This window comes from Zea mays, chromosome 8 (assembly GCF_902167145.1).
Source record: "Zea mays cultivar B73 chromosome 8, Zm-B73-REFERENCE-NAM-5.0, whole genome shotgun sequence".
NCBI lineage: Eukaryota > Viridiplantae > Streptophyta > Magnoliopsida > Poales > Poaceae > Zea > Zea mays.
In genome coordinates this window covers 17,837,412-17,895,602 of record NC_050103.1, presented here as the reverse complement: position 1 = coordinate 17,895,602, position 58,191 = coordinate 17,837,412, and the positions used below count along the sequence as shown (strand labels likewise).

The following is a 58,191-nucleotide window of genomic DNA, read 5'->3' as shown; positions in this document are numbered from 1 at the left end:
CCCGTTTTCGGCCGCATTGACCGTCGCGCCAGGCTGGCGCCGCTGGGTCGTGCGCTGGGTCGCCTCGAGTCGCGGTATTGGTTCCGCAGTCGAGGAGGCGCGGTGGTGGCGCAAGTGGCGGTGTAGTTGCATGCACGAAGCATTCGGCGCGCCAGTTGCATGACGCGTGGGCCTGGGCCTCCATGCTGGGCGTGTTGGGAGTCGGAGAAGTGCGCCCACTTGGCGCGGTTGCATGCCGCCTGCATGGCTGCCCGCCCTTTCGCCCGCTGGTCTAGGCAAAAGTGGAGAGCCGCTTGTAACCGCTGGGCGGTTGCACGCACCGCGCACGGTGGTTTGGCTTCTTCTGCTCTGGGCCGGCTTGCATGACGTGTGGGACCCAGCCCCCGCGCCGTATGGGGAGGACCTTGGAGCGTGTTGGAGAAGACTCAGCCCACGACGGCTGGGGACGCAAGTAGGGAGAGTCGCCTATAAAAGGAGGGTGACCCTCTTGGAAGGCGACCGTGTCTTCGTGCTCCCTTATGCATCGTGTCTTTCCACCTTCCAAGCCCCCGGATGGGGGATATCCGCCGTCTTTCCGCTTCGTCGTTGGAGGAACGCAACTCTGCGGGAGTTGGTACCTTTCAGCCGTCGTTCGGCTTCAAGGATTTTCATCAGCCAGCCCGGCTGCACCCCTCCGCCGGCAGTCACCCGAGACGGTGACCACTAGCCCCTGGGTGGGGTGAAGCAAGCTAGGCTGCGATCTTGGTCCCACCCTCAGCTTTAAGGATGTTCATCATCCTCACTGGGGCGGAGAGCGAGGCGAGCCGGGGCTCTACCTCCCGCGCGGGCCGGCTGGCCACCTCTTCTTCCAGCTTCTGGTGGTGGCAACCATCCTCCAGCTCTGCGGAGGAGGCGTCCTCCAGCCATGCCGGGGAAGGCGAACTGTTGTTGTCCAGCTAGGATGCAACATTCCGCCTTCTTCCTCGCTTTCGTGGCGAGGACGGGAACGAGGACCTGCCGGTGCGCTTTGGAGCGGCCCGCTCTTTGGCTTTGATGGCTGGTTTGCGTTCCTTGAGCGGGAACGCGAACGAGAGCCTTCCGGTGGCCGCGTCCGTCCTGGGACCATGGCTGCTGCTGCAGAGGTCGCTGGCGGGTCACCCGGAGCTCGTCGCCCCGCAGGCTCCCCGGTGTGGAGGTTGTTCATACCCGTGGGGACGGAACCAGAGTTCCGTTCGTCATGGCACTTTGAATGCCAGTGTTTTTGTTCATTGTGGCTGTCGAGGCCTGAACATGTATGTAAATTCCGGCACGGAGCCATGTTGTTTCCTCGCTTTCGAGCACTAAGACTCGCCTGTTGGTTGTCTGAACCGCTTCACCAAGCGTGAGTCGCCCCGTGTAAAGGTGACGAGTGAGGTATCCGTATCCCGGAGGCGTAGGAGTCCCTCGGCTCGGTCAGCCTTGTTGTCCGAGGCTTCCCTTGCTTGGTTAGAGGAAAACCCTTGGCCGCTCTTCGATGAGCCGAGGCCAGGGGTAGCGGTGCCAGGGCAGACGGAGGCAGAGTTGGCTCGAAAAGAAGGCCTGGTCGGCCGGAGCCTGGCTGGGTCGTCCGTTAGCGGGGCCGACGCCGGAATTGATCTGCCGAGGCCTCGAGCCGGGCTGACGTCCTTGGGGGATAGCTGGCCGAGGCCCTGGGGTGACCGGCCGAGCCGCCTGCTCGGGCCGGATTCTTGGAGAAGACCCCGGCGGCGATGGCCCGGGCTTGGTGATGACGTTGTCCTTCAGGGCGGAAACCCTTGGACCGCGTCACCGTCCGAGGCTAGGCCGGACCTCGCTGAAGGTGTTGTCGACGCCGAGGGCGCTGCTGCTCCCTTTAGCCGTCAAGATCCGAGCCTGCAGGGTCGGATTATCTTGTAGCGTGTGTTTTCTGCGGCCGCCGAGGCCGAAACACACCTCGCCGTATTGTAAAGCCGCGTCTCCTTTCCTCTTGTTTCGAGTATTTGGACTTTTTTGTCGGTAACAGAACTATTTGTGCGAGCGAGAGTTGCTTCTCACGGAAGGTGACGAGTGAGGTATCCGTGTCCCGGAGGCGTAGGAGTCCCTCGGCTCGGTCGGCCTTGCCGCTTACGCGCACTCTTACCCGTCCATGGGGTTCTGTCATCGACGCAGTCGAGAAGGCTCGAAGGATCGCTCCGGCAGAAGAGCTTCCGAACGTGAAGACTTGTTCGGTCCGCGGAATCACTTATCCGAACGTGAGTTACTTATGGCAGAAGGTGATGAGTGAGGTATCTGTATCCCGGAGGCGTAGGAGTCCCTCGGCTCGGTCAGCCTTGGCTGCTTTCGTGTACTCCATCATTTTCAGGATCCACTTTCGAAGTAGTCGAAAAGCACGAAAGACATTCTGGCAGAAAAGATCTTTTTTCGAGGAAAATTTCGACGCAGAGGGGGTTCCCCCCTTTTAGCCCCCGAGGGAGGGTCGGGCTTTGCCGAGGCAAGGCTGACCCTTCCTTGATGACTAAACTTTGCGTGGGAGCGAGGTATATGAACAACTTGAAAACATCTTAAGGGTAGAAGCGACGTAGCTGTTGGATGTTCCAAGCGTTGTTGTAGACCTCGCCTTGACTGTTGGCCAGCTTGTACGTTCCGGGCTTCAGAACTTTGGCGATGACGAACGACCCCTCCCAGGGGGGCGTGAGCTTGTGTCGACCTCGGGCGTCTTGTCGCAGCCGAAGCACCAGGTCGCCCACCTGGAGGTCTTAGGACCGGACCCCTCGGGCGTGGTAGCGTCGCATGGACTGCTGGTACCGCGCCGAGTGTAGTAAGGCCTTGTCCCGAGCCTCTTCCAGTTGGTCCAGCGAGTCTTCTCGACTAGCTTGGTTGCTTTGGTTGGCATAGGCCCTCGTCCTCGGGGAACCGTATTCCAGGTCTGTGGGCAAGATGGCCTTGGCCCCATAGACTAGAAAGAACGGCGTGAAGCCCGTGGCTCGGCTCGGTGTCGTCCTCAGGCTCCAGACCACCGAGGGGAGTTCCTTCATCCATCGCTTGCCGAACTTGTTGAGGTCGTTGTAAATCCGAGGCTTGAGTCCTTGTAGAATCATGCCGTTGGCACGCTCTACTTGCCCATTCGTCATGGGATGAGCCACGGCGGCCCAGTCCACCCGGATGTGGTGATCCTCGCAGAAGTCCAGGAACTTTTTGTCGGTGAACTGGGTGCCGTTGTCAGTGATGATGGAGTTCGGGACCCCGAAACGATGGATGATGTTGGTGAAGAACGCCACTGCCTGCTCGGACCTGATGCTGTTCAGGGGTCGGACCTCGATCCACTTGGAAAATTTGTCAATGGCGACCAACAGGTGCGTGTAGCCCCCGGGTGCCTTCTGCAAGGGGCCGACGAGGTCCAGACCCCACACAGCAAAAGGCCATGTGATGGGTATCGTCTGCAGAGCCTGAGCGGGCAGGTGGGTCTGCCTTGCGTAGAACTGACACCCTTCGCAGGCGCGGACAATTCTAGTGGCGTCGGCCACCGCCGTTGGCCAGTAGAAACCTTGTCGGAAAGCATTTCCGACAAGGGCTCAAGGTGCTGCGTGGTGGCCGCAAGCCCCCGAGTGTATTTCTCGGAGGAGTTCCTGACCTTCGGTGGTGGAGATGCATCGCTGGAGGATGCCTGAAGGGCTGCGGTGGTAGAGCTCATTCCCTTCTCCCAGCAAGACGAACGACTTGGCGCGCCGCGCCAACCACCGAGCTTCGGCTCGGTCGAGGGGTAGCTCTCCTCGGTGGAGATATTACAGGTACGGGGTCTGCCAGTTTTGACCAGGCGTGACCCCGCTTTGCTCCCCCTCGACGTGCAGCGTCTCGCCCTCGGGGGCCGAGGGCACCTCGGGCCGAGCCGAGGGTGCCTCGGGCGGAGCCGAGGGTGCCTCGGACTGTGCCGAGGGTACCTCGGGCTGGGCCGAGGGTGCCTCAGGCTCGGGCACGTCGTCGATCTTGACGGAGGGTTGATGCAGATCTCGGGAGAAGACGTCCGTGGGAACCGTCGTTCGCCCCGAGGCTATTTTAGCCAGCTCGTCCGCAGTCTCGTTGTAGCGCTGAGCGATGTGGTTGAGCTCGAGCCCGTAGAACTTGTCTTCCAGGCGCCGAACCTCATCGCAGTAGGCCTCCATCTTCGGGTCGCGGTAGTGGGAGTTCTTCATGACTTGGTCGATGACGAGCTGCGAGTCACCGCGAGCGTCGAGGCGTCGGACCCCTAGCTCGACGGCAATCCGCAACCCGTTGACCAGAGCCTCGTACTCAGCTACATTGTTGGACGCCGGGAAGTGGAGGCGTAGCACGTAGCGCAGGTGCTTCCCGAGGGGCGAGATGAAGAGTAAGCCTGCGCCGGCTCCTGTCTTCATCAGCGACCCGTCGAAGAACATGGTCTAGAGCTCCGGTTGGATCGGAGCTGTTGGTAGCTGGGTGTCGACCCATTCAGCCACGAAGTCCGCCAAGACCTGGGATTTGATGGCCTTCCAAGGGGCGAACGAGATTGTTTCGCCCATGATTTCCACTGCCCACTTTGCAATCCTACCCGAGGCCTCTCGGCAATGGATGATCTCCCCCAGGGGGAAGGATGACACCACAGTTACCGGATGAGACTCGAAGTAGTGTCGCAACTTCCGCCGTGTCAGGATTACCGCGTACAGCAGCTTCTGAACTTGTGGGTAGCGGATCTTGGTTTCGGACAGTACCTCGCTGACGAAGTAGACTGGCCTCTGGACGGGCAAAACATGCCCCTCTTCTTGCCTCTCGACCACAATCGCGGCGCTAACCACCTGAGTGGTCGCGGCGACGTAGACCAAGAGGGCTTCTCCGGCAGCTGGGGGCACCAAGATAGGTGCCTTTGTGAGGAGCGCCTTCAGGTTCTCGAGGGCTTCCTCGGCGCAGGGGTCCAAGTGAAGCGCTCGGCCTTCCTTTGGAGGCGGTACAGAGGTAGACCTCTTTCGCCGAGGCGTGAGATGAAGCGGCTCAGAGCCGCGAGACATCCCATGACCCTCTGTACGCCTTTCAAGTCCCTGATGGGCCCCATGCTGGTGATGGCTGCGATCTTCTCCGGGTTGGCTTCGATGCCCCGCTCGGAGACGATGAACCCCAAGAGCATGCCTCGGGGCACCCCGAAGACACACTTTTCGGGATTGAGCTTGACACCTTTCGTCTTGAGACATCGGAATGTCACTTCAAGGTCGGAAAGGAGGTCGGAGGCTTTCCTCGTCTTGACTACGATGTCATCGACGTAGGCCTCGACCGTGCGGCCAATGTGTTCGCCGAACACATGGTTCATGCACCGCTAGTACGTCGCGCCCGCATTCCTCAAGCCGAACGGCATGGTGACATAGCAGTACATGCCGAAGGGTGTGATGAAAGAAGTCGCGAGCTGGTCGGACTCTTTCATCCTGATTTAGTGATACCCTGAGTAGGCATCAAGGAAAGACAGGGTTTCGCACCCAGCAGTGGAATCCACGATTTGATCGATGCGAGACAGAGGGTAGGGAACCTTCGGACATGCTTTGTTCAGACCAGTGTAGTCTACACACATCCGCCATTTCCCCCCTTTCTTTCTCACAAGCACAGGGTTGGCAAGCCATTCGGGATGGAATACCTCTTTGATGAACCCTGCCGCCATTAGCTTGTGGATCTCCTCGCCTATGGCTCTGCGCTTCTCCTCGTCGAATCGGTGCAGAGGCTGCTTGACGGGTCGGGCTCCGGCTCGGATGTTCAGCGAGTGCTCGGCGACATCCCTCGGTATGCCGGGCATGTCCGAGGGACCCCACGCGAAGACGTCGGCGTTCGCGCGGAGAAAGTCGATGAGCACTGCTTCCTATTTGGGATCGAGCCCGGAGCCGATCCGGACTTGCTTGGAGGCGTCGCTGCTGGGGTCGAGGGGGACGGACTTAACCGTCTCCGCTGGCTCGAAGTTGTCGGCATGACGCTTCACGTCTGGCACCTCCTTAGAGAGGCTCTCCAGGTGAAAGGGAAATGTGCCCTTGGGCCATTTCTAAGTATTTTGGTGACTTAGTGCCCAACACAGGTGCCTAATTGTAAAATGGTGGACAAAGTACAAATCAAGGATAAAGGTATGTTTCTCAGACTTAGTACATTGTTTTATGGACTAATGTATTGTGTCTAAGTGCTGGAAACAGAAAAAATCGAGTTGGAGAAGAGATGGCTCGAGCAGCCAAAGTCTGCCCAGTCTGGGTGCATCGGACTGTCCGGTGGTGCACCGGACAGTGTCCGGTGCGCCAGGCTGGCTTGGGCAAAGTGGCTGCTCTCGGGACTTCGACGGCGGTGTACGGCTAAAATTCACCGGACTGTCCGGTGTGCACCGGACTGTCCGGTGGGCCGCTCACAGGCGAACTCGTCGCTCTCGGGAAACCATCAACGGCATACGGCTAAAATTCACCGGACTGTCCGGTGTGCACCAGACTGTCCGGTGAGCCAACGGTCGGCCGGGCCAACGGTCGGCCGCGCAATCCGCGCGGGACACGTGGCCGAGCCAACGACTAGAAGATGGCACCGGACTGTCCGGTGTGCACCGGACATGTCAAGTGCACCAACGGCTCCCAGGCTGCCAACGGTCGACTGCGCTGTTTATGGAAAGAAATCGGGCACCGGACATGTCCGGTGTGCACCGGACTGTCCGGTGCGCCAGACGACAGAAGGCAAGAATTGCCTTCCCAGATTGCTCCCAATGGCTCCTAGCTGCCTTGGGGCTATAAAAGGGACCCCTAGGCGCATGGAGGAGCACACCAAGCATCTCCTAATCATTTCTAAGCACCAAGACATCGATTTCGCGCGTTCTTTTCATTGTGATAGCATATAGAGCTCTAGTGGAGTTGTGAACTCATTGAGTTGTGTTGCGAGCTCTTGTTGCGACTTGTGTGCGTGTTGACACTTTGATTCTTGTGTCTTGTGTGCGTTGCTAATCCCTCCCTTGCTCCGTATTCTTTGTGAATTTCAAGTGTAAGGGCGAGAGGCTCCAAGTTGTGGAGATTCCTCGCAAACGGGATTGAGATAAAGCAAGCAAAACACCGTGGTATTCAAGTGGGTCTTTGGACCGCTTGAGAGGGGTTGATTGCAACCCTCGTCCATTGGGACGCCACAACGTGGAGTAGGCAAGCGTTGGTCTTGGCCGAACCACGGGATAACTACCGTGCCATCTCTGTGATTGATCTTTGTTGGTTATTGTGTTTTGTTGAGGATTCCTCTATAGCCACTTGGCAATTATTGTGCTAACAATTAACCAAGTTTTGTGGCTTAAGTTTTGAAGTGTTACAGGATCAGCTATTCACCCCCCCCCCCCTCTAGGTGCTCTCAATTGGTACAGAGCCGTTCTCTTCACTAAGGGACTAACAGCCCGAAGAGATGGATCCTAAGGGGAAGGGTATCGTGATCAACGACAAAGAGAAGGAATCCTTCGTCAACGAGCCGAAGGACGACAAGCCTACCGACTCTGGATCGGGTCATAGACGAAAGGAAGGGAAGAAGAAGAAGACAAGGCGCATCAAGGAGATCGTCTACTACGACGACAGCGATGAATCTACTTCTTCCCAAAAGGACGATGACCACAACGACTACGAGAGAAGGAAACCGGTTAATTCGAACTTTTCTTTTGACTACTCTCGTATTCCGCAAAGTTCAAATTCACATTTGCTCTCCATTGCACTCGGCAAGCCCCCACACTTTGATGGGGAGGACTACGGATTTTGGAGCCACAAAATGCGTAGTCACCTATTCTCTCTCCATCCTAGTATATGGGAGATTGTAGAGAGTGGAATGCACTTTGATAGTTCGGATAGTCCCATGTTCATTAATGAGCAAATCCATAAGAATGCACAAGCTACTACTGTTCTTCTAGCTTCATTGTGCAGGGATGAATATCACAAAGTGAGCGGCTTGGATAACGCCAAGCAGATCTGGGACACCCTCAAGATTTCTCATGAGGGGAATGACGTTACCTTGCTCACCAAAATGGAGTTGGTGGAGGGCGAGCTTGGACGGTTCACGATGATAAGGGGCGAGGAGCCAACTCAAACATACAACCGGCTCAAGACCCTTATCAACAAAATAAGGAGCTACGGAAGCACGCGATGGACGGACCACGACGTCGTCCGACTGATGCTAAGGTCCTTTACCGTTCTTGATCCTCATTTGGTGAATAATATTCATGAGAATCCCAGGTACACCAAAATGTCGCCCGAGGAAGTCCTAGGAAAATTCGTCAGTGGGCGAATGATGATCAAGGAGGCAAGGTACGTGGACGACGCCTTGAATGGACCAATCAACGAGCCGCAACCTCTTGCTCTCAAAGCAACAAGAAGCAAGGAGGCGCTACCTAGCAAGGTGGCACAAATTGAGGCGGCCAGACTTAATGACGAAGAGATGGCCCTCATCATCAAAAGATTCAAGACGACGCTTAAGGGTCGCAAGGGACAGCCAAGCAAGACCAAAGCCAAGGGGAAGCGCTCATGCTTCAAATGCGGTAAGCTTGGTCATTTTATTGCTAACTGTCCCGACAATGATAGTGATCAGGACCAAGGGAACAAGAGGGAGAAGAAGAAGCATTACAAGAAGGCCAAGGGCGAGGCACATATCGGAAAGGAGTGGGATTCGGATTGCTCCTCCTCCGACTCCGACAATGAAGGACTCGCCGCCACTGCCTTCAACAAGTCATCTCTCTTCCCCAACGAGCGTCACACTTGCCTCATGGCAAGGGAGAAGAAAGTAAGCGCTCACGATACTAGTACTTATGCTTCTTCGAGTGAGGATGAATCTAGTGATGATGATGAGATAGATTACTCATGCTTATTCAAGGGATTAGATAGATCTAAAATTGATAAGATTAATGAGTTGATTGATGCTTTGAATGACAAGAATAGATTACTAGAAAAACAAGAGGATCTTTTATATGAGGAGCATGATAAATTTGTTAGTGCACAAAAATCTCTTCTTGAATTCGGACCCGTTGTCGCTCCTTATCTTTTTCACCTTGAGCTCAAACTCATTTTGAGCTCTCCTTAGGAAGCGCTTGAGGGTCCCTTGGGTTTCAGACTTATCCTGCAAAAAGAACACCCAAGTGAAGCGGGAAAAGTCATCAACAATAACTAGACCATACTTACTTCCTCCTATGCTCAGATAGGCGACGGGTCCGAAGAGGTCCATATGCAGCAGCTCCAGAGGTCTTGACGTGGTCATCACATTCTTGCTGTGATGTGCTCCTCCCACTTGTTTACCTGCTTGACAAGCTGCACAAGGTCTATCTTTTTCGAAATGAACATTGGTTAGACCTATCACGTGTTCTCCCTTTAGAAGCTTGTGGAGGTTCTTCATCCCCACATGTGCTAAGCGGCGATGCCACAACCAGCCCATGCAAGTCTTAGCCATTAAGCATGCATCTAGACCGGCCTCTTCTTTTGCAAAATCAACTAAGTAAAGTTTGCCGTCTAGTACACCCTTAAAAGCTAGTGAACCATCACATCTTCTAAAGACAGACACATCTACATTTGTAAATAAACAATTATATCCCATATTACATAATTGACTAACAGATAGTAAATTATATCCAAGAGACTCTACTAAAAACACATTAGAGATAGAGTGCTCATTGGAGATTGCAATTTTACCTAGCCCTTTTACCTTGCCTTGATTCCCATCACCGAATATTATTGAATCTTGGGAACTTTGTTTTTGACGTAGGAGGTGAACATCTTCTTCTCCCCCGTCATATGGTTTGTGCATCCGCTGTCGATGATCCAGCTTGAACCCCCGGATGCATAAACCTGCAAGGCAAATTTAGGCTTGGGTCTTAGGTACCCAACTCATGTTGGGTCCTACAAGGTTAGTGCAAATATCCTTAGGGACCCAAATGCAAGTTTTGTCTCCCTTGCATTTTGCCCCTAACTTCCTAGCAACTATTTTCCTATCCTTTCTACAAATAGCAAAGGAAGCATTTAAAGCATGATAAATTGTAGAAGGTTCATTCATTACTTTCCTAGGAGCATGAATAATATTCTTTCTTGGCACATGATGGATAGCATTTCTCCTAGACATATCTCTACCATGCATATAGGAAGAACTAGAAGCAAACATGGCATGAGAATCAAAAACATCATAAGCATTATAGCTCCTATAAGCATTTCTAGTTTGTCTCCTACCATGGTACATAAAAGCATGGTTCTTTTTAGCAGTAGTTGCCATAGGGGCCTTCCCTTTCTCCTTGGCAGAGATGGGAGCCTTATGGCTTGTCAAGTCCTTGGCTTCCCTCTTGTAGCCAAGTCCATCCTTAATTGAGGGGTGTCTACCAATCGTGTAGGCATCCCTTGCAAATTTTAACTTGTCAAATTCATTCTTGCTAGTCTTAAGTTGGGCATTAAGACTAGCCAATTCCTCATTTAATTTTGAAATTGAAACTAAGTGATCACTACAAGCATCAATGTCAAAATCTTTACACCTATTACAAGTTTCAACAATTTCTACACAAGAATTAGATTTACTAGCTACTTCTAGTTTAGCACTTAAATCATCATTAACACTTCTTAAAGTAGCAATGGTTTCATGACAAGAAGATAATTCACTAGAGAGCATTTCATTCCTTTTGATTTCAAGAGCAAGAGATTTTTGTGAGCATTACTCTTTTGTCTCTTCTATTGAGCCTTTCAGGGTAGAAGAGGCCTTGCTAGATCCGGACTGGGTGTTGGCCATGCAAGAGGAACTCAACAATTTCAAGCGCAATGAAGTTTGGACACTGGTGCCTCGTCCCAAGCAAAATGTTGTGGGAACCAAGTGGGTGTTCCACAACAAACAGGATGAGCACGGGGTGGTGACAAGGAACAAGGCTCGGCTTGTGGCAAAAGGTTATGCCCAAGTCACAGGTTTGGACTTTGAGGAGACATTCGCTCCTGTGGCTAGGCTAGAATCAATTCGTATCTTGCTAGCATATGCCGCTCACCATTCTTTCAGGTTGTACCAAATGGATGTGAAGAGCGCTTTCCTCAACGGGCCGATCAAAGAGGAGGTGTACGTGGAGCAACCCCCTGGCTTCGAGGATGAGCGGTACCCCGACCACGTGTGTAAGCTCTCTAAGGCGCTCTATGGACTTAAGCAAGCCCCAAGAGCATGGTATGAATGCCTTAGAGACTTTTTAATTGCTAATGCTTTCAAGGTTGGGAAAGCCGATCCAACTCTTTTTACTAAGACTTGCGATGGTGATCTTTTTGTGTGCCAAATTTATGTCGATGACATAATATTTGGTTCTACTAATCAAAAGTCTTGTGAAGAGTTTAGCAGGGTGATGACGCAGAAATTCGAGATGTCGATGATGGGCGAGTTGAACTACTTCCTTGGGTTCCAAGTGAAGCAACTCAAGGACGGCACTTTCATCTCCCAAACGAAGTACACGCAAGACTTGCTAAAGCGGTTTGGGATGAAGGACACTAAGCCTGCAAAGACGCCGATGGGAACTGACGGACACACCGACCTCAACAAAGGTGGTAAGTCCGTTGATCAAAAAGCATACCGGTCCATGATAGGTTCTTTGCTTTATTTATGTGCTAGTAGACCGGATATTATGCTTAGCGTATGCATGTGTGCTAGATTTCAATCCGATCCTAAGGAGTGTCACTTAGTGGCGGTGAAGCGAATTCTTCGATATTTAGTCGCTACGCCTTGCTTCGGGATCTGGTATCCAAAGGGGTCTAACTTTGACTTGATTGGGTACTCAGATTCCGACTATGCTGGATGTAAGATCGATAGGAAGAGTACATCGGGGACGTGCCAATTCTTAGGAAGGTCCCTGGTGTCATGGAACTCTAAGAAACAAACCTCCATTGCCCTATCCACCGCTGAGGCCGAGTACGTTGCTGCAGGACAGTGTTGTGCGCAACTACTTTGGATGAGGCAAACCCTCAGGGACTTTGGCTACAATCTGAGCAAAGTCCCACTCCTATGTGATAATGAGAGTGCTATCCGAATAGCGGAAAATCCTGTTGAGCACAGCCGCACAAAGCACATTGACATCCGGCATCACTTTTTGAGAGACCACCAGCAAAAGGGAGATATCGAAGTGTTTCATGTTAGCACCGAGAACCAGCTAGCCGATATCTTTACCAAGCCTCTAGATGAGAAGACCTTTTGCAGGCTGCGTAGTGAGCTCAATATCTTAGATTCGCGGAACTTGGATTGAAATGTAGCATACATGTGTTTATGCCTTTGATCATGTTCATTCTGCATTTGTTGCTTATTGTGGTGCTCAAGTTGTACAAACACTCCCTGGACCTCACAAGTCCTGTTTGCAAGTGATGCACATATTTAGGGGGAGCTGTGCTACAACTTGACCCTTTGAGACTAACCGCGTACTTGAGTTTGGTTGTTTTAGTCTCCAAGGAGAATTGAAAGGGAAAAGGTGGACTTGGACCATGCAAGACTTTCACTGCACTCCGATGAAAAAGAGTAACTTTTCCAAGTTTATCTTTATACTCTCACTGCCTTTGTGTTCTTATTTGAAGATTTTGGTGAGGCAATGGGGTTAATGGGCCAAGATTGATCTCGTTTTGGTGCTTGATGCCAAAGGGGGAGAAAATAAAGGCCAAAGCAATTAATGGATCAGCTACCACTTGAGAAATTTTAAAAAAAAGTAGATTAGAGCTTTTGGTTTGTCAAAACTCTTTTATTGTCTCTTATGTCAAAAGTTGGCCTCTTGTGGGGAGAAGTGGTGATTATGAAAAAAGGGGAGTTTTTGAAATCCTTGATCAATTTTCTTTGGAAAACCTCTCTTTATGTCTCTACAAGTGGTTTTGACTTAGAGATAGGAATTTGAGTTTGATTTGCAAAAACAAACCAAGTGGTGGCATAGAGTGATCCATATATGTCAAAATTGAATCAAAATAATTTGAGTTCTTATTTGAAGTGATTTTGTACTTGTTCTACTTGCTTTATGTTGTGTTGGCATAAATCACCAAAAAGGGGAAGATTGAAAGGGAAATGTGCCCTTGGGCCATTTCTAAGTATTTTGGTGATTTAGTGCCCAACACAGGTGCCTAATTGTAAAATGGTGGACAAAGTACAAATCAAGGATAAAGGTATGTTTCTCAGACTTAGTACATTGTTTTATGGACTAATGTATTGTGTCTAAGTGCTGGAAACAGAAAAAATCGAGTTGGAGAAGAGATGGCTCGAGCAGCCAAAGTCTGCCCAGTCTGGGTGCACCGGACTGTCCGGTGGTGCACCGGACAGTGTCCGGTGCGCCAGGCTGGCTTGGGCAAAGTGGCTGCTCTTGGGACTTCGACGGCGGTGTACGGCTAAAATTCACCGGACTGTCCGGTGTGCACCGGACTGTCCGGTGGGCCGCTCACAGGCGAACTCGTCGCTCTCGGGAAACCATCAACGGCGTACGGCTGAAATTCACCGGACTGTCCGGTGTGCACCGGACTGTCCGGTGAGCCAACGGTCGGCCGGGCCAACGGTCGGCCGCGCAATCTGCGCGGGACACGTGGCCGAGCCAACGGCTAGAAGATGGCACCGGATTGTCCGGTGTGCACCGGACATGTCAAGTGCACCAATGGCTCCCAGGCTGCCAACGGTCGACTGCGCTGTTTATGGAAAGAAATCGGGCACCGGACATGTCCGGTGTGCACCGGACTGTCCGGTGCGCCAGACGACAGAAGGCAAGAATTGCCTTCCCAGATTGCTCCCAACGGCTCCTAGCTGCCTTGGGGCTATAAAAGGGACCCCTAGGCGCATGGAGGAGCACACCAAGCATCTCCTAATCATTTCTAAGCACCAAGACATCGATTTCGCGCGTTCTTTTCATTGTGATAGCATATAGAGCTCTAGTGGAGTTGTGAACTCATTGAGTTGTGTTGCGAGCTCTTGTTGCGACTTGTGTGCGTGTTGACACTTTGATTCTTGTGTCTTGTGTGCGTTGCTAATCCCTCCCTTGCTCCGTGTTCTTTGTGAATTTCAAGTGTAAGGGCGAGAGGCTCCAACTTGTGGAGATTCCTCGCAAACGGGATTGAGATAAAGCAAGCAAAACATCGTGGTATTCAAGTGGGTCTTTGGACCGCTTGAGAGGGGTTGATTGCAACCCTCGTCCGTTGGGACGCCACAACGTGGAGTAGGCAAGCGTTGGTCTTGGCCGAACCACGGGATAACCACCGTGCCATCTCTGTGATTGATCTTTGTTGGTTATTGTGTTTTGTCGAGGATTCCTCTATAGCCACTTGGCAATTATTGTGCTAACAATTAACCAAGTTTTGTGGCTTAAGTTTTGAAGTGTTACATGATCACCTATTCACCCCCCTATAGGTGCTCTCACCAGGTCGGCGACGAGGGCCTCGGACTCGGCGAGGGCCTCGGCGTACTCCACGCACTCCACGTCGCATTCGAACGCGTGTTTGTACGTGGGGCCGACGGTGACGACCTCGTTGGGGCCCGGCATCTTGAGCTTGAGGTAGGTGTAGTTGGGGACGGCCATGAACTTCACGTAGCAGGGCCTCCCCAATACCGCGTTGTAGGTTCCTCGGAACCCGACCACCTCGAACGTCAGGGTCTCCCTTCGGAAGTTGGAGGGTGTTCCGAAGCAGACGGGAAGATCGAGTTGTCCGAGGGGCCGGACGCGCTTCCCGGGGATGATCCCATGGAAAGGCACAGCGCCCGCCCGGACCGAGGATAGATCGATACGCAGAAGCCCGAGGGTCTCGGCGTAGATGATGTTGAGGCTGCTGCCTCCGTCCATGAGGACCTTGGTGAGCCTGACGTCGCCGATGACGGGGTCGACGACGAGCGGGTATTTCCCTGGGCTCGACACATGGTCGGGGTGGTCGGCTTGGTCGAAGGTGATGGGCTTGTCAGACCAGTCTAGGTAGACTGGTGCCGCCACCTTCACCAAACAGACCTCCCGGCGCTCTTGCTTGCGGTGCCGAGCCGAGGCGTTCGCCGCTTGCCCGCCGTAGATCATGAAGCAGTCGCGGACCTCGGGGAACTCTCCTGCCTGGTGATCTTCCTTCTTGTCGTCGTCGCGGGCCCTGCCACCCTCCGCGGGTGGCCCGGCCCTGTGGAAGTGGCGCCGAAGCATGACGCACTCCTCAAGGGTGTGCTTGACGGGCCCCTGGTGGTAGGGGCACGGCTCCTTGAGCATCTTGTCGAAGAGGTTGGGACCTCCGGGGGGTTTCCGAGGGTTCTTGTACTCGGCGGCGGCGACAAGGTCCGCGTCGGCGGCGTCGCGTTTCGCTTGCGACTTCTTCTTGCCCTTCTTCTTGGCGCCGCGCTGAGTTGACGCCTCGGGGGCATCTTCCGATGGGCGGCCCTAGGGCTGCTTGTCCTTCCGGAAGATAGCCTCGACCGCCTCCTGGCCGGAGGCAAACTTGGTGGCGATGTCCATCAGCTCGCTCGCCCTGGTGGGGGTCTTGCGACCCAGCTTGCTCACCAGGTCGCGACAGGTGGTGTCGGCGAGGAACGCGCCGATGACATCCGAGTCAGTGATGTTGGGTAGCTCGGTGCGCTGCTTCGAGAATCGCCGGATGTAGTCCCGGAGAGACTCTCCCGGCTGCTGTCGGCAGCTTCGGAGGTCCCAGGAATTCCCGGGGCGCACGTACGTGCCCTGGAAATTGCCGGCGAAAGCTTGGACTAGGTCATCCCAGTTGGAGATCTGCCCCGAAGACAGGTGTTCCAACCAGGCGCGAGCGGTGTCGGAGAGGAACAGGGGGAGGTTGCGGATGATGAGGTTGTCATCGTCCGTTCCACGCAGTTGGCAGGCCAGACGGTAGTCCGCGAGCCACAGTTCCGGCCTCGTCTCCCCCGAGTACTTTGTGATAGTAGTCGAGGGTCGGAACCGGGTCGGGAACGACGCCCGTCGTATGGCCCAGCAGAAGGCCCGCGGACCGGGTGGTTCGGGCGAGGGACTCCGATCCTCCCCGCTGTCGTAGCGTCCCCCACACCTGGGGTGGTAGCCTCGGCGCACCCTCTCGTCGAGGTGGGCCCGACGGTCGCGGTGATGGTGCTCGTTGCCGAGGCGACCCGGGGCCGCAGGCGCTGTGTTGCGCGTGCGCCCGGTGTAGACCGAGGCTTCCCGCCTGAATCGGGAAGTCGCGGCATGATGTTCCGAGGGGTACCCCTGCCTTCAGGAGGCGGAGCTCTCGGCCCGCCGGACCGCGGCGCCTTCCAGGAGATCCCTGAGCTCTCCCTGGATTCGCCGCCCCTCGGTGGTTGATGGCTCCGGCATCGCGCGGAGGAGCATTGCTGCTGTAGCCAGGTTCTGGCCGACCCTACTGGATGCGGGTGGCGGCCTGACCCTGACATCGTCGGCGATGTGGTGCTGGAAGCCCTGGGGTAGATGACGCATTTCTCCGGCCGGAGGTTGGCCCGCCCATGCCTGCCCGACGTCCCGGCGGACTGGCTCAAGCGCTCCTGCTCCCTCGTCGAGCCTGGCCTGCACCCCGCGGATTTGCTCGAGTTGTGGGTCGTGACCCCCCGCCGGAACGGGGACCACAGCTAGCTCCCGCGGGATGTCAACGCGAGGCACCGGCCTAGGGAGATCACCGTCCTCCGGCGTGCCGAGATGGTTGCCTTCGGAGGGACCCCCTAGATCGACGTGGAAACATTCGCGGCTCGGGCCGCAGTCCTCGTCGCCGAGGCTACGGCTACCGTCGGAATAGTCGGAAAGGCAGTAGTCGCATGCGGTCATGAAGTCCCGCATGGCACCGGGGTTGCCAAGTCCGGAGAAATCCCAACAGAAGCTGGGCTCGTCGTCTTCCTCGGACCCAGAGGGCCCGTAGGTCGAGACGTCCATCAGCCGGTCCTAGGGTGACCGCATACGAAACCCCAGAGGGTTCGGATTCGCCTCTACGAGAGCGTCCGCCAAAGTGGAGCCGCTAGGCGGGTCGAGGCTAAATCCAAAAGGTGTGGGATGGGAATCGGTCAGTACCTCTTGGTCGACGGGCGGTGATGAAGCCACGTCGGGGACTGACTGCACCGTCGTCTCAGGTACGAGGGTGACACCCAGCAAGCCTTTCGCGAGCGTGCTGGCGTCGTCCGTTTGCTCGGGACTGGCGTGTCGCGGGGAGACAGCGCTCGTCTTCGTCTCAAGCGCGAGGCCGATGCCCGGCACGCCCCCCGTTGGAGTGCTGGCGTTGTCGACTCGCTCGACGGTCGACGAGGCACCACCTCTTGCTTGGCCTTGGTTGCCCCGCCTCCCCCTCCGTCGGCGGGGGAGAGGACGGGGCGAGCTCGAAGGTTGTTCTTCCACCACGCGGGGAAGACGTCGTCGATCCCGCCGCCAGCGGGCGGACTATCGGCCGCCATTGTCGCTGTCGCCCGACGGTGGGAAGAGTATCATGTCGTAGCTGCCGTTGAGGGACATGAACTCAAGGCTCCCGAAACGGAGCACCGTCCCGGGCCGGAGAGGTTGCTGGAGACTGCCCATTTGGAGCTTGACGGGAAGCTGTTCGTCAACACGCAGCATGCCCCTACCTGGCGTGCCAACTGTCGGCGTTTCGAGACCGGGGGGTCCCTAAGCCGACGAGTGAAGTGTCGCCGCGTGCCCCAGCCCAGATGGGTCGACGCGAGGCCGAGCGCGAAGGGGGGAAAGTGAGGTGGCCGGAGATGGGCGAGAGAGAGGTGGAAATCCCGCGGCCTTCGTGTTCGTCCCGCGCCCAGGTCGGGTGCGCTTGCAGTAGGGGGTTACAAGCGTCCACACGGGAGAGGGAGCGAGCGGCCTTACGCGAGCGCCTGTCTCGTCCTCGTCCCCGTGCGGCCAACCCTCTCTAAGAGGGCCCTGGTCCTTCCTTTTATAGGCGTAAGGAGAGGATCCAGGTGTACAATGGGGGGTGTAGCAGAGTGCTACGTGTCTAGCGGAGGAGAGCTAGCGCCCTAAGTACACGCCATCGTGGCGGCCGGAGAGATTTTGACGCCCGGTTTGTGTGATGTCGTGGCCGTCGGAGGAGCGCTGGAGCCTGGCGGAGGGACATCTGTCGGGGCCGTCGAGTCCTTGCTGACGTCCTCTTGCTTCCGTAAAGGGGCCGAGAGCCGCCATCGTCAGGGAGCGTGCGGGGCGCCATCATTGCCTATCTGGCGGAGCGAGCCAGATGGGACGCCGGTCTTGTTCCCCGTAGCCTGAGTCAGCTTGGAGTAGGGTAATGATGGCGCCTCCTGTTGAAGTGGCCGGCCTGCGCCCTAGGTTGGGGCGATGTGGAGGCTCCTCCGAGGTCGGGGTCGAGTCCGTCTTCCGTGGCCGAGGTCGAGTCCGAGCCCCTAGGTCGGGCGAGGCGGAGGCCGTTGGCTGAGGCCAGGGCGGAATTTGAGTCCTGGGGTCGGGTGAAGCGGAGTTCGTCGTCTTCTGGGGCTGAGCCCAAGTCCGAGCCCTGGGTCGGGCGGAGCGGAGTTCGCCGTCTTCCGGGGCTTAGCCCGAGCCCGAGCCCTGGGTCGGGCGGAGCGGAGTTCGCCGTCTTCCGGGACTTAGCCCGAGTCCGAGCCCTAGGTCGGGCGGAGCGGAGTTCGCCGTCTTCCGGGGCTTAGCCCGAGTCCGAGCCCTGGGTCGGGCGGAGCGGAGTTCACAGTCTTCCGGGGCTTAGCCCGAGTCCGAGCCCTGGGTCGGGCGGAGCGGAGCTTCCTATGGTGCGTGCGGCCGGGCCTGACCGCCTGTCAGCCTCACTCTGTCAAGTGGCACCGTAGTCGGAGCGGCGCGGGCGGCGCTGTCTTTCTGTCAGACCGGTCAGTGGAGCGGCGAAGTGACGGCGGTCGCTTCGGCTCTGTCGGCTGAGGGGCGCGCGTCAGGATAAAGGTGTCAGGCCACCTTTGCATTAAATGCTCCTGTGATTTGGTCGGTCGGTGCGGCGATTTGGTCAGGGTTGCTTCTTGGCGAAGACAGGGCCTCGGGCGAGCCGGAAATATGTTCGCCGCTGGAGGGGGGCCTCGGGCGAGGCGGAGATCCTCCGGGGTCGGCTGCCCTTGTCCGAGGCTAGGCTCGGGCGAGGCGTGATCGAGTCCCTCGAATGGACTGATCCCTGACTTAATCGCACCCATTAGGCCTTTGCAGCTTTATGCTGATGGGGGTTACCAGCTAAGAATTAGGAGTCTCGAGGGTACCCCTAATTATGGTCCCCGACAGTAGGTATACCGCTTCGGGCGGGGGAAATCGTAGCCATTGATCTCTGCATCAACGGATTAGATTAGATCTTCAAATAACTCTTCGACCCTTTTAAATCCGCTTCGTTGATCTGTGATCCTGCGGTCCTGGTGCCATACCGGTTCATCACCTGCGGAATTAAATCTGTGCCATCCGTGTGTAATCAAACGGCTAAGATTAGTCAATACCCCTTCGTGTAGACAGTTTTTCATATGAGCCCCTAGGCTTTACGGAAATAGAACCCGCCGTTCGTAGTTTCTGTTCACTAGGTCTCTGGATTCTTGCGCCGAGGCCCCTGCACTTTCCTATAATTGACGCCCAGTCTAGGAAATTAGAAAATCAAAGAAAATGAAATAGGAATTTATTTTTAATGCAAAAATAAATACTAGAACTTGTGTAAATCATAGAAAATCCATTTTAACTCGTTTTTGACCCATTCCAAATTCTATAATTTTGTATTAATATTGTTTAGCACTTAATGACTCTGTTTTAGCATGAAAACTATATTAAATTTGACCACTTAATTATTTCCGTATCAAACACATAAAATCTTCGGAAATTCATAACTCCTTAACCGTAACTCCGATCTTAGTAGTTCTCGATCCCTCGACCTCGTAGCGACGCGTAGATTATTATTCAGTTTGTTCTTATATTTGGTGTGATGTTAATTTTATCTATACCATGTTTGTTTGTATTGCTACGACTAGTGCGAGGACACGTGTCATCTGAAAAGCAAGTTGGTACCTGGAATCTCAAGTGCCAGGCAAGTTGTGCCCTTGATCCACTTTTGTTACCCAATAATATTCTTTATTATCATTCAATGCATATGTTTAATTTTGGTGGGACCCAATAGGTCACCCTAGATTGTTTATCTCATTACCTTGTTTGCCCCTGAATCACATGGGTAGTTTTAGCTATTGCTTTATATGGTTTTGGGATTAATATTTCATTATATCCATGTTCCAGGTATTTTGTTATTTTATTTATGTTCATGTCAAGATCATTATATTATTGTTAATTGGAACATGGAGCTTAACTTGAGAAACACGTGCCACCACAAGGGAGGAATGGGACCCCTTGGCTGACTAATTAGGAAAGCTAGTGGAAGACTACCTTACCCGAAAGGGGTAAGGGCAGTAGGGGAGTTGCATGCAAGGAGGTTCTCGGGTTGATTTGCTGCGATGGCGGTCAGACGGGGGATTCTTGCAAGTGCTCTTCCCATAAACTGTAGCGGGTTTTCGGAAGCTAGTGGAACTTTGTAAAGGCCTCGTAGTGGATCACTAGCCATTCACCTTGGTAGTGTCTAAGGGCCTAGCTAACCCTGGCGACATGGGAAACACGACTTGTGGGTAAAGGGTACAACCTCTGCAGAGTGTAAAACTGATATACTAGCCGAGCTCACGGTCATGAGCGGCTCAGGACTCTCCGATGATTAAATTATGGAACCTAAACTCAATTTGTCATTTGCATTTGCATGAGATTTGTTATTAATTTTGTTCTATTATTTTATTATGGTTTGGTATTCACTTACACTTAGTAACTGCTAATAAAATTTTGACCAATTTATAAAAGCAATGCTCAGCTTTAACCTCTATTGTTGATCAGCCTTACACTTCATGAACTCCCCACCTTTGGTGAGCTCATGCCACATTATTCCCCACAACTTGTTGAGCGATGAACATGTGTGAGCTCACCCTTGCTGTCTCACACCCCCCACAGGAGAAGAACAGGTGGTTCAGGAGGAGCCACGTATCGAGGAGTTCGATTCAATCTAGGTGGCGTTTCTCAGTTGACATTGGCACCGACGATCCTTAGTTCATTTTATGGTTATACTTTTATTTTGTAATAAGTCTTCCGCTATGTAATAAATACTCTGATGTATCGTGACATTTATCTCTATACACTCTGTTATTATATGTGTTGTCTTCTTGGCGCATGTATGAGATACACCTGACTTTGTTCCTTAAAACCGGGTGTTACAAGTTTCTTCTCAATCCCCACCCTGTAATGGAGGAATTCCCCGTAGGGAATCGATGATCAGGTCCCCATTGCCATCTCTATGCAGAAGCAGACAACCACTTGTGTATGCATGCACCGCTCTCTCTCCACTTCCACTGTTACGCTGCACAGTCACTGTTATTATATTGTTACACCATCTACCGTGGTAACTAATTGGGGCTTGTTTGGTTTCCCGGACTAAAGTTTAATTTCTACCGTATCAAATTTTTTTAGATGTTACACCATCTACCGCGGTACTCCAGTATTTAACATGCCATTAAGTTGGAATTTGTTCATGGATCATGGGTAAGTTGCCAACCTGAACCTAAGAAGTCGATCAGCGAGTGAATGATGAACACCATTAAAAAAACGCATTAGCAAGCCAAGCTGGCCACTGACGAACAAGAGAGAGAGAGAGCGCGCGCGCGCGAAGGGGATGGTAGAGCGACAAGGAGAAAGGACGGGACAAAATAAAAGGCGGGCATGTGACTCGCCAGTGCCTGCCCACCCAGCGAGCTTTCAACCTCTTCTCCCGCCTCTCTCTCATATTCCCCCCCATCATTCCGTTCTTTATTATTAGCACACATCAGCGGCGTAGATACTCGCGCCCACCGCCGTACGTCTCGGTCTCGTAGACTATATTGTTCGTGACAAAAATGCGCCCTGTACTACTAATACTCCTGTCATTAGCGCTGTCGTTTGGTAGGGTGGATGTCTAGATGATGACAGCCAGAGAGAACGCTCAAGGGCTATTGCTAGAGGCAGATGGGTGGGTTGTTCATCCTCGCTAAACGCGCACGGCCGCCGGTAAATGTGTTGCCGGGCCGGGCCGGTAGTTTAGTGCCAGCGAATTCGACACCTCCTGTGGCAGTGATAAAACTATGGTTTCCGATGAGCAGGCAAGGCACCGTCCCTCCACTTCTGAACAAAAAAAGGCTCTCCCCACGCGGCCACGCGGCCGTCGGCAAGCTGAACCAGGCAAAGCACCCCTGATGAAAACGACTCTATCAAGCAAGAGCATTTCTTCCTCTCTTTTTTTTTTCCTGAAAATGCACGCGCCTTCTTTGCCAGAAAATCTAGGGGGACAGAGAGAGAGAGAGAAACGAAAAGGATGGATGGAGGTTGCTAGGCATGCGCGCCCGTGGCAGGTCGGGCCGGTCCGGGGGAAAAGCGCTTGGCCGTTTGCAGCGGCGTGGAGTGGGTGGGCATCAGCGGCGTCAGCGGCCGCGGCAGCGGCAGGAGCAGCAGCATGGTGCTGGACTGGACTGATAGGTGGGGGGGAGTGGCAGGGGCCGGCACAGCCTGCTGCCCCTGCATCCCTGCTCGTTGGCGTTTCCCTCGATCCCTCCCCCCTGCCGCTGCCCTGCCCCAACACTGGCTGGCTGCCCACCATCCTTCCTCTGCGGAGCTCGCGTGACTCCCCTCGCTCTCGCTTTCGCGCTGCGTCCGCGGCGGCATCATTGGGTGTCCGTGTCTGGACTGGAGACCGGGTCCGTCCTCCGTCGGATAGAGAGGGGGGCGGGGCCTTCGTCTTTCTTGGCTGCTGGTTTCTCGACCACTGCCGCCGCGTCTTCCTCCCTCGCTGCTGCTGCTGCTGCTGCTGCTGCTGCGGCGGTATTGCGCGTTGGAGCTGGCCACTGGTGTTCGCTCCTCTTCCCCCCGGCTTGTTTGCTGAATTCAATCTGCGGGGTTGCGGCCGCGGGTGTCGATGGGGTGGTGGTGGTGGTGCCTGCCGGTCGCTGCTCTGCTCGCCGCGATCCTGCCGTCGTCCGACGCCACGCTCTCCCCTGCCGGCATCAACTACGAAGGTACCGTACCTACCCAGGCTACCCTGCTCCTCTCCTCGTTCGTTTCCCAAGTCTTAACAAAATGCCCACACTTTTTTTTTGGAGTAAAAGATACACATACATGGCCAATATTTTCAATCAGGCAACGCAGTTTGTTGGCTCAAATTTGTTGAAAAACATTCACTCTCTCTTTTGGCATCAATCTGGTTTCAAAGATGATCTAAAAAGGTCCACTATGAGGAAGAGCATTAAACGAAGGGAAAATTTAATGTACCTGCTGTGCTCGTGCCTCCTCCTCCTCCTCCTCATGTCTGTCGAGTTTTTAGCTGTTCCTTTGGCACCACAAAATTCGGTGAAGCTCAACTGTGGCTCTGAAACGCAGTGGTGGCCCTGATGGCCATCAAGACGGAGCTGGAGGACCCCTACAACGTGCTCGACAACTGGGACATTAACTCCGTCGACCCCTGCAGCTGGAGGATGGTCACCTGCTCCTCCGACGGCTACGTCTCCGCCTTGTACGTTTACGCCCCCCCTCCGGCCTCCCCCTTGTTCATGCCCACATTCTGAAGAGCACCGGCAGTGGCTGCTTTGGGCCGATCTTCTCACTTGCGTCCCTTCGTTTGCAGAGGGCTGCCTAGCCAGACCTTGTCCGGGAAGCTATCACCCGGCATCGGCAACCTCACCAGGCTGCAATCTGTGTAAGTTTAGTTTGCTCACCCGCTATTGTTTACCCATAGCACTAACGCTTCAAAATTCAAACTTGAGGTTTCCTTAGTGGTCCAATCTGGTTGAATGAATCGAAGCGCTCTGTTTTGCTGATCGACAGGCTGTTGCAGAACAATGGGATTTCCGGCCCTATTCCCGGTACGATAGGAAGGCTGGGGATGCTGAAGACTCTTGACATGTCAGATAACCAGCTCACGGGGACTATCCCAAGTTCGCTTGGAAAGCTCAAGAACCTCAATTATTTGTACGATTCTTACTTCAATCTTGATCTTCAACACTCTCGCTGATCGTTGTGATTTCGTTTTGGCTCATTTCTAGCTCTCTTCTTGCTACCAGGAAGTTGAACAATAATAGCTTGTCTGGAGTTCTGCCTGATTCACTTGCCAGCATTGATGGTTTTGCTCTCGTGTATGCTCTGGAATCCCGTTTTATTGTTTCTTTTTCTCTTTCCCTATTTCAGTACTGATTCACTTTAGTTGCCTTCTGTTATAGAGATCTTTCGTTTAACAATCTCAGCGGTCCATTACCCAAGATTTCTGCAAGAACCTTTATGTAAGTAATTTTAATTTTATTCCTTTTCATAGCTGAAATGATTTCTGCCTGAACACTACATGCTATGCCAGGATTACTGTTTGCATGGTCACGCTTCGATTTTATTGTTTGTTTATACAGCATAGCTGGAAATCCAATGATTTGTGGTAATAATTCTGGAGATAAGTGCTCTTCTGTGTCACTTGACCCACTCTCTTACCCACCAGATGATCTGAAAAGTGAGATCTCTTTCCGTTGTTCAAATTTGGGGAACAGAAGAAAATAACTACCTTTTCTTCTTGGTGGCGTCATATCTCTCCTTGTAGTGGCGTCAAATTTGGGGCACTCACATATGTCTCCTTTTCCTCAGCTCAGCCACAACAAGGCATTGGAAAGAGCCATCATATTGCTACAATATGTGGAGTAACTGTTGGTTCAGTAGCTTTTATCGCCTTTGTAGTCGGTATACTTCTTTGGTGGCGTCATAGGCGAAATCAGCAGATCTTTTTTGATGTTAATGGTAATGTTCTTTTTTATTCTGTTCCCGTATGATCATGATAACAACCACCTAGATCTCGACGTGTTGCATTAGATTAGCTTCTTAGTTGCAGCAACCACTGGCACTTTAAGATCTTAGAGATTTCACCTTCTGGTCAATCCCACAGTAAATTTACATGAATGTAAGTGTTGTTAGTCAATTTGAGCTACAGGAGTTTCAGTAGACTGAATAGCTGAGTTGTTTCCCCAATAGCACTCAGAGACTTGAGAGTTGTTTTTTTTCAGCCATGTGGCATTGATAAGAAGTTTCACAATCACTCGCAAATTTGACATAAAATACATTCTCCTTGTAACATTAGTTGTGTGTGCTAGAAACTTAGTGCCATTGGCATTAGCAGTATACATCATAAAACTTATGTAGCTTTTTAGTTTTTACCTGTATGATCTCCCAGTTACTTTTGGACTTTGGCGTGCAGCCTATTTCGCAATCTTGATCTCCTAGTTACTTTATGTCTCTTTCTAACCTTTTAATGATCATGAGGTATTTTTATCTTACCCTTCTATACTCGCTTTGATCTGTTTAGTATTCTATATAATGCTTGTCATTCTCTTGCATGCTATGGTGTTTGTCTTTACAGCATAATGGTAATTGAACTTGATACATTATTCAATGTGCAGATCAATATGATCCAGAAGTTTGTTTGGGCCATCTGAAGCAGTATGCTTTCAAGGAGCTCCGTGCAGCTACTAATAATTTTAACTCAAAGAACATCTTAGGTGAAGGTGGATATGGCATAGTATACAAGGGTTATTTACGTGATGGCTCCGTTGTTGCTGTCAAAAGGCTCAAGGATTATAATGCCGTCGGTGGGGAAATTCAATTCCAAACTGAAGTTGAAGTCATAAGCTTGGCTGTTCATCGGAATCTCCTACGTCTTATTGGATTCTGCACTACAGAGAGTGAGAGGTTACTTGTTTATCCATACATGCCAAATGGAAGTGTTGCTTCTCAATTGCGGGGTTAGTCGCTCTTCTTGCTCTTGACTTCCATGTCCATATGCTGTTGCAAGCTGGACCAATTTTGAAAGTACACTGGTCCAGAAAAATGCATTTCTGTCACAAGAGGGGGAAAGTGGCTATAAAAAAGCAATTATAAAAATGTCCACTCAGAAAACCTTTGAGTGGTAAAACAGCTATCAAAGCCTGATGAAAATTTTGAATTTAAAAATGTTTTAACACTTCTGCATATCTGTTAAATAAGTTTCTTGTATCTAACACAAAATAGTTACCCTATTTCTGGATGCATCATAGTTGATGTGAAACGTGTTGGTTTTCGAACTTTTGCTTAGTGCTTCTGCATAGTGCGTTGAGTAGTACTAAATTTAGTTTTGTGTGGTCTAGGCCACATCTTATGCTTTGTACAAACAAGCAAGCTACCATGATTTCTATTGGTGTGCTGCAGCTGGTCTTGCATCTACTCATCACAGACAGGCAGCTTGTCTTTGCCATGTTGTTGTCCTTCCATTGAACGCCGTTGAATTAATTATGTCGATCAAATTAAACCCTACTCATGTTCCTGCTGTGGAGCTCTGCCATAACGTTGTATGTCCATGTGGTATATTGCTTTCAAGTCCAGTTTTGGACTACCCAATCTCTATCTGTCCTCAACTCAAGCCATGAGCTCTGCCATAACGTTGTATGTCCATGTGATATATTGCTTTCAAGTCCAGTTTTGGACTACCCAATCTCTATCTGTCCTCAACTCAAGCCATGAGCTCTGCCATAACGTTGTATGTCCATGTGATATATTGCTTTCAAGTCCAGTTTTGGACTACCCAATCTCTATCTGTCCTCAACTCAAGCCGTGTGGTATTAGGTTAATTGATAGCAGCAAAGCACCATACAAGCCTCGCCCACGTATGCTGTCCACCATGTATGCAAATTAACTCTCTTCCATTTTATCCAGAACATATCAATGCCAAGCCGGCTCTAGACTGGTCAAGGAGGAAGAGGGTAGCGCTAGGCACAGCGAGGGGTCTGCTCTACCTTCACGAGCAATGCGACCCGAAGATAATCCACCGAGACGTGAAGGCCTCCAACGTACTCCTCGACGAGTACTTCGAAGCGATCGTGGGAGACTTCGGACTGGCGAAGCTCCTGGACCACAGGGAGTCCCATGTCACGACCGCGGTGCGCGGGACCGTCGGGCATATAGCGCCGGAGTACCTGTCGACCGGGCAGTCGTCGGAGAAGACCGACGTGTTTGGGTTCGGGGTTCTGCTAGTCGAGCTGGTCACCGGACAGAAGGCGCTGGATTTCGGAAGAGTCGCGAACCAGAAGGGCGGAGTGCTGGACTGGGTAAGCATGCATCAGCATCTTGTGTTTACTCTGCCCTTCAGTTCAGTCTCTTGAGAGGGTTTTTTTTTTCGTTCAGTAAAAGATTTACCAACCTTCTCTTTGCATCGCCATGAACATGCATGTCCTCCTCCTTGTCTCCGGTTCCAGGTCAAGAAGCTCCATCAAGAGAAGCAGCTAGGCGTGATGGTGGACAAGGACCTGGGCAGCAGCTACGACGGGGTCGAGCTGGAGGAAATGGTCCAGCTGGCTCTGCTATGCACGCAGTACCACCCGTCCCACCGGCCCAGAATGTCCGAGGTGATCAGGATGCTGGAAGGCGAGCCCGGGCTCGCGGAGAGATGGGAAGCGTCGCAGAGCAACGTGGACACGCCGAAGTCCGTCTCGTCGGAGCTCCTGCCTCCCAAGTACGTGGATTTCGCCGCCGCGGACGAGTCCTCGCTTGGCCTGGAAGCCATGGAGCTGTCCGGGCCAAGGTGACCGACCATCTGGTTGCCAAGGTCGGTCATCGCACAGGACAGGACGCATAGGAAAACCTATGGTTGTATTGCATTGGAGTCGGTTAGGTGTAGAGAGCCCCCCCGACACAAGGGAAGGCGTCAAATTTTCTGGTGGGTTGTAAGGGTGTGATCTTTCTGTATATAGCTGTGGTGGCATTCATCGTAGTATTGTACATACAGCAGCGCTGTGTGAGGTGAGTCCCATCCTTGTTGCGGCGCATCTACTTGGTGGCAAAGAGATGAGATGAATGAGTATATAGAAATTAAAGTTCTCAGTGCAGTGCGGTTGGTGCCTGTCTGAGTTTTTGCTTGCTGAAGGCGTGCGCAGCGTAGTTGGCATGCGTCAGTTTGTTTGACGCATAAGCTCATCAAACTGTAACAGGGACCCGTTACACCGGACCTCCGGATAGAGTATGATGTACTATGGGTTAAAAACGATCGGGTAATAAGAGATGGTATAAAAAAACTCAACATAAGATCAATCTCATGATATTATATTAAGAAGAAGATATTTATATTAAGAAGAAGATATTCTCGTAGCGGCATCATAGCCTATGCAAGAATGACCGTGATCAAGTCCAGATCTTAGCGCAACCATAATGGCATATATAACACACTCACTATAACAACATCCATATCATTTATATGTCAGCCTATAGTGAATCTTTGTAATAGTGTATCCTTGCAATAGTGTATCTATATAGATATCTATAACTATTTTAATTGTTCACTATTTTGCCCTAGTTTCTTCATATAGGATTACTCAACATTCATAGATAGCAACACTCTTTTTCTTCAATTAATTCGTTGCCACATAAGATAAATGTTGACGTGGACTCTTTATAGATAGCTAACTTAGCATCATTATGGCTGCCTTTAGATCTGTGTTTTGGTGTGGGACAGATGAGTGAATTTTTTTAACCACGGCCTACAAATTCGCTCTCACGGAAAGTTAGACGAGCCTAAAAGGTGTTGCTCACACCATTTAACTAACTTGGCTAGAGGCGCATACAAGCATACAAGAGATCGTATAATCACAAGTGTCCCGTTTATTTTTTGTTATCTCCACCTCATGCTGATTCCAAGTGTTGACACCTTTTTCGGGCGCCAATCAATCAACACGAACCGTGGCGGTGCTCTCTGCACAAGGGCGGACGGTTCACGACCTGGCGTAGGGCTAGAATTTCCTGCCTGACGGTCGGACGGTCCGCGCGTGCGCAGGGGACGGCGAAGGTCGCCGGCGGCGCCTGGATCTTGCTCCCGGGAGGGACCCTGTCGGGGAGGAGAGATCCTAGGTGATGTTTAGGCTCGGGCAGACCGACCTAGACTCCTCTAATCGAAGTAGCGAAGAATTTGGGGATTGAAAGGCTAAACTAGAACTACTCCTAATTGTACAGGAAACAAATGCGAGATAAAAGTGTTATTGATTCGATTGATGATTTCAAATCGGTCGTATACCTCTGTATTTATAGAGGAGGGGGGCCGAGCTAATTCCGCGAATTTAGCTAACAACCGTAGCACAAAACTCGGAACCCTAATCTGCTCTATGCACGCGCGGACCGTCCGCACCACCAGTACGGACCGTCCGGCCACAGGGTCCAGACCGTCCGGTCCTCATTTTGGTACTCAACATATGCCTCCTGCCTTTTGGTGGAACTGAGAGAACCAAAAGCAACTAACCCGATGTGATCACATCGGTTTTCTTAGACATCTTGCCACCTACTAGGATAGTACGCAAGGGTCTTGGTCCCGATGGTTAACTCAACGGACGTGACCCGTTTAGCTTTGACCGGACTGTCAGTCCCAATATCGTTGAGTGTCGTACTGGTCTTGACCAATTCGTTATCTTGCTTTCCTAATTTTCTGAGTGTTCTGGCGTAGCTCCGTAGTCAACCAGGTCTTCTCCTTGTAGGTCGTCTTCCTCCATGGGTGTCGGTACGTCATTGGAGCTGTCCTAGTGTAGTGTGGACGGTCCAGCCTTATGGGTTGTACGGTTCGCGCCCTGTACGGTTGGTTCGGTCTTTATAGCCGGACTGTCTGCCATACCTGCAAAGAGCTACACAGTTGTTGTTTTATTTTCTGTCTTTGTGGCCGTTTGATTTTCCTCAACGGCCTTTGGTCTCCATCTCTTTTATGGTGGCGGATACTGCGGATGCGTGTCATTAAATATTTTTTCTGCCTCATTTTCCTGGTTCTCCTTTGCTCTTATGCGTTGTAATTTTCGCTTTTGCGACCGCGTCAATCCCGATGGGCACCATCGGGGCATGGAGTATTTTGAATCGGTCGTTTTGTTGACAGCCTATCTTCTTTTTTGTTTGTGTTGGCCGATTTACCAAAAATCATCGGCCCTTCGTTATTTTGTTGTAAGATGACATCTATTGTTCCTATTTCAATGACATCCCCTTTTATCGTACTGTTGGAGGCCGTAGCTATATACCCCCTGCCGGATTAGTCAGCCTTTGGGGCCGAGTGGTCCGACAATCTTGCTAGGCATGTGCTCGTGGACCAGATTGAGAGGCTCTCAATCGGTCTTGTACTGGAGGCGCCAGCCTGGCAAAGACAGATGACTGGGGTGCCCCCCAAGCGAAGTATTGTGGTGTCCCGAAAGGATATGGTGGCATACCCCACATCTGATTCGGGATATATGGTGGTGGTGGTATGTATGTATAATGATATGACATAGGTGTGTATGGGAGTGGAGGTGTCCATGCATGTACGTTAGGTCTTAGTTGGACATTATGACCTCCCGTCCTTTCCGATTGGTGAGGTGATCCAATCGGCCAAACCTGTTGTCGCTCCTGAGTGGGTAAGCGAGACCGCTTTGGTGGCCGATCACTGGGGTCGACCTTCTTTTTCACATATTTAGACAATAATTGATCAAAGGTTGGGTTGGATTTTACCAACTGACCAGCGGCCTTGAACGTGTTAGTTTTCCATGTACCTATTTCTGGTCGTCGTGGTTTGAAGGTACGTGGTCGCCGTGGCTCCTCGTCGTTGCCGGACCGTCCGTTGAAACGCTCTGGACCGTCCGGTGATGTTACGGACCGTCCGCGCCTGGGCACCGGACTGGTCGCGATGCGTAGTATGGGTTCTCGCGCATGTCCCCTTGTCTGCGCTTGCCCTCCAGTGCCGGAGGTTGTGATGGTCACCTTCAGTGTCTCCCCTCCATCAGGAGTCTTCTCGGTCACCACTTTCCTGCAAGAGATTTTGTTGTTTCCATCGGCCTCCGTGCGTTGCGGATGATGACTTCTTTGTCTTTGCCCTTATCGGCTATGCTGGGCCAAATTAGGATATTTTTTCCATTGAAGTCGATCACATTCATTGGGAAGGGCTCCGTGTCCTCCTGAAATTTCAAGCGTCCCTCGTTAATTGCCGATTAGATTTATCGTCGAAACACATTACAATCATTAGTAGTATGAGAAAATGAGTTGTGCCACTTGCAATATGCGTGATGCTTTAGTTCGTCGGTGGGTGGAAAGGTATAATCGATCTTAATGTTACCATTTTTTAGTAATTCATCGAATATCTTATCACACTTGCCAACATTAAATGTAAACTTAACCTCCTCCTATCGTTTCTTTTGAACTGACTGCAAGGAGGAGCAAGCCGAAGATTTGGCCTGCTTGGACCAAACTATTTCGGCAGTGTAAACTTCCTTTGGTTCATCGTCCGAACTACTTTGATTGTGTTCTACTATATGGACACTATGATGAACCGTTTTTACTAGTTCTTTGCTTCGGCTTTCACAAGCCAAAGCTCTTTGATGTAATTGTGCTAGCATAAAGAACTGGATGCCTTCTAATTTCTCTTTTAAATAATAGCGCAATCCATCAAAGGCTATTCCCGCCAGTTATTTATCTGTTAAATGAAATTGAAAGCATCAGTTTCTCGTATCCCGGCATCTCCCGATGTAATCACTAACCGATTCATCTTTTTCTTGTCATAGGGCCACTAAGTCTACTAAATCTAGCTCGTAATCGCCAGAGAAGAAATATTCATGTAGTTTTTGTTCTAAGTCTTCCCATGACAAAATGGAATTAGGAGGGAGCGTGGCATACCATATGAATGCAGTCCCTGTTAAAGATAATGAAAATAAACGTACACGGAATGCTTCGGTGTCGGCCAATTCTCCTAACTGTGCTAAGAACTGGTGAAAGTAGCCTAGAGGGGGGGGGGGGTGAATAGGCTACACCTGAAATTTTTCACTAAAAACTTCGAGATAGATCAAATTAAAGTTGCACTAGTGCAAACCGGTTCAGTTGATTTTGTTCACAACTGAACAAGTTTGAACCTGCTCAACTTAGATTAAATAATCAGTTAAACAAATATGACGAAGTAGTGAAAGATTTTGCTAATGACTTGCTCTACAGAAAATCCACTCAAATATATGAATATGAACCAACCAACAATTTTAGGCACTTAACAAGAAAGCACAAGAACACGCGATTAACCCGAGGTTCGACAACCACCACAAAGGTGTCCTACTCCTCGTTGAGGAGCCCACAAAGGGCTGGGTCTTTTCCAACCCTAATCCTCCACAAGCCGACCACCAAGGTCAAGGCAATCTTTTCTCAAATTTGCTCAAAGAGCGGGTAATACAAACTTCTTGGGGTCGTCCACAAATTTGGAGACTCCCAAGCAACCTCTAACCGTCAAGGAACACAAGGCTCCAAGAGTAACAAATCCGCACAAGGTTAAGTTTGCAATGAGCTCAAGAACAAGAGAATGGGAGAATCAAGATGAAACTGACAGCGTGTTAGATCGACTTCACCTCACACCAAGGATCCTTCAAGCGATTGAAGGAGATGCGATTTTGAGTGTGAGATGTGAATTGAATGCCCTTGTTTGGAGTTTGGTCAGCTGAGGAATCATGGAGAGAGCAGAAGTAATGAAGAGAGAGAGTGTGGGGGGGTATTTAAAGGATCCCCCAAAAGCTGACAGCCGTTGGGAGAAAAGGGCCAAAAATCGGTTGAACCGGTTTATAAACCGGTTGAACCGGTTTCCACCAGGGAGATCTCGGTTCACTGATCTACTCAGTCGGAGACTCTACCAGACTCAAAACCGGTTGAGCCAGGAAAAAAATCCGGTTGAACCGGTTTTCAAAAAAGTCCGCACACGACTTTTCTGACAGCTCTGACTGTCAGACTGGTCAGAGCAGAGGTGGCAGAGAAACAGTCCAGAAACCGGTTGAACCGGTTTCAGGTCCGGTTGAACCGGTTTCAGAGGCTGAAGAGCAAGTTTTGAAAATTCTGAAGTGAACAAAGGTGGAACTCTTGTGGGGAGAAAAAGTGGTTTCTCAAAGGGCATTCATGATCTAGAAAAATGTTCTCTTAGATGATTTTGAAGGAATTTGAACTTAGCTCATTGCATAACTTACTTAACCATTGCGGATCCCTCTTAATTGAACGTCGATTCCTATAACTCAAGAATTATAAAATGAACATTGTCGTTGTTTCCAAGCACTTGGAGCACGCCGTATGATGTAGAATTTAAATCCGCTATGCTTTACATTTTTTATACTCATAAGATCTGTGCTTCTCCTGTCTGTAGAATAACTGTGTACATGCTAGGAGCAAACTTGTTAGAATCTCTGTTTGTTTTGTCATTTAATCACCAAAACCCTCAATTAGGGTTGATTGCACTTACAATCTCCCCCTTTTGGTGATTAATGCCAAAACAAACTAGAGTAGAGATAAAAATTTAAAAAGTAAGAACACGGGCGAGATATAAGTACTTGTGTATGCGCAGCTCCCCCTAAATATGTGCATGAGTTTTGTAACATTCATATTGACTTGATATGTCAATTTGCAACATATTTAGAGAGAGTGAACAACCAACACAATACACAAAAATTGAGGGATGCAACAGAAGTATATTAAGATGTGATGATAAAAAGAATAGCATACAAACAAGTCCATCATTGTATAGCATAAGGTATGAAGTGTTACTACTGGCTATTACAATAAGGTCATCACATCACATCATTAAAAAGTTTGTGGCTCTAAGCCATCACCACATGCATCACAAGTCAGGCGAATAATTATTACAGACCAATTGTTCATTACATAAATTAAAAGTACTGCTAAGATGAGAGTCCTTCTCCCCCTTTTTGGCAACTAGCACCAAAAAGGAGAGAACCACCAACCACATATTACCACTGAGGAGGAGGAGGAGGATCAAAGAACTGATGCGCCAGGTGAGTTGCAAAGTGTTCTTCCCCAGACTAAGCTGGGGGAGGATAGCTTCCTGAAGGATCCTGGGGCGGAGGATAAGAAGAGGATTGACCCGGATCCCCCTGGTGGGGAGGCGGGACAAACTGCTCACGATCATCAAAAACTTCTTCATCTTCTGGAGACATGAAAGGCACCCCATATGCCTGCTGGTGCCACTCATTGATTTCCGGAGGAGGAGGATGAAGAGGCACATCAGGCGAACAAGGGGCAAATGGCATACCCATAGAGGAAGCTTGACGACGAAGATTGTCGTCAGTCTCCCACTGCCGCCGAGCCAGCTCATGCACATCTGAAGATATATTTCTGCACATGGAAAAGAATGCTGCAATACCATGGGCCAGACGAGCACCCATCCCGCGACCACGACCTCGACCACGACCACGACCACGTGGTGTGGGAGATCCGCGACCAGGAGATGGACGCAAGGGTCCGGCAGCAGCAGGTCCACGAGAGCTGGAGGGCGCTTTCCTCAAACGCCCTGCTGGATTGTTTGGATCAATCCAGAAGGGGGTGTAAGATAGATGTCTTGTGCCTTTCCCATAGCAAAATTGAGTCACCACTTCAATCATTTTCATGATGAAGGGGGCATGAAGACATCCCTTAAGAGGGAAGCAGGCAGCATGAATAATTTCTTGCCAAATCATGTCAAAAACATTGATACTTTCTGAACTATTTGGCTTCATAAATGAGAGGAAGACCTTGCTCTCTCCTAGGATATTCATTTGGTTGCCTCCTTTTGGAATGAGAGTCATTTTGCAGAGAGAGTTAATATATCTGTAAAACTTATGCAGATTGGTGGACTCCCAAAATTTACCAGTCTCTGAAATATGGAGATCCCGGGCTTCATCTCTGGTGGGTAGACGAAAGTCATGAATTTTAATCTTGTCCCCAGAAATGTCTTCATCAGAGAATCCAAGAATGTGAGCAAACCTCCGGTAGCTCACCTTGTACCAGCTGCCTTCGATATAGAAATTTAGATAAGAAAAGTTATAGGGACTTTCCTCTGCGGCCAGCTTGATCCAAAGAGTAGAGTAGAACCGAGCAATAACCTCATCGTTCCAATCATATTGGAATGTCATAATGTTCTTCATTTTCTTCCTCTCACAGGCCGTCAAAGCCTGTGACATCTCTGGATCTCCAATAGCTTCACATCCTTCCCAGTTGATGTATCTCTAATGCAGAATAGGCTGATGCTTCTTGGGAAGAATCACAAAGTTATAAAAATTGACATGATGAAGGGTCCAGAACCGATTACCATCGATCCTAGCATCACGAATACGCAATGTAGGGTTTTGGAATCAGAGCTCCTGGAGAAGACGCTGGCAGTAAAATCTGTGATAGGCTCATTTGCAGATCGACGAGCCTCCGCCCGTTGGAGAACCAACCCTTAGAGAATGGGTGCGTTGGCAGAGGGGAGGTCATTTTCATCATCCTTGCCACCATCATCATCACTGGTGGGCTCCCATGCTTGAGGGTTTGCCGCGGGTCAAGACCGACCGGAGGGATTCCGGCCCGTTCGACCGCGAGCACCATGAGACCCTGAGGCCTCACCACCTTGCATTACATTTCTGGATCCTCGCCCGCGTTTGGATCTGGAATGTGAGGGAGTTTCTTCATGAATTTCTTGATCATCATCGTAGTCAGATTCAACAACTGATGGGTTCCTTCGACGCGCCATCCTTAAGATAAAAAGTAGAACCTATGGTGAGCGAGGAGATCGATGTTCAAGGATTTTAACAAACATGTTTGAATAAAGACACGTATGATATTGAGTATGCACTTCAACCGTTCATGTGAGCAGTTCAACCACAACGAACAATACCAAACAACTAAACTCAAACAATGTTCGAGACAAAAGAAGATAGTTTAAGTGTTGCAAGCACCTAAACTAAGAAGTATCCTTGAAACAATACACAAGATAATCAAGAACGAGTGAGATCGAGTAAAAACATGAGGAAATAAGGTAATACCTCGATCTGAAGATTGAACCATAGAAATCCCAATGAAAGTGAGGGAGTTGATGGAGGAAGCCGAGAGGAACAAAACTCCAACAAACTCCCAAGGATTTGATGGCACAAATGGGCTTTGGAGTGTGGTGAGAGTGTGTGAGAGAGAGGAAAAGTGTAGGCGACGGCTGCTGTAAGAAATGAACGGGTAAAGAAGTGAAAGAAGGGAAGGGGAGGAGAAAAAGGAGAAGTGGCGGCTGGTCAGCGGACCCAACCGGTTTTCCTGCAGTGTGAACAGTTAAAACGCGCAGAAAAAGATGCTGACTGCGCGGAATTCCTGCCAGACTGACAGCGCAGTCTGCGAGACTGACGGCGCAGACTGCGGCGCTGACTGACAGCGCGGACGCAGAGGCGGCAAAAAACGGTTGATAGTCGCCTAGAGGGGGGGTGAATAGGGCGAAACTGAAATTTACAAATATAAACACAACTACAAGCCGGGTTAGCGTTAGAAATATAAACGAGTCCGCGAGAGAGGGCGCAAAACAAATCGCAAGCAAATAATGAAGTGTGACACACGGATTTGTTTTACCGAGGTTCGGTTCTCTCAAACCTACTCCCCGTTGAGGAGGCCACAAAGGCCGGGTCTCTTTCAACCCTTCCCTCTCTCAAACGGTCCCTCGGACCGAGTGAGCTTCTCTTCTCAAATCAAAGCCGGGAACAAAACTTCCCCGCAAGGGCCACCACACAATTGGTGCCTCTTGCCTTGATTACAATGGAGTTGTGATCTCAAGAACAAGTGAGAAAGAAAAGAAGCAATCCAAGCGCAAGAGCTCAAATGAACACGGCAAATCACTCTCTCTAGTCACTAGGGTTTTGTGTGGAATTGGAGAGGATTTGATCTCTTTGAATGTGTCTAGAATTGAATGCCTAGAGCTCTTGTAGTAGTTGAGAAGTGGAAAAACTTGGATGGCAATGAATGTGGGGTGGTTGGGGTATTTATAGCCCCAACCACCAAATGTGGCCGTTGCTGGGAGCTCTCTGTTCGATGGCGCACCGGACAGTCCGGTGCACACCGGACAGTCCGGTGCCCCCTGCCACGTCATCGTTGCCGTTGGATTCTGACCGTTGGAGCTCTGACATGTGGACCCGCCTGGATGTCCGGTGTACACCGGACATGAACTGTTCATTGTCCGGTGCAGCGGTATGGGCGCGCCTGCCGACTGCGCGCGCAGAGCGCGCATTAAATGCGCTTGCAGGTGACCGTTGGCGCGGAAGTAGCCGTTGCTCCGTGGTTCACCGGACAGTCCGGTGCACACCGGACAGTCCGGTGAATTTTAGCGGAGCGGCTGCCGCGCGAACCCGAGGCTGGCGAGTTCCGGAGGCCGCGGTTCGTTGGCGCACCGGACATGTCCGGTGCACACCGGACAGTCCGGTGAATTATAGCGCGCCGGCCTCCGCGAATTCCCGAGGGCGAAGGGTTGAAGTCGAAGTCCTCTGGCGAAGGGTAGAAAACGAAGTCTACGGGCGCACCGGACACTGTCCGGTGCACACCGGACAGTCCGGTGCCTCCAGCCAGAGGTGCCCTCGGTTGCCTTATTGCTCCTTTGTTGAATCCAACACTTGGTCTTTTTATTGGCTAGATGTGAACCTTTTGCACCTGTATAACTTATACACTAGAGCAAACTAGTCAGTCCAATATTTGTGTTGGGCAATTCAACCACCAAAATTATTTAGGAACTAGGTGTAAGCCTAATTCCCTTTCAATCTCCCCCTTTTTGGTGATTGATGCCAACACAAACCAAAGCAAATATAGAAGTGCATAATTGAACTAGTTTACATAATGTAAGTGCAAAGGTTACTTGGAATTGAGCCAATATAACTACTTACAAGATATGCAAGGAATGTTTCTTTCTTTATTTAGTATTTTGGACCACGTTTGCACCACATGTTTTGTTTTTGCAAAACCTTTTGTAAATCCATTTCAAAGATCTTTTGCAAATAGTCAGAGGTACATGAATAAGAGTTTGCAAAGCATTTTCAAGATTTGAAATTGTCTCCCCCTATTTCAAATGCTTTTCCTTTGACTAAACAAAACTCCCCCTAAAAGAGATCCACCTCTTAGTGTTCAAGAGGGTTTTGATATACCATTTTTGAAATACTACTTTCTCCCCCTTTTGAACACAATAGGATACCAAATGATAAAGACTTTTGGAAAGCACTAAGTTTTTGAATTTGGTGGTGGTGGTGCGGACCTTTTGCTTTGGACTCATTTCTCATTTCTCCCCCTTTTTGGCATGAATCGCCAAAAACGGAATCATTAGAGCCCTCGAAGTAATTTCTTCCCCTTTGGTCATAAGTAACGAGTTAAGATTATACCAAAGATGAGGTCCGGTCCTTTTGCTTTTGAGCTTTTACTCTCTCCCCCAAGGATGAAGTCCTTTTCCTTGATGCTCATTTCTCCCCCAAAGAAGAGAGAGTTGCTCGGAGTGGTGGCGAAGTATGAGTTACGGAGTGGAAGCCTTTGTCTTCGCCGAAGACTCCAATTCCCTTTCAATATACCTATGACTTGGTTTGAAATAGACTTGAAAACACATTAGTCATAGCATATAGAAGAGATATGATCAAAGGTATTCAAATGAGCTATGTGTGCAAGCTTAGCAAAAGAAATTTCTAGAATCAAGAATATTGAGCTCATGCCTAAGTCTGGTAAAAGATTGTTCATCAAGTGGCTTGGTAAAGATATCGGCTAATTGATCTTTAGTATTAATGTAAGAAATCTCGATATCCCCCTTTTGTTGGTGATCCCTAAGAAAATGATACCGAATGGCTATGTGCTTAGTGCGGCTATGCTCGACGGGATTGTCGGCCATTTTAATTGCACTCTCATTATCACATAGCAAAGGGACTTTGGTTAATTTGTAACCGTAGTCCCGCAGGGTTTGCCTCATCCAAAGCAATTGCGCGCAACAATGTCCTGCGGCAATGTACTCGGCTTCGGCGGTGGAAAGAGCGACCGAATTTTGCTTCTTTGAAGCCCAAGACACCAAGGATCTTCCCAAGAACTGGCAAGTCCCCGATGTGCTCTTCCTATTGATTTTGCACCCCGCCCAATCGGCATCCGAATAACCAAGTAAATCAAATGTGGATCCCCGAGGGTACCAAAGCCCAAACATAGGGGTATAAGCCAAATATCTCAAGATTCGTTTTACGGCCGTAAGGTGGGATTCCTTAGGGTCGGATTGGAATCTTGCACACATGCAAACGGAAAGCATAATGTCTGGTCGAGATGCACATAAATAAAGCAATGAACCAATCATCGACCGGTATACCTTTTGATCCACGGACTTACCTCCCGTGTCGAGGTCGAGATGCCCATTAGTTCCCATGGGTGTCTTGATGGGTTTGGCATCCTTCATCCCAAACTTAGCAAGAATGTCTTGAGTGTACTTCGTTTGGCTAATGAAGGTGCCCTCTTGGAGTTGCTTGACTTGGAATCCTAGAAAATATTTCAACTCCCCCATCATCGACATCTCGAATTTCTGTGTCATGATCCTACTAAACTCTTCACATGTAGACTCGTTAGTAGACCCAAATATAATATCATCAACATAAATTTGGCATACAAACAAGTCATTTTCAAGAGTTTTAGTAAAGAGTGTAGGATCGGCCTTGCCGACTTTGAAGCCATTAGCAATAAGGAAATCTCTGAGGCATTCATACCATGCTCTTGGGGCTTGCTTGAGCCCATAAAGCGCCTTAGAGAGCCTATAGACATGATTAGGATACTCACTGTCTTCAAAGCCGGGAGGTTGCTCAACATAGACCTCTTCCTTGATCGGTCCATTGAGGAAGGCACTTTTCACGTCCATTTGATAGAGCTTAAAGCCATGGTAAGTAGCATAGGCCAATAATATGCGAATTGACTCAAGCCTAGCTACGGGTGCATAGGTTTCACCGAAATCCAAACCTTCGACTTGTGAATACCCTTTGGCTACGAGTCGAGCTTTGTTCCTTGTCACCACACCATGCTCATCTTGCTTGTTGCGGAAGACCCATTTGGTTCCTACAACATTTTGGTTAGGACGTGGAACTAAATGCCAGACCTCATTCCTCGTGAAATTGTTGAGCTCCTCTTGCATCGCCACCACCCAATCCGAATCTTGGAGAGCTTCCTCTACCCTGTGTGGCTCAATAGAGGAAACAAAAGAGTAATGTTCACAAAAATGAGCAACCCGAGATCGAGTAGTTACCCCCTTATGAATGTCGCCGAGGATGGTGTCGACGGGGTGATCTCGTTGGATTGCTTGGTGGACTCTTGGGTGTGGCGGTCTTGGTTCTTCCTCATCCTCCTTTTCTTGATCATTTGTATCTCCCCCTTGATCATTGCTATCATCTTGAGGTGGCTCGTCTTCTTGATTTTGCTCTTCATCATTTTGAGCCTCATCCTCATTTTGAGTTGGTGGAGATGCTTGCATGGAGGAGGATGGTTGATCTTGTGTACTTGGAGGCTCTTCGGATTCCTTAGGACACACATCCCCAATGGACATGTTCCTAAGCGCTATGCATGGAGCCTGTTCTTCACCTACTTCATCAGGATCAACTTGCTCTACTTGAGAGCCGTTAGTTTCATCAAACACAACGTCACAAGAGACTTCAACTAGTCCAGTGGACTTGTTAAAGACCCTATATGCCCTTGTGTTTGAGTCATAACCAAGTAAAAAGCCTTCTACAGTTTTAGGAGCAAATTTAGATTTTCTACCTCTTTTAATAAGAATGAAGCATTTGCTACCAAAAACTCTAAAATATGAAATGTTGGGCTTTTTACCGGTTAGGAGTTCGTATGATGTCTTCTTGAGGATTCGGTGAAGATATAACCGGTTGATGGCGTAGCAGGCGGTGTTGACCGCTTCGGCCCAAAACTGGTCCGGTGTCTTGTACTCATCAAGCATGGTTCTTGCCATGTCCAATAGAGTTCGATTCTTCCTCTCCACTACACCATTTTGTTGTGGCGTGTAGGGAGAGGAGAACTCATGCTTGATGCCCTCCTCCTCAAGGAAGCCTTCAATTTGAGAGTTCTTGAACTCCGTCCCGTTGTCGCTTCTTATTTTCTTGATCCTTAAGCCGAACTCATTTTGAGCTCGTCTCAAGAATCCCTTTAAGGTCTCTTGGGTTTGAGATTTTTCCTGTAAAAAGAATACCCAAGTGAAGCGAGAATAATCATCCACAATAACAAGACAATACTTACTCCCGCCGATGCTCATGTAAGCAATCGGGCCGAATAGATCCATGTGGAGTAGCTCAAGCGGCCTGTCGGTCGTCATGATGTTCTTGTGTGGATGATGGGCTCCAACTTGCTTCCCCGCCTGGCATGCGCTACAAATCCTGTCTTTCTCAAAATGAACATTTGTTAATCCTAAAATGTGCTCTCCCTTTAGAAGCTTGTGAAGATTCTTCATCCCAACATGGGCTAGTCGGCGATGCCAGAGCCAACCCATGTTAGTCTTAGCAATTAAGCATGTGTCGAGTTCAGCTCTATTAAAATCCACTAAGTATAGCTGACCCTCTAACACACCCTTAAATGCTATTGAATCATCACTTCTTCTAAAGACAGTGACACCTATATCAGTAAAAAGACAGTTGTAGCCCATTTGACATAATTGGGAAACAGAAAGCAAGTTGTAATCTAATGAATCAACAAAAAAAAACATTGGAAATGGAATGGTCAGGTGAAATAGCAATTTTACCCAAACCTTTGACCAACCCTTGATTTCCATCCCCGAATGTGATAGCTCGTTGGGGATCTTTGTTTTTCTCATATGAGGAGAACATTCTTTTCTCCCCGGTCATGTGGTTTGTGCACCCGCTGTCGAGTATCCAACTTGAGCCCCCGGATGCATAAACCTACAAAACAAATTTAGTTCTTGACTTTAGGTACCCAAACTGTTTTGGGTCCTTTGGCATTAGATACAAGAACTTTGGGTACCCAAACACAAGTCTTGGAATCCTTGTGTTTGCCCCCAACAAATTTGGCAACTACTTTGCCGGATTTGCTAGTAAGCACATAAGATGCATCAAAAGTTTTAAATGAAATGGCATGATCATTTGATGCATTAGGAATTTTCTTCTTAGGCAACTTAGCATGGGTTGGTTGCCTAGAGCTAGATGTCTCACCCTTATACATATAAGCATGATTAGGGCCAGAGTGAGACTTCCTAGAATGAATCTTTCTAATTTTGCTCTCAGGATAGCCGGCAGGGTACAAAATGTAACCCTCGTTATCCTGAGGCATGGGAGCCTTGCCCTTAACAAAGTTAGATAAGTTCTTTGGAGGAGCATTAAGTTTGACATTGTCTCCCCTTTGGAAGCCAATGCCATCCTTAATGCCAGGGCGTCTCCCATTATAAAGCATGCTACGAGCAAATTTAAATTTCTCATTTTCTAGATTGTGCTCGGCAATTTTAGCATCTAATTTAGCTATATGATCATTTTGTTGCTTAATTAAAATCATGTGATCATGAATAGCATCAATATCAACATTTCTACATCTAGTACAAATAGATACATGCTCAACAATAGATGTAGAGGGTTCGCAAGATTTAAGTTCTACAACCTTAGCATGCAACATTTCATTCTTAGTTCTAAGGTCGGAAATAGTAGCATTGCAAACATTAAAATCTTTAGCCTTAGCAATTAAATTTTCATTCTCTAATCTAAGGCTAGCAAGAGATGCATTCAATTCATCAATCTTAGCAAGCAAGTCAATGTTATCATCTCTAAGATTGGGAATTGAAACATCACAAACATGAGAATCAACCTTAGCATTTAAAATAGCATTTTCATTCCTAAGGTTGTCAATTATTTCACGGCAAGTGCTTAGCTCACTAGATAATTTTTCACATTTTTCTACTTCTAGAGCATAAGCCTTTTTAACCTTAACATGTTTTTTGTTTTCTTTAATTAGACAATCCTCTTGGGAATCCAAAAGGTCGTCCTTTTCATGAATAGCACTAACCAATTCATTCAATTTTTCTTTTTGAGCTATGTTAAGGTTGGCAAAAAGGGAACGCAAATTATCTTCCTCATCACTAGCATTGTCATCACTAGAAGATTCATATTTAGTGGAGGATTTAGATTTAACCTTCTTCTTTTTGCCGTCCTTTGCCATGAGGCACTTGTGGCCGACGTTGGGGAAGAGGAGTCCCTTGGTGACGGCGATGTTGGCGGCGTCCTCGTCGTCGGAGGAGTCGCTAGAGCTTTCGTCGGAATCCCATTCCCGACAAACATGGGCATCGCCGCCCTTCTTCTTGTAGTACCTTTTCTTCTCCTTTCTTCTCCCCTTCTTGTCGTCGCCTCGGTCACTGTCACTAGACATAGGACATTTAGCAATAAAATGACCGGGCTTACCACATTTGTAGCAAACCTTCTTGGAGTGGGACTTGTAGTCTTTCCCCCTCCTTTGTTTGAGGATTTGGCGGAAGCTCTTGATGACGAGCGCCATCTCCTCATTGTCAAGCTTGGAGGCGTCTATTGGTTGTCGGCTTGGTGTAGACTCCTCCTTCTTTTCCTCCGTTGCCTTGAATGCAACGGGTTGGGCTTCGGATGGGTCGCCAAGCTCGTTGATTTTCCTCGAGCCTTCTATCATGCACTCAAAACTAACAAAATGCCCGATAACTTCCTCGGGGGTCATTTTAGTATATCTAGGATTACCACGAATCAATTGAACTTGAGTGGGATTAAGAAAAATGAGAGATCTTAAAATAACATTTACCACTTCGTGGTCATCCCACTTCTTGCTCCCGAGGTTGCGCACTTGGTTTACCAAAGTCTTGAGCCGGTTGTACATGTGTTGTGGCTCCTCCCCTTTGTTAAGCCGGAACCGACCGAGCTCCCCCTCGATCGTTTCCCGCTTGGTGATCTTGGTGAGCTCATCTCCCTCGTGCGCGGTTTTGAGCACATCCCAAACCTCCTTGGCGTTCTTCAACCCTTGCACTTTGTTATATTCTTCTTTACTTAGTGAGGCGAGGAGGATTGTTGTGGCTTGTGAGTTGAAGTGCTCGATTTGGGCTACCTCATCCTCATCATAGTTCTCATCCCCTATTGATGGTACCTGCGCACCAAACTCAACAACATCCCATATGCTTTTGTGGAGCGAGATTAGATGAAATCGCATTAAATCGCTCCACCTAGCGTAATCTTCACCATCAAAAGTTGGTGGTTTGCCTAGTGGGACGGAAAGTAAAGGTGTATGTTTGGAAATGCGAGGGTAGCGTAGGGGGATCTTACTATACTTCTTGCGCTCTTGGCGCTTAGAAGTGACGGAGGGCGCATCGGAGTCGGAGGTCGATGTTGATGAAGTGTCGGTCTCGTAGTAGACCACCTTCCTCATCCTCTTGTGCTTGTCGCCTTTCCGATGCGGCTTGTGGGAAGAAGGTTTTTCCTTCTTCTCTTTGTGATGAGAAGAAGATTTCTTCTCCTTCCCTTTGTTGGAGGAGCTCTTCTTCTTCTCCCTCCTTTTGGTGCGGGACTCTTCCGATGAAGTGCTCCCGTAGCTTGTAGTGGGCTTTTCGCCGGTCTCCATCTCCTTCTTGGCGTGATCTCCCGACATCACTTCGAGCGGTTAGGCTCTAATGAAGCACCGGGGCTCTGATACCAATTGATAGTCGCCTAGAGGGGGGGTGAATAGGGCGAAACTGAAATTTACAAATATAAACACAACTACAAGCCGGGTTAGCGTTAGAAATATAAACGAGTCCGCGAGAGAGGGCGCAAAACAAATCGCAAGCAAATAATGAAGTGTGACACACGGATTTGTTTTACCGAGGTTCGGTTCTCTCAAACCTACTCCCCGTTGAGGAGGCCACAAAGGCCGGGTCTCTTTCAACCCTTCCCTCTCTCAAACGGTCCCTCGGACCGAGTGAGCTTCTCTTCTCAAATCAAAGCCGGGAACAAAACTTCCCCGCAAGGGCCACCACACAATTGGTGCCTCTTGCCTTGATTACAATGGAGTTGTGATCTCAAGAACAAGTGAGAAAGAAAAGAAGCAATCCAAGCGCAAGAGCTCAAATGAACACGGCAAATCACTCTCTCTAGTCACTAGGGTTTTGTGTGGAATTGGAGAGGATTTGATCTCTTTGAATGTGTCTAGAATTGAATGCCTAGAGCTCTTGTAGTAGTTGAGAAGTGGAAAAACTTGGATGGCAATGAATGTGGGGTGGTTGGGGTATTTATAGCCCCAACCACCAAATGTGGCCGTTGCTGGGAGCTCTCTGTTCGATGGCGCACCGGACAGTCCGGTGCACACCGGACAGTCCGGTGCCCCCTGCCACGTCATCGTTGCCGTTGGATTCTGACCGTTGGAGCTCTAACATGTGGACCCGCCTGGATGTCCGGTGTACACCGGACATGAACTGTTCATTGTCCGGTGCAGCGGTATGGGCGCGCCTGCCGACTGCGCGCGCAGAGCGCGCATTAAATGCGCTTGCAGGTGACCGTTGGCGCGGAAGTAGCCGTTGCTCCGTGGTTCACCGGACAGTCCGGTGCACACCGGACAGTCCGGTGCACACCGGACAGTCCGGTGAATTTTAGCGGAGCGGCTGCCGCGCGAACCCGAGGCTGGCGAGTTCCGGAGGCCGCGGTTCGTTGGCGCACCGGACATGTCCGGTGCACACCGGACAGTCCGGTGAATTATAGCGCGCCGGCCTCCGCGAATTCCCGAGGGCGAAGGGTTGAAGTCGAAGTCCTCTGGCGAAGGGTAGAAAACGAAGTCTACGGGCGCACCGGACACTGTCCGGTGCACACCGGACAGTCCGGTGCCTCCAGCCAGAGGTGCCCTCGGTTGCCTTATTGCTCCTTTGTTGAATCCAACACTTGGTCTTTTTATTGGCTAGATGTGAACCTTTTGCACCTGTATAACTTATACACTAGAGCAAACTAGTCAGTCCAATATTTGTGTTGGGCAATTCAACCACCAAAATTATTTAGGAACTAGGTGTAAGCCTAATTCCCTTTCAACGGTTCAACCGGTTTTTATACCGGTTCAACCGGTTTCCACCAGGGGAAAACCGGTTGAGTGGCCTACTCAGCCGATATACTCAACCTGTTTTGAGATATTGCCCGGTAAGGCTTTAACTACAATCAATATTTGAAACATGGGTAACTTTGGCAATAAAAATAGGATTTCACATGTCATTGTTGGATTACGGGGAGACTACGCTAGCGCAAAACAAAATTTTCATCCCCATAATACCAAGAACTACTGCGGTTATAGGTCATGGAATTACCACTAGACGCGCAGAGCAGCGGAAGACGTCTCGATGTAGACGAACGCGTCGAGCAGTGCCGTACAGTCGCCGGAATCCTTCACGTCCTCGCACGGTTCGTCCAAGTGCTCCAGATGCAGCACCTCTGAGGTATCCACACGTACAGGGAGGAAGCGCCGCGTACCGAACTGCTAGGTTCGCGACGGCGGCTTGGCGAGGGCGAGAGGCGAGCGACGGCTGCTGGTTTGCAGGTGGCGAATTAGGTTATCTCTTAACCGCGCCCCCGCCCCTCATTATATAGGCGTTATGGTGGGCTTCTGACGCCGAGGCCCATCATTAACCCTAAAGCTCAGTCTAATTTCGGATCTAATCCGAATTAGGCTTCCTTCCCCTTAAGTGTGTGACCCTATAGGTTCACGTACAAATAGACATAGCCCGAGTACTCTTACTTGGCCCAATAATTGACAGTGGCCTCTAGCAAGACATGTCAACTCCTATGTGTACGTAAAGATCATATCAGACGAACCATTGCGACATTACGTACATGCTGTTCCCTTTGTCTCACGATATTTGGTCTCGCTCTAAGCTGACATCTCTTTCTCGATACTGTGAATTGGAATCCTTTTAATGGTTAACTCTTAACCCTAGCATGGCCATGCATTTCTTGATCCAATCACTCGAGGGGCCCAGAGATATCTCTCTCACAAAGAGAGGGACAAATTCCATCTTGACTGACCATGCCTCATAGCATGCTTCCTGACAAACCCAAAACTACCTTTATAACTACCCAGTTACGGGATAGCGTTTGATAGTCCCTAAGTAAGTCAATTCACATCTTGAGAACATGCGACAATCTCAGGTCTAAGGATACAGTATTCATGTTGCAAGAAGAGAACTATATTACAATATCTCACGTTGGGTCGGTCCAGCCTCATGTCATACATGCGCCCACATTATTAATTTAACATCTCCATGTTCATGACTTGTGAAATGTAGTCATCAACTAATACATGTGCTAGTCATCGACTCTGACTAGGGACATCATTTAGAATAACCATATAAGTAAAGAATCTCACAAACAATTCACATAATTGCTAATCAATACAAGGTGCCTTCCATGGATATTCAATTAAGCAATATATATATCATGGATACAAAGAAATATGCTCATCTCTATGATTATCTCTAGGGCATATTTCTAACAGTCTCCCACTTGCACTAGAGTTAATCTAGAAGATATCTAATACCCATAGATCTCACGTGTGCCTCATGCTTAGGTTGTGGAAGAGGTTTTGTCAAAGGATCAGAAACATTCAAATCCGTATGTATTTTGCATATCTTTATCTCACCCCGCCTAATGAATTCCCGTATGAGGTGAAACTTCCGCAGTACGTGTTTGTTTTTCTGGTGGTTCCTTGGCTCCTTAGCTTGCGCAATAGCCCCATTGTTGTCACAGTAGAGGTTCAATGGGCTAGATGCATTAGGAAACACACCAAGCTCGATGAGGAACTTTATTATCCAAACACCTTCCTTCGCAGATTCAGAAGCTGCAATGTACTCGGCTTCTGTTGTAGAATCAGTCACAGTCTCCTGTTTGGAACTCTTCCAACTAACAGCACCACCATTTATTGTGAACACAAAACCTGATTGCGATTTTAACTCGTCTGGGTCAGTTTGGAAGCTAGCATCGGTGTAACCAGTTACAACGAGCTCCTCCTTACCCCCATATACCAGGAACATATCTTTAGTCCTTCTTAAGTACTTAAGAATGCCTTTTACCACTGTCCAGTGATCCTCACCTGGATCAGCCTGGTATCTACTCGTAGCACTTATAGCGTATGAAACATCTGGGCGTGTACTTATCATGGCATACATGATTGAACCAATTGCTGAGGCGTATGGTACCTTACTCATGCGCTCCCGCTCATTAGCCGTTGCAGGACATTGCATCTGGCTAAGGTGTTTACCATGTGACATAGGTATGAACCCTTTCTTGGACTGTTCCATGTTGAACCGTTTCAAAACCTTGTCAATGTACGTATCTTGACTTAATCCTATAAGCCTCTTTGACCTATCTCTATAGATCCTTATGCCCAAAATATATGCTGCTTCCCCTAAGTCCTTCATAGAAAAACTCTTTTTCAGTGAAGCCTTGACGGACTCCAGCATAGGAATGTCATTCCCAATCAATAATATGTCATCCACATACAAGATCAGAAATACAACAGCGCTCCCACTTTCCTTCTTGTAAACACAAGCTTCTTCTTCATTCTGATGAAAACCAAGCCCTTTGATCACTTCATCAAAACGAATGTTCCAACTCTGAGATGCTTGCTTCAACCCATAAATGGATTTCTGAAGTTTGCATATCTTTCCAGCATTGATCGGATCGACAAAACCCTCGGGCTGTATCATATACACGTCCTCATCTAGGTTTCCATTAAGGAAAGCTGTTTTGACATCCATCTGCCAAATCTCATAATCGAAATATGCGGCAATAGCTAGAATGATCCGAATAGATTTAAGCATCGCTACTGGCGAGAATGTCTCGTCATAGTCAACTCCTTGAACTTGTCGAAAACCCTTTGCAACAAGTCGAGCCTTATAGATGTGAACATTTCCATCCATGTCTTTCTTCTTCTTATAGATCCATTTGCATTCTATAGGTCTAACACCATCAGGCGGGTCAACCAAGTTCCAAACTTGATTTTCTCCCATGGAATCTATCTCGGATCTCATGGCGACATGCCATTTCTCGGAATCTGGGTCCATCATCGCTTCTGAATATGTTGCAGGTTCATCGTTGTCTAACAACAACACTTCCCCATTGCCCAACAATAGCACTTCTCCTCGTGCCTCGCGAAGCCTTGCTGACCTTCGTGGTTGTGGTGGTGTTTCTTTTGCCATAGACGTCTCAACTTGTTCTGCTACATTAGCATCACTTGTTGAATCTTGTCCCATTGGCTCATCCTGAACTTCTTCAAGATACACCTTTTGTTTACTTTTCTATCTTTTGAGAAACTCTTTCTCTAAGAACACACCGTTCCGGGTGACAAACACTTTGCCCTCTGACCGGTGGTAAAAGTAATATCCTAAAGTTTCCTTTGGATATCCCACGAACATGCACTTGTCCGATTTTGGAGTGAGTTTATCCGACTGTAGTCGCTTGACGTAAACCTCACAACCCCAAATCTTCAGAAAAGACAAGCTGGGAGTCTTCCCAGTCCACATCTCATATGGTGTCTTAACTACGGACTTAGACGGTACCCTATTTAGTGTGAAAGCTGCTGTTTCTAGAGCGTATCCCCAAAACGACAAAGGTAGGTCCGACTGGCTCATCATTGATCGAACCATATCCAATAAAGTCCGATTACGTCGCTCAGACACGCCATTCCTCTGAGGCGTTCCAGGCGGCGTAAGCTGTGGAACAATTCCACAACTCTTTAGATGATTGCTAAACTCATGACTCAAATATTCACCACCACGATCTGATCGCAGTGCTTTAATTTTCTTGCCACGCTGATTTTCTACTTCATTCTGAAACTCTTTGAACTTTTCTAAGGATTCAGACTTGTGTTTCATTAAGTAGACATACCCATATCTACTAAAATCATCAGTGAAGGTTATGAAGTATTGGAATCCTCCCCTAGCTGTCGTACTCATTGGTCCACACACATCAGTATGTATGAGTTCCAATAAATCTAACGTCCTCTCCGGTAAACCCGTGAAGGGCGCCTTGGTCATCTTACCAAGTAAGCAAGCTTCACATGTCTCGTATGATTCAAAATCAAACGAAGTTAAAAGCCCATCAGAATGAAGCTTCTTCATGCGATTCTCACTTATATGACCCAAACGACAGTGCCACATGTAGGTAGGACTTAAATCATTAGGCCGAGACCTTTTAGCACTAATATTACAGATAGGTGCATCATCAAGATTTAAAATGAATAACCCATTCATAATGGATGCAAAAGCCACAAACATGCCATTCTTAGAGATCACACAACCATTGTTTTCACTCGCAAATGAATAACCATCCTTCATCAAACATGAAGGAGACATAATGTTTCGACTCATACTAGGAACTAGATAACAATTATTTAACTCCAAAATAAATCCTGATGGGAGGTGGAGTTGCATCGTCCCGACGGTCAACGCAGCAACTCTTGCATTATTGCCTACCCGGAAATCAACTTCTCCTCTTTTCACGCTTCTACTTCTTATCATTCCCTGCATCGAATTGCAAATATGGGCAACCGATCCGGTATCAAATACCCAAGAATTAATATAAGAATCAACAAGAAAAATTTCTGTAATGTGAATAGCAAGTGTACCTGCTGCGGCTGTACCCTTACCGCCGCGATCCTTAATAGAGGCCAAGTACTGCTTGCAATTCCTTTTCCAGTGACCAAGTTCTTTGCAATAAAAGCACTCTGCATCTGCAGCTGGTCCAGCCTTGGGCTTTTGATTTGGCTTGGATACTGTATCCTTTGCCTTGCCCTTCTTCTTTTGAGATTTACCCTTCTTCTTAAAGTTGGGTTTGTTTTGGACCGCCATCACATGGCCGCTGCTGCCAGCGCTTTTCTTTATGTCCCCCTCTGCTGTTTTCAGCATGCCACATAGTTCATTGAGGCCCCTCTCCGCCCCATGCATATGGTAGTTCGTGATGAAGTTTCCATAGCTGGGCGGAAGAGATGCCAAAATGAAGTCAGTGGCCAACTCTTGGCTTATTGGGAAGCCTAGCTTCTCCAACCTCTGACTGTAACCAACCATTTTGATTACGTGTGGCCCAACTGCTGCGCCTTCTGCTAGCTTGCATTCCAGAAAGGCTTTGGACACATTGAACCTTTCAGTCCTAGCCTGAGTCTGGAACATATCCTTGAGCGCCACGATCATATCGTGTACCTCATGGTTTGTCTCAAACTGCATCTGCAGCTCAGGCTCCATGCAAGCAAGCATTAGGCAACTCACTTCAAGATTAGTATCCATTGCTTTCTTGTAAGCGGTTTTAGCTGCAGCAGTTGCATTTTCACCAGGATCCTCTGGTAGTGGGGTGTCTAGAACGTCTTCCTTTTTTTCAGCCCTGTGAACAATTCTCAGGTTACAGATCCAATCCGTATAGTTTGTTCCATTTAACTTATCCTTTTCAAGAATTGATCGCAAAGTAAATGTTGGTGTGCTAGGTGCCATTTATCTACAACAAAATAATGCAAAATACTAAGACAAAAATATCCATGACAGAGTAAATCATATTAAACATTTAATAGTCTACTCCCACTAAAATCAATATCCCTCGATTGATACTTAGTGATTTAGAACCCACAACTAACAAGTCTACTAGTGAGCTTTAGCATCACCGCTAGAAGACAAGGTAGATCGGTAAGCAACTCCTTGCTAATCATATCATATATATGACTCCTGTTGTTGGGTGACATCTCTATGTCTCGGCTCCCAACCTTATGCCTCAAAGTCCTTAACCATTAAGCTGACTTTGTTTAAGTTAACCAACCCTTTCTGCAGTTCGTATCCGATACAAACCTATCTAGTCAAGGAAAACTGGTGGCACCCTAATTTCATAGACCCACCACCAATTGTACAAGACTTATGATAGTGCAAGGTTTGGAGAGGCATTAAAGCTTAAACATTTATGAGGGATCGTCCTACTTATAACATCACACGCAAGGACATATATGCAATATAAACAAGTAGAACAATAAGAATGGCATTCACACAACAGTTGTGATTCGGTATGGCTTGCTGTCACATGGTGATCCCCATCTCCAATAATCCGTCCATCACGATGATCTCCATCTCCATGATATAGGTATGCCATCCTCCAGGTGATGAGTCCTTCAAGACCTATCTAACGTATGCTGGTAAACAAATTACATATACGCTTTGGATCATCACATGTTGACACGCAGGTCATTACATTAAATTTGGACAATACATGTGGCTCCAGCCGTATTGCCCTGGTCACGACACGCAGGTCATGAATAATTTATTAACATGCATCATATACACAATAGCCATACTGATCACAAGATGTCCTGCAAAAATAGGTTAGACAAACACGTTTCTATACGTTCGCCACTTCAGCAGATAGCCACGGCGGTCCCCCGCGGGTCTCAGGGCAGCGCCCTGAAAACCTCACAGGATTCCATGCATCGTATGTATGGAAATTCCACTGGAAATCTCATGCGGTTGATCAAATCAACCCAAATCCGAGACTTTCGACCCGAAGAAGATTACACTCATGACGTTGATCTGTTACGTCAATCTGCTGGTTGTGTACGCAGTTAGCCCCGATGGTGATTCCAGCCGGTAGGGGCAAGTCGCGCATACAACAGAGAAGGACGAACTGATCTCTCCAGTCATATCCGATGTAATCTACTTCAACCCTTTATTACCAATTGATCTAATCAAACCGTGCATCAAGTAGATCCATCTCATGAACCTAGATCCAGACCTAAAACTACGCAGAACCTGCCTCTGATACCACTGTTGGATTACGGGGAGACTACTCTAGCGCAAAACAAAATTTTCATCCCCATAATACCAAGAACTACTGTGGTTATAGGTCATGGAATTACCACTAGACGCGCAGAGCAGCAGAAGACGTCTCGATGTAGACGAACGCGTCGAGCAGTGCCGTGCAGTCGCCGGCGTCCTTCACGTCCTCGCACGGTTCGTCCAAGTGCTCCAGATGCAGCACCTCTGAGGTATCCACACGTACAGGGAGGAAGCGCCACGTACCGAACTGCTAGGTTCGCGACGGCGGCTTAGCGAGGGCGAGAGGCGAGCGGCGGCTGCTGGTTTGCAGGTGGCGAATTAGGTTATCTCTTAACCGCGCCCCCGCCCCTCATTATATAGGCGTTATGGTGGGCTTCTGACGCCGAGGCCCATCATTAACCCTAAAGCCCAGTCTAATTTCGGATCTAATCCGAATTAGGCTTCCTTCCCCTTAAGTGTGTGACCCTATAGGTTCACGTACAAATAGACATAGCCCGAGTACTCTTACTTGGCCCAATAATTGACAGCGGCCTCTAGCAAGACATGTCAACTCCTATGTGTACGTAAAGATCATATCAGACGAACCATTGCGACATTACGTACATGTTGTTCCCTTTGTCTCACGATATTTGGTCTGGCTCTAAGCTGACCTCTCTTTCTCGATACTGTGAATTGGAATCCTTTCAATGGTTAACTCTTAACCCTAGCACGGCCATGCATTTCTTGATCCAATCACTCGAGGGGCCCAGAGATATCTCTCTCACAAAGAGAGGGACAAATTCCATTTTGACTGACCATGTCTCATAGCATGCTTCCTGACAAACCCAAAACTACCTTTATAACTACCCAGTTACGGGATAACGTTTGATAGTCCCTAAGTAAGTCAATTCACATCTTGAGAACATGCGACAATCTCAGGTCTAAGGATACAGTATTCATGTTGCAAGAAGAGAACTATATTACAATATCTCACGTTGGGTCGGTCCAGCCTCATGTCATACATGCGCCCACATTATTAATTTAACATCTCCATGTTCATGACTTGTGAAATGTAGTCATCAACTAATACATGTGCTAGTCATCGACTCTGACTAGGGACATCATTTAGAATAACCATATAAGTAAAGAATCTCACAAACAATTCACATAATTGCTAATCAATACAAGGTGCCTTCCATGGATATTCAATTAAGCAATATATATATCATGGATACAAAGAAATATGCTCATCTCTATGATTATCTCTAGGGCATATTTCTAACAGTCATTTTGTGCATAAAGCAATTTTATATCAAATAATCATGATTCAAATTTTAGTTTTATGACATGTTTCGAGAATCCAAGATATTTAGCTCACTCCTAAGAAAGCAAAACCTAGTCTCATCAAGGGGTTTTGTGAAGATATCGGCTAGTTGATTTTCGGTGCTTACATGAAACAATTCGATATCTCCTTTGGTTTCATGGTCTCTCAAGAAATGATGTCTAATATCAATGTGTTTGGTTCTAGAGTGTTGCACAGGATTGTTTGCAAGTTTTATGGCACTCTCATTGTCACACAGTAGTGGAATCTTATTAAACTCACAACCGAAATCTCTAAGGGTTTGCTTCATCCATAACAACTGTGCACAACATGCACCAACTGCTATGTACTCAGCTTCTGCAGTGGAAAGTGCAACACAATTTTGTTTCTTAGAACTCCATGACACTAAGGATCGCCCAAGGAATTGGCAAGTCCTAGTAGTGCTTTTTCGATCTACTTTGCAACCGGCATAATCTGAGTTAGAGTAGCCAAGTAAATCGAAAAGGGAGCCTTTAGGGTACCATAATCCTAGGTTTTGGGTGTGGACTAAGTATCTTAGGATTCTATTAACGGCAACAAGATGGCAATCTTTAGGATTAGCTTGAAAACGTGTACACATGCAAACACTTAACATGATGTCAGGTCTAGATGCACATAAGTAAAGCAGTGACCCACTCATTGATCTATATAACTTTTGATCTACCGTTTTACCTTCTTCATTTAGGTCAAGATGTCCATTTGATGACATTGGAGTCTTAGCGTGTTTTGCCTTTTCCATGCCAAATTTCTTGAGCATGTCTTGTGTATATTTGGTTTGGCATAGAAAGGTACCTTCCTTGAGTTGTTTGACTTGAAATCCCAGGAAGTATTTGAGCTCGCCCATCATAGACATCTCAAACCTGTTCGTCATTACTTTGCTAAATTCTTCACAAAATTTTTCATTAGTACTACCAAATATAATGTCATCAACATATATTTGGCACACAAATAACTCATTGTCAACTTTGCGAGTAAATAATGTAGAGTCAGCTTTTCCTATTGTAAATCCATTCTTAATTAAAAAATCTTTAAGACAGTCATACCAAGCTCTAGGGGCTTGTTTAAGCCCGTAGAGCGCTTTGTGAAGTAGATAGACGTGGTTTGGCTTCCTTGGATCTTCAAAGCCCGGTGGTTGCTCCACATAGACCCTCTCTTGTAGTGGTCCATTTAGAAATGCGCTCTTGACGTCCATTTGATATAACTTGAAATCATGGTTAGTAGCATAGGCAATTAATATTCTAATTGACTCTAACCTTGCTACTGGCGCATATGTTTCACCAAAATCAAGTCCTTCCACTTGAGTATAGCCTTGGGCAACCAACCATGCTTTGTTTCTTGTAACAATGCCATGTTCATCTTGTTTGTTCCTAAAGACCCATTTTGTCCCAATCACATTTTGCTTGGGTCTTTGAACCAAAGACCAGACTTCATTCCGGGTGAAGTTGTTCAACTCCTCTTGCATAGCAATTATCCAATCCGGATCCCCCAATGCTTCTTCAACCTTAAGTGGCTCAAGAGAGGAGACAAACGAGTAAAATTCATAAAAAATTGCTAAACGAGATCGAGTTGTTACACCTCTCCTGATGCTACCCAGGATGTTGTCCACCGGATGATCTCTTTGAATGGTATGATCGACTCGAGGATGGGGCACTGATGGTTGTCTTTGAATTTGCTCCTCCTCATCATCCACTTGATAAAGAGGCACTTCACCATCAATATTCTCATGTTCATCTTCTACCACGGTTGGCATCCTTTGGGGTTGATAACCTTCTTCAAGACTTGGATGACTTGAGGTTGATGGGTTTGCTTGGGTGGAGGATTTATCACCCACCACCTTTGCGCCCACATCAAAAACCTCATTGGTCATCCACAAAGTTCCTTCCTCATCATCCTTTTCTTGAGGTCTCACTTCACCTATTGCAAGCTTCTTTATGGCCTCACAAGGTGGTTCTTCATTTCCTGCAGTGTCATTAGAAACATGCCCTTGCGAGCCATTAGACTCATCAAATGTCACGTCTATCGCTATTTCAACAAGACCGATGGTATTGTTGAAAACACGATATCCATGCGCATTTGATACATAACCAAGCAAGAAGCCCTCGTCCACTCTAGGAGCAAACTTTGAGCTCTTGACTTTCTTGTTAAGAATAAAGCATTTACAACCAAATACTCTAAAATAATCAACTTTAGGTTTGTTACCAGTGAGAAGCTCGTAGGCAGTCTTCTTGTAGATCTTGTGAAGATAAAGGCGGTTGATTGCATGACAGGCGGTGTTGACCGCCTCTGCCCAAAAATTGTCAGGGGTCTTGTACTCATCCAACATGGTTCTAGCGGCTTCAATTAGTGTTCGGTTCTTCCTTTCCACAACACCATTTTGTTGTGGAGTGTAGGGAACCGAGAACTCATGTTTGATTCCTTCTTCGCCTAAGAATTCTTCGACACCTGTGTTCTTGAATTCTGTCCCATTGTCACTTCTCACTTTCTTGATTTTAAGCTCAAACTCATTTTGAGCTCTTCTCATGAATTTCTTCAAGGTCTCTTGGGTTTCACCTTTGTCACTCAAAAAGAAAACCCAGGTGAAGTGAGAAAAATCATCAACAATAACTAAGCCATACTTACTACCACCAATACTGATGTAAGCCATAGGTCCGAAGAGGTCCATGTGAAGAAGCTCCAATGGCCTCTTTGTTGTGACCACACTCTTTGATTGATGTGGGACTCCATGTTGCTTTCCTGCTTGGCATGCGCCACAAACCCTATCTTTCTCAAATACAACATTTGTTAGTCTAATGATGTGATTATCCTTTTGAAGTTTGGCCAAATTCCTCATACCGACATGAGCTAGCCGGCGATGCCATAGCCAACCCTTGTCGGACTTTGCCACTAAACAAGTCCCATGCGTCACTTTACTTGTTGTGAAATCAACAAGATAAAGTTTGCCCTTCAAGCGACCCGTAAAGGCAACTGAGGAATCCTCCGTTCTAAGGATCTTCACATCCACATCAGAAAATAAACAATTATAACCCATTCCACAAAGTTGTGAAACGGACATCAAATTGTAACTTAAAGAATCTACTAGCAAAACATTTGAAAGTGATTGTTGGTCAAAGATAGGAATTTTACCAATACCAATCACCTTACTCTTGCCACTATCTCCAAACACAATTTCTTGTGCTTCTTGAGTTAGTTGCTGAAGCGTCCCGGTCCTTTGGGACTCAAATGTGATACAATTACCAGTCCCAGGAGGCTAGTAACCACATTCATTACTTCAAATAGTTACAGAGTCTGAGTAAAGTTATTACAATACCGGGGGATACAAGCTCGAGAGTGAGCCGAAAATCTTAAAACGCAGTGGAAGGTAAAATAGCCTAGGCCACAGGCAGGACTGGGTGAAGACACAACCCCTTCAATCAAGCATAACAGAAAAGAAGTCTTCAGCTGCTGAAAAACATAAATAAATCTGGGTGAATACACTAGGTATTCCGCAAGCCCACCCGGCTCCCGTAAAGAGAAAGTGACCTATATTGTACATGCTTCATATGGTGGAGTTGAAGTCACTCATATTTTTTTTCAGAGAAAGGCAGTACTCGTTGTTTAAGGTTTTCCCAAGACAATAGATATGACCCTTGTCTGACCACCACTGAGCTTCCCGCTCCCGTGGTACTACTTGCTTTCCAGAAACACACACACATTTCCCTATTCCCGGTTGTAGTAGAAACACTAATTGTCATACCATACCAGACTCGTCCATACATGTGGACACGGACTATTCGAATAGGTTTAGACTCTGCGCAGAGGGGTACACTTTACCCACTAGTCCGGCTCTGCGATCTCATGGCCAATGAGATCCAAATCCGAAACTCTTTCCTTCCTCGCACGTCCTAACCTTAACGGTTATACCGGAAGGAGTCAGGCCACCGCCATGTCCAAACCAGACAAAACTTTCCCCCTCCTTATCCTCCCGGTGCTCCCCAGCCTTCATAACCCTGGGGTTGGATCGTACGAGTTCAGATCGAGTGGCTGCCCACACAGCCTCGAGTGGTTGTACTTTTTGTGAGTACAGGTAATGAAAGATGACAAACCGGTCCTTATACGAGAGGACGATCCTTCTGCTCTTGCCTAAACCAGCTGAGCCATCACCTTAGGCCCTCCCCTAAACCAGGGAGTCCCTGATCATCCTACTCACCAGGTGATGAGGGTGAATACCCTTCATCGCATACTTTTTGGAAAACATGTTACTTGCACCCTTATACTTATCCCATATCTTGTACTCAAAGGTAATAGTTAATGCGGGCTCTCTCATGCTCACCATGCAATTTGATTCCATCCCATATTCCAGGCTTAGGCAGTGGTAGAGAGAAATAGGTAAATAATGCATCAAGG

General features: G+C 48.5%; 1 protein-coding gene across 1 annotated transcript; it reads left to right on the top strand.

The window, feature by feature from the left end:
• The first annotated feature begins 22,409 nt into the window (after positions 1–22,409).
• On the top strand, positions 22,410–27,825 carry LOC100272802 (putative leucine-rich repeat receptor-like protein kinase family protein). Its single transcript, NM_001360123.1, has 11 exons — positions 22,410–22,929; positions 23,291–23,423; positions 23,535–23,606; positions 23,735–23,878; positions 23,971–24,042; positions 24,127–24,186; positions 24,307–24,404; positions 24,536–24,685; positions 25,342–25,683; positions 26,630–27,021; positions 27,169–27,825. The coding sequence occupies exons 1-11, from the start codon at positions 22,830–22,832 to the stop codon at positions 27,496–27,498; spliced, it is 1,893 nt and encodes a 630-aa protein (NP_001347052.1). The 5' UTR covers positions 22,410–22,829; the 3' UTR covers positions 27,499–27,825.
• Positions 27,826–58,191: the final 30,366 nt, after the last annotated feature.

Bases quoted from the DNA above. Each gene is read 5' to 3' on its own strand.
- LOC100272802 (NM_001360123.1), top strand. From the start codon at position 22,830: ATGGGGTGGTGGTGGTGGTGCCTGCCGGTCGCTGCTCTGCTCGCCGCG. The intron at 23,607-23,734 runs GTAAGTTTAGTT...GCTGATCGACAG, and splicing joins CTCACCAGGCTGCAATCTGT to GCTGTTGCAGAACAATGGGA. The intron at 24,043-24,126 runs GTATGCTCTGGA...CTTCTGTTATAG, and splicing joins ATTGATGGTTTTGCTCTCGT to AGATCTTTCGTTTAACAATC.